We start from the raw sequence: 70,892 nt of genomic DNA on the forward strand, positions 1-70,892 counted from the left end.
CTTCTCCTATGGTCATTTTAGGCCTGCACCTGGATCTTTCTCCTCGAATCGTAATCATATCATTAATCTTTACTAGAGCATCCCCAGGCCTCCGTTGAAGATGACCTTGTCATTAATCAAGGCCTCCGAAATCAGCTCTGATGCATTCATTCCTTACTTTATCCTTTCTAGTTTTGCTGCACATCCATTGTAATTTCCCCATCTTTGCTACACATAACTTCTCTATATGATAGTTCTTTGGGCAAATGACACTTCTTTACTACCCAACATTCTATCCCATATATCATAGCTGGTCGTACAACAGTCATGTGGAACTTCCCTTTAAGCTAGCACTCCGGTCAGTCAAAACACACGACCTCTCTATGAGTGACAAATTTCATAGGACAATGAAAGAACATTATTGATTTGAGGAGACAAAATTTCACATATGATCAGTATGAGTTAGTAGAAGAAATACAAGAAATACATTGACAAGTGAGAGAATTAAAGGAATACATGAACTAAGGAAACACGGAAAACAAAGAAATGCCAATAATGTAAATATTATGGTTTTTCTTACTGTAGTACAAAAGAAAAATGGAACTAGACCAGCTGCAATGTCTTTTGAGATGGCTTCACTAAGTGCATCAGGAAAAAAAGAAAAAAAAGCATAATTTGTAGTGTTACACCCATGCCCAAAAACCCGAGCTAATTAAAACTTTTAGACATAGGCAATGCAACCCGGGTGACAACCACTAGTAACTTGTGGATTTACCGGCTCATTACATGAAAGGACTACAAACCACTGAAGGAGTTAAGGTATGTACTCTACCATTGAAGAGAATTTCTCCGAACCTTGTTAGTGAAATGTACCAAGAGGTGAAGCCCACAGACTGAAAACACCTTGAGAAGGCCCCACTCAACTTAAGGACCCATTTCCTCACAAGGGTGACCAGTTCAGCCTTCACCGGCTGATGGTCACCGGTTGATGGAGCATCCACCGGTGAACACCCTCCGGTGAGAATACTGGTTGAAATCGGGTTATTTTGCCGTGGGACCCGGGTCTTCGCACCCGTGCACATCAAACCACCCCTAATAGTTGAGACAACCTATTGGGGAATAGATTAATGTATCCAGACACCCTAAGGTGGGCCCGTTAGTGCCGAATAGCGGAATAACTCGGTATTGGGTAAAAACCCATTAATTCCCCAAACAGCCCTTAGTGTGACTTAAGTGGCTATAAATAGGACTCTTACCATTCATTTCTTCTCCTACCAAAACAGAAACAAGGAAAGGGAGAAAGAAGAAGAAGGAGGAGGAGAAGGAAGGCAAGGGAGGAGGAAGAAGAGGGAAGCAAAGGGAGCACCTACCATTGAAGGTAAGTACCTCTCTCTACCATTTAGATAATTCTCTCTCTCTCTCTCTCTCTCTCTCTCTCTCGCTCTCTCTCTCTCTCTCTCTCTCTCTCTCTCTCTCATACCCCATCTTGACCTAGGCTAGGTTGGGGAAAAATCCAAATCAAAATCCCTCTACCCACATACCCAATCTACAAGTTGAATGGGGGATTTTGGTGTGAGGGACCTAATCAAGCAAGTTAATCATTCACCATTGAGTGTGGAAGCATCTTACATGAAAAGCCCCAAATTTGGTAACCCAAAACCCTAGGATTTGGGAATTTGCCAAGTTCTCTACAGCTAGTTATCCCAAACCCAAAATTAGGTAGGGAAAAATGAAATTAAACACAAATAATTGATTTGAGTGATCACACAAGCAATTGATGGTCACTACATGAACCCCCCCAACCGATATTCCTCAATTTAGGTTAACCTAGATTTGAAAAATGGGGCTTTGAGTATATCTTATGACTCTATGTAAATTAACCCACCAATTACACTAAACTCAAGCTAGGTGATGTGTGTGTGTATAACCTACATGCAAACCCACCCTAAAATCACAAAACCTAAGTTGTAAACCATACAAAAGAGGGAGAAATGGAGTTGGAAATGGCACTACACTTGAAACCACACACACACACGATCAGACAAAGGGGCCACAAGGCCTATGGGGCAGATCTGGGCAAGAAAACCCCGGTTTCAACTTCACCGGCTGATGGTCGCTGGCCAACCGGTGAAGGCATGGACCATTCACCGGTCAAAATATTGCAGGATTTGCATCCCTTTCGGATTTGTCCACTGGTGAACTCACCGGCAGATGATCATCCACAGGTGAGCATCCACCGGTGAACCATTTTAAAGCTAATTTTTAATCCTTTTATTGGAGTACGGGTCCTAGTGTCCCACTCCCTTATGGATAACCATATAACCTAAAAACACTATGTGTCCTAGGAGTGGAACAAAGAAGTGACGGGAGCACGCAACACGAAACCATCAACTATCTACCGCCATCTAGAACTCGAGGTGAGGGGATTTTATATGCTTTTATGGAATGCTTGCATCGTATCGCATACGTGGGTGAATCATGTCATTTTGCATATTATTATTACCTCGTTCCTTGTGGAAAGTGTTGATGTGGCATGAGAATGTGGATCATGATTGTGCATATGTGTGTGTGTGACTGGGTTGCAGGGTGACCATGGTTGGTGCCGGCGGCACTGCATGCTTAGGGTGGGTGTATGTGTGTGTATGTATGTGACTGGGGTGCAGGGTGGCAAATGGTTGATGCCGGCGGCACTGCATGCTCAGGGTGGGTGTGTGTGTGTGTGTGTGTGACTAGGTTACAGGGTAGCCAATGGTTGGTGCCGGCGGCACTTCATGCTCAGGGTGAGTGTGTGTGTGTGTGTGAGTGTGTGTGTGGAGACTGGGGTGCAGGGTGGCCAACGATTAGTGCCGGCGGCACTGCATGCTCAGGGTGTGTGTGTGTGTGTGTGTGTGTGTGAGTATGATTGAAATGTGTTGTGACATACTAGAATGCATTGGGCTAGGATAACCACCCTGGGGCTACAACCCATGCCAATAGGGGTTTATGTATTGGCTAATCCTCTAGTCCGACGATCCGTGGTTGGGGATGATTTCCGGTGACTGAGGTGCCCAAATGCCAGCGTCGTGACAGACCCTCACGCGATGTTTGATTCGGTGACGGGTATACCCTACATGCGATATTGGATTCGATGTAGTGGTATTATGGGAGGGTTATTAATAAAGGTTTGCCGGGTAATGATGCGGCTCCGAAACCGGCACGCTCCTGACCCGCAACTAGCTTGTATCTCTGGGGACTGATAACGTACATTCATGACTGAAGATAACACCTATGTTGTAGTAGAACTTATACCCCCTTTGGACTTAGAAATTGTTTGATAATAAATGGATCATGTCATTGCATTCATATAATTACATTCATATTGATGTGGTTGGGCATGGATATTTATGCTATTGCATCTTCTTGGATGGTTATGATTGCTTGTGTGTGTGTTACCCCTCACTGGGCTTCGTGGAAGCTCACCTCATTTGTTGCACCCTTTTTAGATGGTGGAACCAATGCAGAGGCCTGCTTGGGACTTTGGTGGCAATGGTAAGGCTTGTGTCTGCGAGACACCTTGTGGATGAACATGACTTCTTTATTTTCAGATGAATTTTGGTATATGGTAATTATCATTTAGTGAATCACCAGTAGTAGAGTAAAGTTTACAAATCTTATACGTGTACTCTGATTTTAGTTGTGATTTTGGGGCATTTACGGATTGGGGTACTGTATCTGTGATCCTAGAGGGTTGGGCTAACTGGATATGGGTATCCAATGCCGCATACCTTGGCCTAGAGGCGGCGGGGTGTGACACGTAGAAGAGTCTGTTTTCAGCGGTACAGTTCTCTGGATCAATTCCTGCAATCTGTTCATACAGGTAATATCTTTGAAATTGATATCATAAAAATTGCCAAGTAAACTTTCATTCAGCAAGTAAAATTAACTAAATTGATCAACAATGGATAAGTGCACGAGAATATTGCTCCACTACTTAACAAAGAACTATTTATTACAAGTTCAGCAGCATCTACCGATGTCTTTAGTCTGAGGTCTAGACAGGGCCAGATTCATGTCTAAAATGAACACAAACAGAGCTCTCATTTGGCCAAATAGAGGATCACAAAAACAGTAGCAACCCCACTACCTGAAAAAAGATGTGGAGAGATATCCAATAAAATCTGTACCAAAAAAATCCTAAGTTACAACACTCCTTTTTTTTTCTTTTCTTTTTTCGTGCTAACGAGGAACCCCTCGAACCTGCCCGGTTTTATGGTTCAGGCCCAAGGGTAAACCCCGGTTACACAAAGCCATGTTACAACACTCCTTTGTCTTCAGGAACTTGGGCTAAAATCTAGAACTTGACTTTGGAAAGGGAAACTGATATTTGAAAATGATAAATACTCGTGTTCTATTTCACAATCAACTAAGACAATATGTTTCTACCCCTCACCTCGGAAAAGAAATTAAACAATAGGTAATATAATTAGATCTTATAGACATTATGTGACTAACCAGATGAGTATCATCTTAAAATACGATGAATGCAGCAGATAAGAATTTATAGCTCAAAAACACTACTAAGAACTGATAGTGATTTGAAAGATGATCATGATGTGTAATAATACAATGTTGAAATTAAACATCCTCGAAATCAGAGATGATAAATTAAAACAAGTAGTTAAGTCAACACATTGATTAACTGGAAAGTAATGAAGTATTTATAGCCAAACCCACAACCCAAACACCCACCCACCCCCAAAAAAAAGGAAAAAAAAGTAGTTTAGCAACAAGGTTCTTTGCAGGTTTGTTGAATCACAGAATAAATCCTAGAACCACTTCTCTTTAATTCCCTGTCATAGTGTCATCTGGCTCTATATTTCTGCCTAGAGCCCGATAGAACCTTTGACTAAATAAGGTGACATAGAAGCATTTGCAGAGTCTTCCAAGATGACAAGGAAATTCTGAACTCTGAAGCAACTCTATGACTAGGTAGGTGACAAACTAAAATAAGATAAGCTAGTCCGCAAATTTTTGTCTATTTCACAGGGAATACACATTATAAGTGGATAAAGTCTGTCAGTGTCATTGTTTTGACAAGGAAAAGAGATGAAGGGGAGATCTGAAATAATATAATCATCAAATGCATGTTCTTTTGCTTCACCATCTGCCTTCTCTTGCAATGAGGCATGCAAATAGGGTGGCCAATTTCCTCCCTATCTTTTGTGCACATACTCTTTATCTTTTGTAAATCTATTTATATCCTATTTGTTTTCCGAGTGTATTTGTCATTATACAGTACCATAATTTAGAAGAAATTTATTTCACTTCATGCCACTGAACAACATCTTGGAGCATTTCATAATCCCAAAAATAAGTCATTGGAGCATTTGTGTCCTATGCACCACTGGTTTTAAGAAAAATAATCCATACATATCCTCATTTTCTCCTATGAATAAGAAGGATTAGAAAAGTAATATTTTCACATGTCAATAATTTCCACTATAAGAGTGGAATAAGGAAAAACATACAGGCCCTTTAGCTTAACCGAAATACAACCATTTCCAAGTTTCCCCCATACTTCCAGCAGTTCACAGAAGAAAAGATGAATACTCTCCTTCAACCTCAAGTCAAACTCCAATTATCAGTCTCTAGGCATTAAACCTATGTTGAGAGCAAGGATTAAAGTATCGGTATCGGTCGCCATATCAGTCAGCTAAATTTAAGATACGTATCGGAGGGTGTTCTATTGTATCAGAGATACGGTAAAATATACTAAAGATAAAGGGTTAAAGTATCAGTATCGGTCGCTGTATCAGTCGCCGTATCGGTCGGCTAAATTTTTAGATTCGTATAGGAGGGTATCATAAAGTAGCGGAGAAACTTTAAACCATGGTTGGGACTTGGGAGTACGATGTCTTGTATTCTGTCGCTTGCATAAGTGGGCTGATTCTGAAGGGCCGTTAAGAGGTTGAGAGCTTTATGGGTATTTTGGTAAATTACTTGGATAGGGTTTCACTATATATTTGTAGCAACTGTTCTTTCTATGTACTCAATCTGAGAGAGGTGTGAAGACAGGTGGTTGTAACCCTATTTTCCATTGATAGTGCAGCAGAACTCATCTCAGTGTGGACGTAGGCAATCTTGATAAGCCATGTAAATCTTCGTGTGTGCATTGCGTGATTGTTCACTTGCGATTTCCATTGTTTTCTGCATTGTTTTAGGCTCTCGTTTTTCTACAACCTAGACTGATATTATTCCTATGTTACAGTGCAAGGGTGTGAACATGTAAGGTTACATAAAGGTGAAGTATTAGACTTGGGCATGACCCTACTTTTTGAAGTGTCCAAGTAACAAAGATTATCCTCATTTCAAGTTCTAAGCTTCATGCAACACTCACCTAAGTATAGCTTTGAATGAATGAGATTGTACATGTTATGCGTTCACTCTCTTCAGCAAATACTGGGTCTCTGTTTTACATGGGTGTCTCTAATCTTTCAGCCAGGAAGACATTGATCTGCTATTGAACCTAAATCCCACATGGACGCAAGGATATCTATATGTGCTTTTTGGATACGTCCAAGAAACTAAAGAGAAGGACAACCTAGAATATTGCATGATGCCCAGCAACAAACAACAAGCCAGAGATGGAATCATTCTTAACAACCAACATTATTAGAAAATAAACTAAACATCATGGTGATGAAATCCTAGAGTTAGTGTCATGTCTTAAAACACTATACTTGTTAGTATCTTTGAGTCACACTATGTTCTTTTTTTATCAAAGTCACATTATGTTATTGTTATCATTTAAAAAAAAAATAAACAAATAAATAAAAAATCAGTAAAGCTATGCAAAAATATAATCATTTTTAACCTAACCGAGTGAAAGGAAATCTTCTGGTAGCTTGAGCATTTCTCCTAAAAACCCAGTAGTATTGCTATTAGAAGGAAAATATGCAAAGCAATCATGACTTTGCCAATGGTTACCCCTGGTAATATCTACTCCTGGATAATCTACACACAAAATTATTACTTAATTGATATATATCCCCATCAACAGAATCAAAATTTTAAAAACTGAAACACTCAACTAGTAGATAAATTCAAATAGTAAACTAATGTAATCAGAGAGAGAGAGAGAGAGAAGATTGAAAATGAGCATCATCTACTGAATATTTAGCTTTAAATGATTATGAGAAAGTTGAGTCGCTTCATTCATCATCAAGACCATTTTGCAATGATTCAGGATGGGTAGGTGTAGGATCCGGTAAAAAGTTTATCCAAGCTCCTCGAAAGCCCAAAATCAAACAAGTTAAATTTGGGGGGGTGGGCGGGAAAAACTAAACCAGAATCAACTGTGAAGTTGGAGACTTTAAAAATACTTTTCATTAGATATTAAAATTTCAAACATGCAGTAAAAGTAAAGTAAACAATTGAAAACCACAAACCAACGAAGCCACCTTTGTTTGTCAAAAAAAGAACATTACCCATCAATTTCTTGCTTCCAAATAAAAAGGTAGCAAGTGACCAGAGCTTGACTGAGAACAGGGAAGCTCTCGATGTTCTTACAGTAATCAGCGATGAAATCCACCATCTTATAAGCATTCTCCCTGAGCTTCACATCTTCCATCGGCTTCAATCCCTCTTCCCTGAAATTAAAACCCATATAACCTCAATCTCATCAAACACTAAAAGCTAAGCTATCTTACAACTACTGATGTATACCAAACGAATAAAGCGGGAAGGGGAGAAAAAACAGAGAACTCAACATCCAACGCTGCTTTTTAAGGATGCGAAATTGACGTCTACAGTATAGGAAATCTCACATTCAAATTTCAATGCCTGTTCTATCAGAAAAATGTTTTGTCCACTCAGACAGTCAAATATTTATTTTCGACTCTCCTCCGCAGGAAATAACTTAAAAAATGATAATAAATGAAAAATTAGGAAAGTGTTCTCGATTCGGGAGTGTGGTTTTCACACCTGTGTGGGGTTAATAAGAGCATGCTCGAAATATCAATAGGTTGGACATTTCCATCTTTCATGAGGGTGGGTGATCATTTTCTCCCCTTATGTGTTTAAGCATGACCCAACACACTCTCCGATAGAACCTTTTTTCCCATGAAAATTTTCACCGGTTTCAAAATTGAAAATCAGATAGGTCAAATCAGTGGATTCTCTTATTTGATTGATTCTTGTTGATTTTAATCTATTTCTAAGGGATTCCAAACGATTAAAATCAGAATTGACATTCACTAATTTGATCCATGATTTTGCTTTTTGAAACCTTTTACACATTTCTCATTGTTTTTCTTGATAAGCTATCTAGAGCCCTGAGTAAAGAAAAATATCATCTCCAACGTGTTGGGTACACAACACAACCTCCTACGGCTTTGAGGACCTAGGGTACATGCTCATGTGTTGGGGTGCGTATCTAAATCCTCCCAACTGTCGAATACCCCTTTGAATGCCCATCACATTCGAGAGGAGCCAAATACAAGTGTCTATAACTACCTCCTCCTAATTTCATATACTAATTACATAGCTTTTGTGTGAGTTAAATCTGAATCATGTGTGGTAAGATTTTACTTCACCACTTATATACAATAAGGGTCCTTCTAAGGCATAGTGACCGGTAAGAAAACTCTTCTTTCTTTTCCTTTGAGGAGGAGGAGGAGGAGGAGGAGGAGGAGGAGGAGAGGGAGGGGTTTCAAATCTTCTATTGCTAGCCGTGAGTGGCAATGAGGATCCAACAGTTGGGAGGGCCCTGACATGCACCCTAGTCATCGGATGCTCACTACCTTCCTATGGAGGATTTTTGTGTGAGGGGGAGGGGTTAATCCCTCTTAGGTAGATATGTCATCAAAATTTAGCTCTAGATTCCTTACCTCATGGTTTGGCTTAAAGTTTATTAGGTGATGCCTCTAAGACATCTCAGGAATTGATTTTGTGGCCTATGACGATTCTAGACAAGTTATTTTTGCTACGAAAACGGCTGTCCTTTCCATATCACTAGTCAATCATAAGCTTGAGGCTATCCTTGTTGGCTTTGAAGAAGTACTGGGTTCCAAAGTTTTGATACATGGTGTTGTTGTCATTACTTAATTAATGACTTGATCATTTAATATCCGGTTGGGATTTGGCTCTTATCCACTTAATTGGACCCCAATTAGTGATTCAAGGGATAAGAAGACCTCAGGCATGCGTCCCAATACATGAACACGTATCCCCAGGTCCTCCCATCCGTTGGATCACTAATTGAACACCCAATCTAATTGAAGAGGATTTTTTTCCATGAGGTTGTAATATGATACTATCTTAGGGAGGTCGGCATGTAAGGGGAGGGGGGAAGGGAAGGGGTTGTCACATCTTAGGGTTGGTACTCTAGTTTCAATTCCTAAAAAACAAGCCTTTGTTATGATTTTAGGAGATTCATATAGTTTAACTAAAGTCACGTCCATTTGCAATTTGGTTATGTAGAATAAAAACAACACAAGATTAGGGTTACGTCATCAATGTTTCAGACATAGCGGAGAGGATTCAGTTTCGCACAAACCCTGACAATAAAAGCTTTAGGGATATCTCAATAGACTAACAAATAGTGAAGCGTGTTTCACCCTTAAAATCTAAGGATTAGGATGGAGACACTCACACAAAGGGAGAGAGAGGTAGAGATTTTTCACCGAGCCATCTCTTGAAAGCCAAGTCATCTTTTGATAGATTTGGCCAACTAGAATTTCTAACCCTAAGTGAGTTGGAGCCGACATGGGTTCATGGGGACTCCTCTCCATGGGTTCTTTGGTAGATATTGGATCACATTGATGTGTGTGTGTGTGGTCCAATGCACAACCAATGAGTTACTGAAGAACCGAAGTCAAAGAGAAGAGTTAGGGTTTGGCAATTGTTAGGAAGAAACAATAAAAACCGACCAGACTTGCGAGTTTTATTAGACTTGGACAATTACACCAATTCATTTATGTTTCAAATAAACAAGGATTCACTCTAATAAAGGGAAGTTATTCATAACAAGTGAAAGTGGTATTCCTCAAAGTCACAAGATAAATCTATATAATTTATTTTAGTTAAAATTTTTTAATTAAATTAAAAAATGTATAGTGGTATCTAGAATACTGATAAACATGCATAGACATGTATAGAAACCGTGTAATACAAAATGAGGTATTTTATTGAATTAGATTTTAAAATTCAATATATGACTAATCTAGATCATGATCTCTCTTTCTCTATCCAATGGTTGAAATAGACATATCACTAATCCATGTGGAAAAATATTTGTTTTGTAACATTTAGAAAAACAAATCCAAAATTAAAAAACATATGTGATAATAATATTAATTTGTTTATATTAAAATATAGGTTTTTTTTTTTTTTCTAGATACATATTCTCACTCTGCTCATTCAAAGTGTTAAAAATCAATCACCGTAATACCATTGATACGATTCTGAAAGAATTCAATCTTATAAACCAATTTATAAGATGAAGAAATCGAAGACCATATCAACTTACACCAATTTTCATAGAAAACCAAGTTAAAATCAAACGCCATAACTGATATGTGATTGTAACATATCACCAAACCTCGTTACATTTACATCTATAACTACCCAAAACATACTCTGAAGCCGACATTACAAAACACCACCGGTGACGGCATCTGTTTCCGTATTGGATTGACAACTCGACCACAAGAACAGCTTCACTGGTGGAATTTCATAGAACTTATAAATTTCCTGAGCTTCGACTGCTTCGTTTTCGTGGTGGATTAAGTTTACGTTAGCGTTGGCGAGCTTGAAGAAGTGAAAGGAGACGTTTTCATCGGAGAAAATGGAGGACGAAGCAGACATGTACGAAGGAATGAGAGCCCAGTTTCCTCTATCCTTCGGGAAGAAAACGAAATCGCAAGCTCCTCTAGAATCCTTCCACAACGCTACTCGCAGAAACGTGGAACCCTCATCTTCTTCTTCTCTTTCTAGCAAAGGCTTCCCTTCTCTCTCATCCTCCTCTAAGGCCTTGTTAAACGAATTCAAAAACAAGGGCTCCAAAGGCCGAAAACTTGAGTCCAATGATGGGAATGTTGAGCCAAGAAAACCCAATTCCACGGTTGAAGAAGAAGAAGATGAAGGTCGAGAGGATGATGATGGAGCAATGGTTGGTCCTCCACGGCCGCCACCTCCATCTGATTTGGCGGATGAAGATGAGGAACTGATGATTGGACCTCCTCGGCCTCCACCAACATCGAGTTCTGCGGATGGAGATGAGGATGGTGATAATGTTTTGATTGGACCTCCACGGCCCCCTGCCAATTTGGAGGACTCGAATTCTGATGACGATGAGGATGCCGAAGCAGAAGATCAGTACAGGATCCCTCTCAGTAATGAGATTCTCCTGAAGGGGCATTCTAAGGTAAAATTTTTAATTTATCTCTAATTACTTCTGCAGTTCCTGAATTTGTAATCTTGCCTTTTGGTTTTGCTTTAATTTATGCTTTGTAATTAATTTCTAAAGATAATAGTTTCTATTTCAAGTTCGAGGGTTTTGAGTTTATGGGTTTTGATGGATGTGAAAAACTGTTTTGCTCTTCTTCTTTTGGGGCGTGGGGCATTAGTAGTTAATAGGTAATTTGTTAAAGATGTTTCGAAACCCTAAACCAGGGTAGTGACAGGGGAATTGATATGCCCATGTGGTGTGTTTAGATGTATATGTTTGCATGTGAGTCATAATATTAAATCGATTCAGTTCCCACAATCATCTGAAATTCATGTGTAAAATTATGCTCACTATTTTCAGCCATTAAATTGTGAAAAATTGTTTTTCATTAATCATGATGAGACAGTAAAGAACTAGACAGTGTCAATAGCAGAGTGGTCACTGGAGTGTAAAACTTTTCCCAAGTTCATAATTAGGTGGTAGAACTGGAAGACAAAAGCCGAACTGGAAGATAAAAGCCACACGAGTGAAAGATATGAAATTTCCTAAGGATTCACCAGTTAAAAGAAAATTCATCCCTCTGCTTGAAAAAGCTTCGCTTTAAGCCATTAACTATACCTTGAACTGTATGACAAAGAATTTAAATTTTCTAAGGCTATGTTCTTAAGCTCCCTTCTCTTTTTTCTGACTGAGTTTGATGTTGATGCTCTTGGCAGGTTGTTTCAGCTCTTGCAGTTGATCATACGGGGTCTAGGGTCCTTTCTGGTAGCTATGACTACACAGTCCGTATGTATGATTTTCAAGGAATGAACTCCCGTCTGCAATCATTTAGACAGCTGGAACCATTCGAAGGACACCAAGTCCGTACTTTAAGTTGGAGTCCAACCTCAGACCGATTTTTGTGCGTGACTGGCTCTGCCCAGGCCAAGGTTCATATACAGTACTGTTTCCAATTTGTTATCATTTGCTTGGGTTCGTTCTTTTGAACAAATATTAATTATCTGTGTGTTTCTTGTTTCAGATTTATGACCGTGATGGACTTACTCTGGGTGAGTTTGTAAAGGGGGACATGTATATTCGTGATTTGAAGAATACCAAGGGACATATATCAGGATTGACTTGTGGAGAGTGGCACCCGAGGACTAAGGAGACAATTTTAACTTCTTCAGAAGATGGATCATTACGTATATGGGATGTTAATGATTTCAAAAGTCAAAAGCAGGTCTGCGTGCTCTCATCTACTTTACTGCTACTATAAGCTTATTTTACTCTGAAATGTATTTGTCTTTTTCATTTTCTTGTAACATTCTATCCATAGATTGGTTGTGATTGCTAGGTTTGTTATTTACATTACATGGTTCCTTCTAATGAGCTTTTTTTGAATGAAAAATTTAATGGGTTAATTTGTTTGTAACAAGCTAGTTGCAATAGATTTTTGTAACCTCTTTTTTTATGCCCTTTGAGGATGAGGTAATTTTTGTTATTTCCTTGTCCCACATCATTTATTCCCTCCTTCTCCCTCTCATCGTTCTCCAGCTGTGGCTCCTTTCCCCCCTGGGCAACTGAGGGCTGGTTCATGTTGCCATTACTCTATGCCCCTGTGATTGTCCCTTTGTCGCTCCTGTGTACCCCCTGCCCTCCTGCTGCTGCAACTTTGACAACCCCCACCCACAACTCTCACCTCCTTCCGCTCCCAACTCCTCCAGCTACTCACCCATCAACCTTGCCCTCTGCCACATCCATCTTGCACACCCATCGGCCCCACCCTCTCCCTGATCTACATTCTTGAACTACCTCATTGTCCTTGCACTCTGCTATGAGAAAGACGAGGAGAGCCTCCTGGGCTGCCTTCATGTTCTCTGGCCTTCCTCCCCATGTCTTGAGACTAGTGTTCTGAAGGGCTCTAGAGGACACATGTCATGGGTTAGAAGCCTGGTTCTTGGCGTGGATGAGCTTGAGGGTGCACTCAGTGACCTGCTTGGGTTGGCCTTGTCCTTGCACTCACTCATCACCAGGATTGATCATGCTGGGCTTGAGGAGGATGCCCTCAAACATGACGTTATTCTCTGCAATGTAGAAGAAGACTTAGGCCGACACTTTTTGGGCTACCTTGAAGGTCCTGTCAGATCCCATGACAATTGGGACCAACCCATTGTCCTGCATCATCAACCAACACCATGCTGAGGTGGAAAACAATTCATACACACATATATGTCTCTACTAATTTGACTTGTATAAAGTGAATCAATCAGATCAGGTAATTGTAATACTTTCTTCTCAGTTTTAGTTCTATGACCGTAGCACATACTTGAGAAATGGCACATAGCCAGCAAGACCCCAAGTTGCTTCCTCACTGCCAGTGCAGATGGGCCGTAACCAGTCGGGAATGTCTTGTTGCAAATTTTGCAGCAATGGGCCAACTCTATCTGTGGCCGACTCTGATTCTTCTTCTTCTCGGGTTGAGGTTGGGTCATTGTCTTCCTCTGAATTGCCAAATCATCGTCCAGACAGGTGGTGGTTGTGATGGGTAAGTTCTTTCCTATCTTATGGCTTGACCTGTGTTCACCTAAGGCTTGGTGCAAGTTGAAGGTTTTGCTGCAACGACCTGCTGTCGTTGGCTGCTGCTGCTTGTAATCAATCGGACCCATTTCTATGACCCTTTCCAGTACTCTGAGGTCATCTTCTTCTTCTTCCTACTTTTCTGCTTCCATAACTTGTGACCAAGAACCATCTTAGACATGCAAGAGAGCTAGTCGGACTAATCTGGTTGGTCTTGGTTGAGTGAGCTGTAATCAGTGGTCTTCCTACCTGACTCTCCCTCTGCTTTCGAAGTGAGTGAACCCTTGACATTGAGTCTGAGTAATGTAAGATCGGTTCACAAGTGATTTAATCCCAAGTAGGATCTTTAGTAAATTCAATAAAAATCAGATTTAGGGACAGATAGTATGAACAAAACAAAAATAAGAGAATAAAGAAAAGAAAAGAGGGCATCTCACCCAATTGCATCCCACAACACAACAACATGAGTCATCTTTTTTTTTTTGTCTTTATTTAATAGATTCGTGTTCAATGTTGTAGCCCTTATAAACTTATATAGAAGACTCAAAATTGACTCAAACACTAAAAATGAACGGCCTAATCAAATCCCTAACTAACCGTGAAACCTAAACTGACTAAAAAACTGAAATAACAAAGGAAATAGACTCAAAACAGGACTCTAACTAAACTAATGAATTAAATCCCGTTTTCTTACTTTCTACCCGTATTTTAGGCCCATTAAAGTGGCTCATTACAAAGAAAACCCATGGGATTAAAAACCCAACACTTACATAACTCAACCGATGGCTTATTTGCAATAAAATAAGCCCATTAAGTAACTTATCTGCATCAATTTACGCTCTCTTAGAAAAAATTCGTCTTCGAATTTTGCAGTGTGTGAGGATGAGTATAGCATGGTGCACGTCCCCCTTCAGGCTGTAGAAAAATTCAGGTAGCTCCTTGATAATAGGATGTAGTGTAGAATGTGAGTAGTTGGATCTTCAGGATACTTTAATGTGATGACGAACTCCATATGCTCAACCTCAAGGTCCTCAGATATATTCATGAGGTCGTCTTCTAGCACGTCCTCTACTTGCTCTTCTTCGATCATAGGCTCTTCAAGTCCTTTGTCCCTATTGTTCACAGTCTCAATGGTTTTATCAACCATTACTTCAATCTCGAACCCTTTAGGTTCTTCCGTTTGGCTGTCCATAATCACCATAGTTGTTGTAGCACTAATCTCTTTGGATTTGATCTCTTTGTCCACCATTGTGTCCATGTCAGTTTCGATTTCATCCATGTGAATACCACTGATAGGAACATCAATGACCAACTCTTTCTCGATAAAAGCAATCTTGTGACATGTGGGTGGCTTTTGAAAATCTGGTGGAGGGAAGTACATTCTTCTTTCATGCTTAAGTAAGTACATGTCTACCAATTCGTACTCCATCTCGTCCCAAGTTCTAGGCTCACGACCTTGAGCTTGAAGTTGCCTTTCATGGATTCTCCATTGTATTCGAACATAATCACTCATCTGGGAACAAACGTATTGAAGTCGTCGTGCCTCTGTCAGGTTGTAGGAATCAAAGTAGACACACACTTCTTTTAAAGATGTATGAAGAAAGTTCCTCACGAAATTCACATGGTTCCATCCTTGGTTTGACCAGGCTCTGATACCAAATAATGTACGATTGATTCGCAAGTGATCCAATCCCAGGTAGGATCTTTAGTAAATTCAATAAAAATCAGATTTAGGGATAGATAATATGAACAAAACATAAGTAAGAGAATAAAGAAAAGAAAGAGAATTCAATGGAGGGTTGAGAAGGGGGAAGAAGAACTAGTAAATGGGCATCTCACCCAACTGCATCCCACAACATAGCAGCATAAGCCTTTTTTTTTTTTAATTATTATTTGATAAATTCGTGTTCAATGTTGTAGCCCCTTACAAACTTATATTGAAGACTCAAAACTGACTCAAACACTAAAAAGAAAAGGCCTAACCCAATCCCTACTTAACTGGGAAACATAAACTAACTAGAAAACTGAAATAACAAAGGAAATAGACTCAAAACAAGACTCTAACTAAATTACTGATTTCAATCCCGTTTTCCTACTTTCTACCCATATTTTAGGCCCATGAAAGTGGCCCATTACAAAGAAAACCTATGTGATCAAAGGCCCAACACATACATAACCCAACCCAAGGTTTATTTGCAATAAAATAAGTCCATTAAGTGACTTATCTACATCATTGAGTTTCTTGGGTATGGAGGGTAGGTATTCTCTGTTTTGAGCGACAGTTGATTGTGATTGTGAATCGTCGTCATCATCTCTTCGCCTCTCTGACAAGAACCCCATGGTTTGAGGAGGATCCTCAATATCCCAGGCACAAATAATAAGAGTCGTCCGTTTGATTAGACACGACTAAAAGGTAAGCCCACAATTACCTACATTTGGCTTCCTATTCACAACCAAAAAAAGAAGGGAAAGGCGGGTGGTTGAGACAGTGTAGTCTGTTTTCACAAGAGTATGAAGCAACAAATTAGAGCACCCTTTTTCTTGTGGGAGGGCGAAAGCTAAGGAAGGTTTTTTACAAGGGCGGCAGGCGGGAAAAGAAAAATATGGTGTGTAAGGTAGGGCTTATGTAACTGTCCAAGCTTGAATATGGATATGAATGTGATGGGAAAGCCAGAGCCAGAGGATTGTCGTGAGCAAGCATCATGAGATGACATTGATAGGTGGCATCGGCTTCAGGTATAGGCTGCTGCTGCTGCTCCTCCGACGAAGCGGAAGCGGGGGGGGGGGGGAGGGGATAACAATAGTAGCAGCTGCTGCTCCTCTTTGAAGCCTTTCAAAGTATTGCCCCTCCCCTCTCCTCAGCATTTACGCCCTCCCCTGCCTTCATGACTGTTAATGTCTCCCCGCATCCCCATGCAAAGGGACGGGTCTCTCTCTCTCTCTCTATATATATATATATACACACACACACACACACACACACTATGAAATTACATTATTTGGTATTTTATTATGTTGCCATATCATTCTATGGAGGGAAAAAAAAGCTGGTTAAAAATTCTGTTTGTAACCTGCGCAGCCTAAGTTAATTTAAGTTTTATGTTTAAAATCAATTTACTAAGGACCCGAGTTTCTATCTCAACTTCTTGGTTTTGAATTTTCATAATATTTTCAGAAGAAAGTGTGTATAGGAAATTTGGCCGGCCTTGGTGATGCCTTAGCTATGGATTGCTGATGAAAATTTAATTTTGGTGATTAAATTTCTGAAAAGATGCTTAAATACTGTTTGCGCATAAACTAGTATTTATAAATCAAAATAAAACTCTCGCATTTTGGAGAATATAAATGTGAAGACCCTAAAAGTATGTTCGTGATTATTACAAAGGGTACATGCAAAATACAGTTTGAAGCATAAAACACTATAAATAAACAATATGTAAAATATATCATGTATAAAAAGGAGAACAAAGTACGATGAGACAATTGTATGCAATTGATTATGTAAAAATGATGAGTTTTTTTTTTTCGTGCATCAGTAGTCTAATACCACAAAGAGTTGCAGGCTGGTCAAACTCAGAGTTGGAAGTGGTATCAAGTAAAGAGGCAACCAAGATGTGTGCACATGCCAAACATACACGAAATACAAAAAATGAAGCAATATATCTGTGACCCTATCAAGGCATTAGCAACCAGCAGCAATAGAAGAGGAAGAGAAAAAGAGAGAAGAAATAGGAGTTAATGTATGGCTAGATAGAAAACTACCCAACCCCAGTAGGACCTTCAAACAGCACTCAAAAGATAAGAACGTTAGATCTGATTACAAGACTTAGAAGTTAGAACCAACTTATAACCCCACAAATAATAATCACAAGCGTCCCTGTTTTATGCCATGAATACCCCACAATATCAGTGATTTTTCCCACACAAAAGAACAGCAGCAGAACAACAAATATTCCCAGCCGCAGGTCATAGAACAGGGTAAACAGAGAACATTACGTAACACCAGATCTTGGGTAATAGAAAGTATGTAAGGACAGAAATTACCATCAATTAATGAAGGCCATAATATGAACTAAAGCCCAGAAAATTTGCTTGATATGATGGCTGAATCAGAATCTGGAGCACTTTTTGATTTATAGCAGAAGTAGGGAGATTTATTGTATGTCGAAGACCAGGCCTGAGATGGCCTTGAAAGGCTGGTTGAGTGCTCTTTAGGGAGGGCCTGGATAGTCCTCAAAAGATGGGCCTTAATGGCCTGCTGGGTGGCGAGATATGTGAGCTTGATTATTTCCCAGAACATTCACTGCCGCAAGTCCTGGTAAGATGCTCAGATCACCGCAGCCGTATGGTATGATGTGGGCTTGTAGATAACCTTTTAATAGAGCTTAGGCAGACCATATAACACTTAGAAAATATAGAACTAAGAAATGGTGAAGGGGGAGAAGGGGATAAGTGGCTCTCTCAGCCCAGCCCTCTGACCTTTCTTTGATTCTCTCATTCACAGCCTCTCTCAGGACAATAGAACTGCATAAAGCAAGCTTTATTCATCATTCAATCGTCTGGGACTCCCTTGGAGTGGATTACATTAAATAGGCCAGGATGCTTGCCTCAAAAAAGGAAACAATATGAAAAAGGAAACCAATAACTCTGGTAACTCCTAAAAAAGAAACTTTTGCTCGTCTTTGGACTTGAGCAAAGACGAGTTATTCATTACAAAAACAAAACATTAAAAAGGAAACAAGATATTGTTCTAGAACTCCCAATCGATCTTGGTTGTCCAAGTCTAGAAGAATCTTTAATTGCATGCTGTCCAAGACTCAACAAAAATAGAAACTAATATGAAATTAGAGAGTAAACTATTCCTCCTCCATGCAATCTGCCCTTGGGCCCCACGGAATCTCCGAGAAGCATTCCCATATGCAACAATTATGGGCTGTAACACTGTTCACGTGAACAGTGTTCTGGTCTTTTTTTCTTCATGCTCTACATCAACTTGCTACGTTTTTAAAAAAAAAAAAAAAAAAAAAAACTCGACCTTGAGTTTTGGAAAATCGGGTGACCAACTCTGTCTGATGGACACCAAATATCTGTCCAAACAAGCATTCCGGCAGCTCCTTGATGATATGAATGTAATAAATGTAAAGCTGATTTGGACAAGTCACACCAGCTCACAACTGATTAGAAGATCTGCAACTGAGTATTTGATAAGCTTTGAAGAATGAAAAGAAGAACACTTGAAGAAGAAGAAGATCCTCCTGGGCTTCCCACCGCAAGGAGTCGTCGGATCAAACACCAACCCTTCACTGTGATCAGACACAGAGCGGTTTCTCACAGAAAAGCAGCAGCAGCAGCATAATTTTAGTTTCATAAAATTGTGGAGGCTTATGGAGCCCTCCTCTTTGTTTATAACTTGATGGGAGAGCTTACAATATAGAAACTAGAGTAGTTACTAAAAATGGAATTATAAACTAACAAAATAGAAAGTCCTACTAGTTACAAAAACAGAAATTAGAAACTAGGAATTTAGAAACTACTGAAAATAGAAACTATAGATCCCATCAAACCAGAATCGTGTGGCCCCCACTTAGCTGTCCTTGCCCGGGCCGACTCCCCTCTTCCTCCTTTCATAAGTCCTCATCGCTGCATCAGTAATCATGAAGGCGAGGAGTTTGTCCTTCAAAATACTTTGAGGGAATCACAAATTCTATGTGCTCAACTTCAATATCATCAGTTGTGTCCATGGGGTTGTCCACAAACATGTCTTTAACCTCTTCAAACTCTGGTGCAACATGGAGCTCTCTTGGTTTGTCTTCCTGGTGGTTCTCAATCAGTTCAGCTGATGCTTTGACCACCTCTTTAACTGTAGGAACATAAAGGACAGGCTCTTCCTTGGTGACAGAATTTGCTGGAACTTCTCAACATTAACCTCAATTTTAGGTTCTGGTTCTTTGATTGGAGGTTTCTTCCATTTTCAAAACTTAAACGGCTGCCATGGCATCCCTTGGAGGTGGAGGGTAGAGGGGACCAAACTTGGCTTCAAACTTTTGCTCAAAAGTGGTCTTATGATTTAATAATTTTTTGAAGTTCTCTTTAACTGTGAATGTATCTTGGATTTGTTTTGTAATTAGTTTCTAACTAGGATAAAGTCTAGTTTGAAAGAGTTCCTTTCCATGCAAGGAAGTAACCCGTGGCTGTAATTAAGAGATATTATAAATTAAGGCAGGAGCTGTATTCAGCGGCCAATGATTTGAGAAAAGAAAAGAACTTGGTCTATTGATCATGAGGGCTGTAAGAGGCAGTTGAGTGGGAGAGATGCCTGAGAGGTGAGAGACCTTATGAGTGGGTGAGATACTTGATCCAATCTTTCATTCCTTCTATCCTTCTTCTTCTCCTTCTTCTCCCCAGTCGAGTTCTATTTCCTGGTTCTATTTTCTGAGTTTTTATCTATCTGCAAGTCTGAGATCAGCAGAGTATATTTATTGGTGTTGAAGGATTCTTCAATACCACACACGTCTCCCTATTAATTGCTGAGATCAAGGCGGATTGGAGGGATCATAACAGGCCTATGGTTCTGATTTCTTTCATGAATCCTGCTGCTGCATTGACCCCACTGTTCTAAGCAACCTTCCAGCAGCTGTTGTTGATATTTGGGATCAAACCACCACTCTACAAGGACCCCACTCGACCAGGGTTGTGGCCTGGTTAGAGTCATCAGAAATCTCCTAATTTCTGACCTAAATCAAGAATCGGCTGATCTCCAGATTTCACCATCAGTTTTGTCTGACATTTTGAGGATTGAACCCTTCCATCCATACCTAAGTTCAATGGTAAATTCATCCCTATTCATCTTGTGTTGCTATGGTTCTTGAATGAAGGTTATTTTCTGATTCTTGAACCCTAGGTCTGTTCTGTGTTGGGAATTATAGGGTGCTGCCTATTCTTATATTTGTGCTGTGGGGTTATTGGCTGTATTTTCTGGGTATTGTTGGGAGTTCTAGGGATTGAAATAACCTATTTTTCCTACTGTTACTACATATTCTTGTACTGATATCAGACCTGACTGGTACACGTTTGGTTATATTCCTGTGATCCTGACTGGAGCTAGGTTAACTGTAATCTAGCCTTACATTACCGATACAATGCGATACATTTTTTTAATTAATAAATATCATATGATAAGTTTATAAATCAAAAAAGTTGATAGATATCATATCAGATAAGTTTATTATTATTATTATTATTTTTTTTTTTAGCTGAGGAGAGGATATACAGCACTCTTGTAAGAAATCTCACTGGATTCTTTTCTGTTATATATCATGGAGGCGCCGGTTGGGGGGGGGGGTGGGGTGGAGATTATTATGTACTTTGTCTGCACGAATAGAGTTAATCTATATTGAATGCATTCCTGTCCCATGAATAGGTTATCAAACCCAAGCTTCCAAGGCCAGGAAGAGTACCAGTGACCACATGTGCATGGGATCGTGAGGGCAAATGCATTGCCGGTGGCGTTGGTGATGGTTCTATTCAGGTACTCTAATCTGGGGCAGAAATTTCCTGCATTTGTACTGGTTTGGCCCCTGATAGTTGATTAAACAACCGATAATGCGCTCTAAATTCTCTTTCTTCTCATTGCCCTGTGTTCTTATTTTAATTTACAGATATGGAGCATTAAGCCAGGATGGGGAAGCAGACCAGATGTGCACATTGGGAAAGGACATGAGGATGATATCACTGGACTTCATTTCTCTGGCGATGGCCGAATTTTACTTTCAAGAAGTATGGATGATTCACTGAAGGTGATATATATGCATTGCCTTTGTCTCTTGGCACATGTCTTTCTTTTTCCCTTAGTCAGAATTGTCCTTGGTGGACCTTTATGATGATATACTCACCAGAAATTGTTTTGCAAATTTTATGGTTAGGTTTGGGATTTGCGGAATATAAAGAAGCCCCTTCGAGTCTTTGATGAGCTCCCAAATCATTATGCCCAAACAAATGCTGCATTTAGTCCTGATGAACAACTCATCTTCACTGGAACATCGGTTGAGAGAGAGAGCACTACTGGAGGTTTGCTGTGCTTCTTTGACCGAACGAAACTTGAACTAGTGTCAAAAGTGGGTATTTCTCCAACTTGCAGTGTTGTGCGATGTACTTGGAATCCGAGGCTAAATCAGGTCAATACCTAACTATATGTTTCTGGTCCTTAATGCTACTTGTTGTATCTTGTGTAATGCCTTTACTTTATGAGTTTGATCCTTTTATTCCATTTCTGTTCTTGAATATTTGAGTAAGCTTCATTCAATGAAGATTTTTCCTATTTCCTCATTATTTACCCTGCTTTCCTCTTTTTTGATATCTTTTAGTTGGTCTTGGGAGAATTGTCCATGCTAATGCTGCTTACCATCTCACCCACAGGTCTTTGCCACAGTTGGTGATAAAAGGCAGGGAGAAACACACATACTTTATGATCCATCTCTTAGTGAGAGAGGAGCTCTAGTATGTGTTGCACGAGCACCGAGGAAGAAGTCTGTAGATGATTTTCAGCCAAGCCCTGTTATTCACAACCCTCATGCATTACCATTATTCAGAGATCAGCCAAGCCGTAAGCGCCAGAGAGAGAAGGCCTTGAAGGATCCCCTCAAGTCCCATAAGCCTGAACTTCCAATGACGGGCCCAGGATTTGGCGGAAGAGTTGGTACAACTAAAGGGAGTTTATTGACGCAGTACTTGCTCAAGGTAACCCTGTTGTTTCCTTCTTTCCTTATGAAAGCGAAGAATGACTGGCTAACCCATTCAACTAAATTTGCAGCAAGGAGGTATGATGAAGGAGACGTGGATGGATGAAGACCCAAGAGAGGCTATCTTGAAATATGCTGATGTTGCAGCCAAAGAACCGAAGTTCATTGCACCAGCATATGCAGCAACCCAGCCAGAAACGGTTTTTGCCAAGTCAGATTCCGAGGATGAAGAAAAATGAGGAGTTTGCACCATTAGATAGTGTGGGTATCAGCTTGCATGAGGCAAGGCATACTAACAATTTCTAGTCGATTTCTGACAAAAGAATGTTAAACAGGCCTTGTACAAATTGAAGCCCTGTACAGTAGTCACTGATTGCCAACCATTTTTGAGTAATGCGCTGTTGTCCAATTAGTTCAATTTAGATCTTGTTCAAGTAAGGTCGTCAATTGCTGCAAATCATCCGAGGATCACTTGTGTAGTCCACAATTAATTAATAATTCTCTTGAGTTATGATTTGGAACTTCTGTTGATGAAGCCTGAGTTAAGGTTGTTAAGTATCTTGTAACACTATTTATCTTGTTCAATTTTTTTTTTTTTCACAAAAAAAGTCTGGCATTTGCTTGAGAAGTCCTGAAGTCTTTGGGATCACCGGGGAAAAAATGTTTCAGACAATCTTCATATCATGTCTTTGTAACTTTTCTTTTGTTAATCTTCAATTTGCCAAAATCTTTACACGGGAGGATACGGATTCAGCTGAAAGCGGCCAAATAGCAAAATGTTATGAAAAGTTCTATTACTAGGAGGGTGTATTTCCAACAGTTTGAATTCTCACATGATTCTTGTACAGGGCCAGAAAAAACAGTTGGGGTTAATTGAAAGACCTTCCATGTGAAACTTATATAAAATCTGAAAATTTGTGTGCTATGGGACCAAACCAAGATTGAAGGTAAGACTCTAATTTTTCAGTTCTGTATTGCTTCTAAACCTAAAGTTCATGATATGGAGTTTATGCAATCTACCACAGTATTTTTCTCATGGGAACTGTCCCCAGTATGTTATAACTTTTTCTTGAAAGGACCTACGCATGTTATTAGGCACTTAGCTAGGAAAGGCCTTCTAACTGACTACCCGAAAAAAAAGAAGCCGTTGAGGCCTCTCACCCTCTTGTCTGACCAAACTGAAATCACTGGAGTTGCCACCAGGAGATTGTCAAAGACCATGATGTGCAAGAACAATTATTTTTACAGTCGTCATCGAGAGGATAGAAATTTATTGTTGTCATTGTTTGCACGCCAAAATTTGGATCAGCTGTTGTAATGACTATGGCATCAACTTGCAGAAATAATCAATCTGTTGACTTCTCACACATTCTATCACTCTGTTGCTTAGTTGTTCTACGATCAGCTTGCGAGCCCTTTGTGTTGTAGTAGGGCCATTGCTTGTTGGCAGTGAGTAGGGAGATCTCCAGCAGTCAACTGGTAATTCCAATTCCGGTGCCTACACAGGACAATCTCAGTGAAAGCTGAACTGAAATTGGAAAAAAAGCTTGGTTGTATCTGCAGTATGAATGTCAGGATCCACCCTAAGCATGCATGTTTTGCAGTGCTGTTCCAATTCATACTGATTCAGCATAAGTACTAAAATGACATGATTCCTCCACTTGCTTCTCACTCATTCTTCTTCAGCCCACCAACTTGCTTCACCTCTTCACACTCCACCTCATATTCTCTCTCGCGCCGATATGCATAAACATAATCATATACCAATCTTCCCACTCTTCTATTTCTCCTTTTTCTTTTACTCACTCGTCTTCTCCTTTCCTTTCCTACTGATTGTGACATGGGTACAAAAGATATCCAAACCAGTGGTAACAAAGCTGCAAGAAATTGTAGCAGAATCCCCACAGGCAAGCTTGTGTAATCACCAGAAGAAATTCCTACTAAAGATGCCAACCAAACACCCATAAACCCACTGATAATGGATGATAAACAAAATGCTGAAGCTAAAAATGACATGAGCAATCCTTCACAACCTGGTGGGCATAAATTTGCAAACAGCACTGAGAAGGGAAGTAGCTTAAATTGAGCAATGGTTTCTGCTAAACCTGACATGCATAGGACATAGGCTTCATTTGGAATTCCCAGCTTAAGATTGATCTGCTTCACTAGCACCAAGTCCAGGAGAAGGGAGGATGCATAAACAATCTGAACTGTGCCAATCAATTTCCTCACTGGGACTGTTTTCCAATACCGGAAATATAGTATAGTTGCAGATAGAAGCATCGATTGACCAATCATTTTAGACATCCCAATGATTGAAGGATCAAGCTCTAGACATTGAGTTTGGTAGCAAAAGATAGTACCCGAAAAAATTGGAACCACTGCAATGGAAGCTACAGCCCAGACGAGAGGACGAGAAATGCTCTCTTCACTTACTGCAGCAAGAAGATTTGAAAATTGTTTGCGTAGGTTCCCTGAAATAGAATTCCTTATGAGATGGTGCTCTGATGGTTGTGGCAAACTGAGGGAAGCCTCCCTTGTCTTTGAGGATATTGCAAGCTGAATGGACAGTAGGAAAGCAAATAAGAAGAACATGGTCTTGGTTTGCTGTGTTTTCAATAACACGAAACCACCCATCAGGTTGCCGAATATTCCCCCAGATGCTAATGCCATGAAAGCATAAGATTGGAGACCACCCAATCTGTGCTTTTGGCCGTACTCTGTAACAAGTGCATCTTTTGCAACTTCTGTGATTGATGCACCGATGTTGCTCAGCAGAATGCATGCCATTAGCATAGGAAGAACATCACCGCTGACTGGGGCCAATGCAATGGTTCCCCATGATAGAATCTGCAAAATCACTGCACAGTATATTCCATATCAGAAAATTAAAGTTCCAACAATTACTTACATCGCTCCAAATAATTACAATAAACAATTATTAGATTCCACTTAGTTACTTGGATTTGATTATGCATAGTATCCAATCTTGAGTTTATTATTTTAAATTAAGCTGAAGTGCTGAAATTTTGAATAATTGTTTTGTTCTAATGCACAACAAGAAAAAAGACAATGGGTATACGTGGTTAAGTTTGAATGCCTACATCCATGAATTTAAAACCCACAATCATCTCTAGGGTACTACAGAGATTAATAATAGATACACTAATCATACCAAATCACCACATCTCTTTCAAATTGTAGAGGATCTGGTGATACGGTAATCTTTCTTTAATACTCCCCCTCAAGTTGGGGCGAAGATATCTAGACTCAAGGCAAGGATTTAGTAAAAATATTTGCAAGCTGCTGTTCAATTCGAACATGAGAAGTTTCAATCAATTTTGCTTGAATTTTTTCTCATACAAGGCAGTCAACTTCCATGCGTTAAGTTCTTTCAAGAAATATTGGATTGGAAGTTTGAGTATCACAGGACAATTTCACTGGAAGTTGAGAGTTGAACCCCACGTCATGCGGTAGAGAACGAAGCCATATTAGCTCACTGGTTGTAGAGCCCATAGCCCTATACTCAGTCTCGACACTTGAACAAGCAACCAATCTTGCTTCTTACTTTTCCAAGTTACAATATTTCCCCAAAGAAAAGCACAATATCTTGTGTTAGACTTTCTATTTGAAGAACTTCAAACCCAATTAGCAGTCGTACACCCAATGCTTTCAGTATATCTGTTTGGTCTCATCCAAATTCCCCTTCCCGGGCATGACCTCAGATATCTAAGCGTGCGATCAACAATCTCTATGTCTCGTTGTAGGTGAATGCATAAATGATTAATGAAACTCACATCTCTATATCTCAATATCGAGCCATCTGATAGTCAAATTTATTGAACGTCCTACCAATCTCTAAAATCTTCCAGGATCTTATGATAGTCAAATCTATCGAGCCTTGTGGAGAATCAGTCGTATTTACTCTTAGGTTCCTGTTTCTTTCAACATATCTAGGGTGTATTTCCTCTAACGATCAAGAAACTTGATCTTGATCTTCGGACCTGCTCTAATACCATGTTGTAATGCACTAAAATCACAAGCAAGAAAAGAGGCATATGGCAAATGGTTTACATGGTTCAGCTAGAATGCCTAAATCCAAAAATGTAATACCCACAATTATGCCGAGGGTATACAAAGGTAGATACAGACCTAGACAGTAATAAAACAATCACCTACTAATCATACCAAATCATCAGATCGCTTTCCAATCGTAAAGTATCTTGTGATATGGTAATCTTTCTCTTAAGAAGTTTTTTTTTTTAAATTTTTTTACATCTATTATAGTATCATGATGTATAAGTTAATCACATTCTGTGTACTCTACTAATGACATGTTACTAGTAATATCATCAATCTTTTTCCTATTGAAACAAGAATAAAAAAATAAATTGAATTCATGACAAGAAACAGAGGGACTATTGTGCGAAATAACTTTGAAAGACACAAACTCAGGAAATCATAGGTAGCAAGCAATTTTTAGACATATTTGACCACAACAATATGACTCACACAGAATTATCTTCCAGTAATTAATTTCATGACTTGAAGCAATTTGCATCCATTGATTTCTCTTAAAAGATAACGCATCCTTTAACTAAAGTCAAATTGATTAATATAGATAATTTTCTAAGCTTGAATATATGCAAGCTAATTGGAAAAAAAAAATATGATGTCACCTACCCAAATCCTGGGTACAAATTCCAAAGGTTTAACTAAAAAATAAGACTAATTACAGAAATAATCTTAAAATTTATTCAAAAACCAGATACTAATAATACCCAATGCAGAACACTGAAAAATTTCTGACTTTGAACTCGTTAAATGTGTAACTAAGAGATAAAAGTGGAAAAAACAAGACAGGGTAGCAAAAGCAACGAACCTCCAATAGAGATATAAGGTATTCTATGAGCACCACCGATGTATACAGCATCAGAAATTACCCCATACAGTGGTTTGGCCACCATGGGTAGGTTAGCTGAGTTCTGCACAAGCTGCAATACTGAAGGATCCAAGTTAAGAGTGTAAGCCATGTGGAAGTTGAGCGCCAACCATGGAAAGCACCTGAAACCTTGGACCCAATACCCAAACCCACACAGGAACGACATCTCTTGACGACCCACATGGATTGACTCTGTTATCCTGTCATTTATCTTGGTATTGCTCTTCTTTTGTGGGATATGATCAGGGTTTACTATGATGGGATTTAGAATATGGGTTCTGGGTTTTGAGGAAGATGGTGGTACTCTTGGGTTTTGGTGTCGAAAGTTGACAATGAGATTGGAGTGAAGAAGAGGTATATTTGGTGGTGGCCTTTGAATTCCTGGGGTCATTGAGTTGAATGTGTTTCTATTGGGTAAGGATGTGAAAATCATGGTTTTAGCTTAAAATTTGATTCTTTAAAAAGAACAAAATTGAGATTTGAGATTGTTCCAACTTCCAAGTAGGGAGAAGAAGGAGAAGGAGAAGAGATAAAGTCCAGAGACACCCCCACTTTACAGCTTGAAACTGTGCCCTTTGATGCCCAGAAGAGAGGTTTAATGGAAGGGGGCGGTATCTGAGAGAGAGAGAGAGAGAGAGAGAGAGAGGAAGCAAACTCTTCCTTCATAGGACTTCCGAAGGGGCATAGAAAAGTAAAGCCGTACACGTTTCAATAGCAGAAGGATGGGGGACCCAGCGGCTGTTTTGGGCTCCACTTAGACAAGGACACGCACAAAAGGAAATCCTATGAGAGGAAGAGTTGTTTGAGAATGGGAATCGGGACCATTCAACCAAAGTAGGACATTAGCGGCGATAAATGAGATTCTTGTTGAATCTGTTACCAGTAAATGCTTTTAACATGTAACTTGGGAAATTATTAGATGACGATGGATTTGGATCATCTGTGGCACAATATAGCGTTTGGTAAACATCTAATGGCTAGAAACATCTTGGATGGTGTGTGATCACCTTGGGCTTCGTGCTTAAACGTTTCTGATCATTGGATGCGCATAAGATATTCTATTGCACCACAAAGGAATTCAATTAGGATCCTTTTCAACGGATGGGACTCCTTTATGGTGCGATAGAGGTGGCAACACATATTCAACGGCCTATAGCACATCGAGACAGGCACTCATGTGTTTTTTTGGTGAAGAGTGCACCCGTGTTAGTGTTTGTGTCTGGGTGTTTCAAATAATCAGATGTGCACTACCACCCCGTCGACTGTTGTTGTGCCATAAAGGATTCAAATCCCTCTCCAGCGTCCCCTTACATGATTTGGATCCTTTGTATAGGAACCAATGGGGAGAGAGACACACAAATAGAAGAAATGGAGAGAGAAACATTTAGGGCCCATTTGGTAACGATTTTATTTTGTGAACTTGTTCTTCAATAAAATCACCTATATGTGTTGCTTCATTAAAAGATGATATTTGGATCCTATTTCGACATTTGATAAACCTATTCCGAAACCTTCTATTTGGCGTTTGATCAAATTGCAGCTCCTCTCATACGACAATGGAGGAATGCATGTGTGAGGATAAATGGAGTAGGAGTTGCAGAGGAAACAATTGGGGTTCTGTAAGATCACATCTCCAACTTTCCTTCGTTCCTTCAATCAACAACTGAAGAGCAGGGTCAATTGTTGAGTTGGGTCGAGTAGATCTGATGGTTGAGTAAAGATATGAGACGTAACAGAGATCGGGCGAAGATCTTGGTCAAGAGACAATCTCAGACGGAGTAGAGCTATGAAAGGAACAACGATCTAAGACGAGATGAAGCAAGACGGGACTACAACGAGGTTGGCGTAGAGCATGGTCGCTCCTTCAATTGCAGTGGTGATCAGTACATGAAGCTTAGCCATAGTTGCAGCGACGATCGGCGAACAACAGAGCTTTGTCAAACAACGGCACCTTCTCTTTCGTTCACTGATGCTTTTTTTGGATTTTAGGTTTTGAGGAAAGTATCGGATTTTTTGAGAATCAACTCTATTTTATTTCCTCAAAGATAATTCAATAAATGAAGTAAATGATTCTCACTCTTGAGATGACTTCTTGAGTCGGTTCATTACTTTTGGCACAAAAATGAGGAAAGAATTATGAAACACGTTTTTTTTTGTCCATTTCTATTCTAAAATGAAGTAAAGAACAAAAGAAAAAAGATCATCCTGATAGAGTTATCAAACGGCACTTAGTACTGCATTTCTTGTTAGGGGTGTCAAAACCTAACCCGAACCGATATAATCGATCGAAACTGACTGATGAAACTTGAATTGAATCAAATCAAACCAAATTGATCTTTATTGGATTGGTTTTGGACTGAGGTATGTTAGGACCAACTAAAAACTGGTCTAAACCGAATTGACCAATAATCAAACCAAATGAAACCGATAAAAAAATAAATGATTATGAGATTATAAATTAATGAATTAACTATTCATTTTTTATAATATTAGTGAGAAAAATCTTTATTGTAAGGGGTATTGTTACAAATCACTAAATATCAGGTTATAAATAGAGAAATTGATTTGTAAATTGTAATAATGCTTCCATTGATTTCCTTGTTCATTATACAAAACTAGTTGAATAGTTAAATGAATGATTGGATAATATGATTCATTTTGTGATTTCAATATTAACAATCTTCTTTATAATTTGTTATCTGTTGGTTTCAATATTAATTATCTTTCCTATACAACGATAAACCATGATTTAATCACAAATTTAAAGTGTTTTTTTGGTCAAATCTTGTCACTATAAGTTATGAATGTCAAGCTCAATAATAAACAGATCTAAATCGGTATTCACTTGATATTAAAAAATCAAAATAAACCGAAATCAAACCAAATCAAAACCAAAATTGATCAAAAATCAAAGTTCCTTATCAAATTGGTTTTGGTCTCTCTCATTCCTACATCGAAACTGATTCAATCCCCCAAAACTAAATCGAATGAATCAATTGACACCCTTATGTATTCTCGGACACTCCAGCTGTCCAGCACGAGAGAGAGAGAGATTCTTGGAACGTGTTCCAAAGATACTCCCAGCTGCTGGATTCTTGGGATACATTCCAAAGGTGCTCCCAGCTGCCGTACGTGCATTGAACTCTCTTTCTGTCCGTGTTGGAGAAGATCTAAATCATCCCCCAAGATGTGTCTTTTTCTTTGATATCGTCTTTCCCCTCTTTCTGCAATTCATTATTGTCCCTCAAATCACGCGGCTCCTTGTGATTTCATTTTTCATCTTTTTCTCCTCTTAGTATTTGTTTAATAAACATTAAATGATTTAAAACAGAGATACCATTTATTTATAGGAAAAGATTGAACATGCCGCCGGGCTCTAGGTAACGTCATGGGCAACAGACACATCGGAGGGAAGACAGCCATGTGCTGATGTGCAGGTGGGTCTTTTTTACTGGGAGAGGGGAGAGAGGCATCTTGATTGAGCAGCCGATGGTGTGCCAACTGCCAAGCACATGGGTTTCTTCTATTACTTTTTTAGGAGAGAGAAAATGAGAGTTGCAGTACTCTCTACTCATGTTCATACTTCAGAGGGACTTCTCTCTCTCTCTCTCTCATCCTGGAGGTTTGGTGAAGCAGCAGCCTAGCAACAACAGTGGATGAATCCATCGGTCGTAGACTGGTAGTAGTGCTCTTTCTCCCAATTTACTCACTGTTTCCATCCCTTGATTCTTGAATCTTCCTCTCTTCTTCACCCCCTTTGATCTACATCTCTCTTTGCCTCTCCTTTGCCTGTCTTTGGAGTATTTCTATATTCATATTTACAGACGATGATTATCCGTCTTGGGCTACCTCTAGAACTCTGGTTTTCAGTTAGACCTCATCAATATCGCTTAAAACTTGTTGGTTTAAGTTTCATAGTTTAGAGTTGTGATCAATGATTGAAGGTTAAAGTTTGTGGTTTCATGGATTAAGATTTAAGTGACATGCTTTTGAGAGAAATTGTTGGCGGCTAATTGAAGCCAACAAATGTGTATACTCAAAAATCAAAGCACATCCAACATGGGTGCTCTTCTGAACCAACCTTTGGCTCTGGAACAACTACCGGATCCCAATTTCTTATGCAACTCTGAAGGCTCTGGACCATCCTAGCTTGTTTTGAATACATAGGAACTGAGAAGTAAACTTAAAGAGAAAGAAAACCCAGAAGAAAAAGTAGTATTGACAGTTAACGGAAGAAGCCATGGCAATTGTGTTCAAGGAAGACCTCCAATTGTTCGACGGTTTGTTTGAGAGAAAAACAAGAGCCTAGCTGCGTTGCCGGTTCTCCGGAAGCATTGCAGTATTCAAGGTTTTGGTAGCGTTGAACTACATAATGCAAGCAAACATCTTCCAAAGGTTGGGAGAGCTCTCTCTGACTAAGTGAGTTCAGATTTCAGAATTCAGTCTCACAATTAACAAGTGAAGGGAAGAGAGCACCAGCGAAAAAGTTGTAACTATTGCATCTCTAGTAACCACACCGCTTCCAGAGTTGCATCCAGAGTTTGCAAGGAACTGACCATGTTATCAGGTACTTAGGAAAGGCCTTTGAACTGATTATCCAAAAATGTAAAATTAAATGGAACCTGCCCTTGAGGCCTATCCCCTTCCTCTTGTGTGACCAAATTGAAAGCATTGGAGTTGCACAAGGAGATTGTCAGAAGACCATGTCCAAGAACAATTTTTCTTTTTGTTACACCTGGAAAATAAATTTTTTATTTTTTTCAGCTTTCAATTGCTAAATTTCAGTTTTCTTGGTCATCAAGAGGATAGAAATTTATTGTTGTTATCTTTTACATACTGAAATTTGGATCACCTGATGCAATATGGCATCACTATTTAGCATCATTCCAATCAAGCTGTTGAGTTCTGAGTCTTCTGGCCCTTTGGTTTGGTTAAACTGGGTTGCAGCTGCTACTGCAATTAGTAGGGAGATGACCAGGGTGTCAGCTGATAGCTTCAATTCCAGGGCCTTCTCCGGGACACTTAGTCAAATTTGTACTGAAATGGCCAAAACAGTTGGTTCTATCTGCAGTTATCTGTATCAGGATCCACTCTGAGCTTGCAGGTTCTGCAGTGCAATTTTCTGAATTGGAAACAAAGAAATCTCCATTTTATATATATATTGATTCAGTGCAAGGTGCTAAAATGACATGATTCCTCCACTTGCTTTTCTCTCCTTCTTCAGCTCACCAGCTTTCTTCACCTCTCCACACCCCACCTCATATTCTCTCTCGCGCCGGTTTGCATGAACAAAATCATATACCAATCTTCCCACTCTTCTATTTCTCCTACTTGTTTTACTCCCAACTCTTCCCCTTTCCTTTCCTACTGATTGTGACATAGGTACAAAAGATATCCAAACCAGTGGTACCAAAGCTGCAAGAAATTGTAGCAGAATTCCCACAGGCAAGCTTGTGTAATCACCAGAAGAAATTCCTACTAAAGATGCCAACCAAACACCCATAAACCCACTGATAATGGATGATAAACGAAAAGCTGAAGCTAAAAATGACATGAGCAATCCTTCACAACCTGGTGGGCATAAATTTGCAAACAGCACTGAGAAAGGAAGGAGCTTAAATTCAGCAATGGTTTCTGCTAAACCTGACATGCATAGGGCATAAGCTTCGTTTGGAATTCCCAACTTAAGATTGATCTGCTTCACTAGCACCAAGTCCAGGAGAAGAGAAGTTGCATATACAATCTGAACGGTACCTATCAATTTCCTCATGGGAACTGTTTTCCAATACCGAACATATAGAACAGTTGCAGATAGAAGCATCAATTGACCAATCACTTTAGACATCCCAATGATTGAAGGATCAAGCTTTAGACATTGTGTTTGGTAGCAGAAGATGGTGCCTGACAAAATTGGAACCACAGAAATGGAAGCTACAACCCAGAAGAGAGGAAGAGAAATGCTCTCCTCACTAATTGTAGTAAGAAGATTGGAGAATTGCTTGCATAGGTTCTCTGAGACAGAATTCCTTGTGAGATGGTGCCCTGATGGTTGTGGCAAACTGAGGGAAGCCTCCCTGGTCTTTGAGGAAATTGCAAGTTGAATGGATAGTAGGAGAGCAAATAAGAAGAACATGGTATTGGTTTGTTGTGTTTTCAATAACAAAAAACAGCCCAATAGGTTGCCTAATATTCCCCCAGCAGCTAGTGTCATGAGAGCATAAGATTGAAGACCACCCAATTTGTGCTTTTGACTGTACTCTGCTACAAAAGCATCTCTTGCAACTTCTGTGATTGATGCACCAATGTTGCTGAGCAAAATGCATGCCATTAGCATAGGAAGAACATCACCCACAACTGGGGTCAATGCTATGCCTCCCCATGACAGAATTTGCAATATGACTGTACAGTATGATCCATATCAGTAACTTAGAGGGAAATTTCAACATTTGTTTATATCCCTCAAAATAATTGCAATAAATAATGATTAGATTCTGCATAGTTAAGCGGATTTGATTCAACTCCATTAAGTTGGGATAAGGCTTTTTCGTTGTTGTATGGTTATTCGGATTCGATTATGCATTGTAACCAATCTTGAGTTTATTTCTTGTCTTCAAGTTAAGCTGAAGTTCTGATAGTATGAATATTACTTTTTTTTTTATACATCTATGATGGTATCATGTTGGAGAAGGCAATCACATTCTGCATACTCTATTATTGACATAATATTAGTATTATTATCAGTCTTTTTCCTATTGAAACAAATTGAATTCATGAATTGAGCTCCATTTTTTCCATGTAGAAAATGGGAAAGGAAAATTTTCCTATGAAATAAGATTTTCCATTGTTTCTTTTAAGATAAAATGCTAAAAAGGAATTGAAAAGTAGGAAATTCTTAATAGGAAGGAAATTTGGTGTAAAGTGTCATTGCATGAAAAATTGGGAGAAAGAACTTGCCAGTCTAGTGTAGGCAACACCAGTGTGCGGGGCAATGGGAGGGTGCGCAGGAGCATCTTCAACTCCCGTGTTTTTTGGGGGGGAGGGGGCAGCGTGGTCTTTTCAGAGATTCCTTTGCATACCTCTCACAAAACTGCGGGCCTCACATACTCTCTTTTCTATTAAAAGCTTCGAACTTAACAGCTAGAAACCCATGACGCCCATTGGTGCAAGACTACACACCGGCACCTAGGAAACTCTCTCCCATAATATAATTCCATGTGAATGTGAATATGGCAACAACTTTAGGTTCAATTAACCAATACAGAAGACTGAAAAATAGCCTACTTTAGAGTTTGGACTAGGAAAATAAAAGGGTGAGGAAAATCAAGGGAAAAAGAAAGCAGAAGAATATGAAAGGAGAAGTAACGAACCTCCAATGGAAATATAAGGTATTCTACGAGCACCACCGATGTATACAGCATCAGAAATTACCCCAAACAGTGGTTTGGCCACCATGGGTAGGTTAGCAGAGTTCTGAACAAGCTGCAATACTGAAGGATCCAAGTTAAGAGTGTGAGCCATGTGAAAGTTGAGAGCCAACCATGGAAAACACCTGAAACCTTGGACCCAATACCCAAACCCACACAGGACTGACATATCTTGATGACCCACTTGGGGTACTGACTCTGTTATCCTACAATTTCTCTTGGTATTGCTGTTCTTTTGTGGGTGTACTTGTTCATCAGAGGTAACAATGATGGGTTTCAGGATATGGATTAGTTTTATGGAGTTGTTGCTGTTTTTTGAAGATGATGATACTCTTGGGTTTTGGTGGTGAACGCTGAAAATGAGATTGGAGTGGAGAGATGCACTTGATGGTGGTGGCATTAATTGGATTCCTTGGGTCACTGAGATGAGTGTGTCTCTATTGGGTAAGGATGTGTAAATCATGGTTTTAGCTTAAAATTTGATTCTCTTTGCTTAAGAATTGTATACAGGGAAGAAAATGGAGAGCTGAGATTTTGCAGGATGACTGAACATTATATACAGATGAGAGAGAGAGAGAGAGAGAGAGAGAGAGAGAGAGAGAGAGAGAAAGTCAAGAAATACTCTGCCTTTAGGGGATCAAAATTTTGCTGCTACTCAGATTGCAGAACTTTTCCCTACTTGGGATTGTATCCAAAATGGATTAATTCATTTATCTTTTATTCATAAATATACTCTTAGGTTTTTGTATTTTTCAAGATACCCTTCGAGATTCTACTTCTTTGGCTAAGAACAGGTCTAGAAGGAAACTCCCATAACCCAGGTAGCGGCAAAATTTAATGTCTAAAATGTCAATTTGCTGTCAACAATCCAAAGAGGAGGAATCCATGAAACCTTTCCCATACTTTGTGACTACTTTAATGCTCACATGCATGCATGAGAGGTTTTATGGAAGAGATGGAATCTTAAAACAGTGTGGGGGAGGCTCCTGTGAAGAAAAGAAAAAGGAGTGACTAGCCCTTTTGTTGGACTCTTGTGGGGATCCTTCCACTCATATAAGGACACGTACACGAGGCAATCCAATTAGAGAAAGAGTTGTTTAACTATGAACATCAAATCTATGCCATATACGTTATAATTTATGCAACTTCAAGAGTGAAGGCAAGAGTCACGTAAACCTCTCTGGCGCTCAAAATTGTATTTTAAGGTTCACGAAAACAACATGAAGTATTTATTTACCATTTCTTGTTTTTTGGTGCAAAAGCTTCCCAGGGGAAAAGAAACTAACAAACCCCAAAGGGCAGCAATGGCAGATCAATATCCAACAAATCCTCAGAAAACAAAGATACTCAAGTACTCATAAGATTGTTAGAAAGAACAAAGGAAGAGTTTTTTTTTTTTGGATATATGATACAAAGGTTTTGGATCATTCGTGGAGAAAGCTTTAAAGTTGATTATTTAATGAGAAAGAAACATTATAAGAGCTTCCTTAAGTTGGGAAAAGGGAAGAGTATGGCAGATAGTGGCTTTTCTCCATCTATTCGGGTCTTAAAATTTGGAATCTGCATCCAAATCGGTTAGTGCCAAAACTGGTGGATCAGTGAGTTTCGATTCCAATATGACTCGGGCTATATTCCCAATCCAGTTCAGTTTTTAAAACCCTAATCCTGCCTTGATAGTAACCTTTTTCTTGTTCAATCTTAGAATGATTATGGTGGAGAATAATTCCTTCCGACTAATGAAGATAATATTTATAAATTGAGATAAAACCTAAGATTGTAGATACAGCCCAAGATGGTAATACAAAAATCACCTACTAATCATAGTACCAAATCACCAGATCTCCTTATAATTGTAGAGGATCTGATGATACTAGAGTTGGGGCAAAGATATCTAGAGAGCCCAACTTGTACAATGTTTTGTTGAAATAAATTTCTTGACAAGGCTTTGGTAAAAATATCTGTAAGTTGTTGTTCAATTAGAATGTGAGGAGTGTTAATAACTTTGGCTTTAATTTTTTCTTGTATAAAATGACAATCAATTCTTTGTGTTCTGTTCTTTAATAAAAAATTGGATTTGATGCAAGATGTATAACTGCATGATTATCATAGAACAATTCATCGGAAATTGAGAGTTGAACCTCAGGTTATGTAGTAAAGAACAAAGCCGTATTAACTTGATCATTGGTTGTAAAGACCACATATATCCTTATACTCAGCCTCAACACTTAAACGAGCAACCCTATTTTGTTTCTTATTTTTTCAAGCTAACATATTTCCTCCAACAAAAATACAGTACACGTAATTAACTTTCTATTTGATTCCAATACTCCATGATTTATGTATGTTGTTTGGTCTCATCCAAATTCCTTTCTTAGGCATGACTTTAGATATTTAAGTACGCGATCGAAAACCTCCACATGTCTTGCTATAACTGGGTGCATAAATTGACCAACAAAACTCACAACTAAAAGTAATTTCGGATCTTGTGATAGTCTTCTGAGTCTCTTAAATCTTTCAGAATCTTCCAAAGGTTCTTCATTTGCAACAAACTTGCTGTTGTAACCCATAGCAACCTCTCCACCCAACATTAAGACTGGCCAACTCTGCCTTAAGTTTGTAGAAAATTATAGCCAGTGGAGTATTGGCAGAGGCTTTATGAATGGGCGCGGCCATATGAACTCTATGGATATGCATCTAATTCAATCACAGGACAAGTTGGATGGATCATTGTGGACAAGTAGACGCCAAGGTCATCTACTCACATGTCGAGTTTTAGTCTGAATAGAGTTGGACACTTAGCTAACCAAAGCATTAATGGAACGAAGATTACAAAGTGGGGTAAATGGACTACCAAGATGAAGATGATGCATGTTCGTAATATATACATGGGATACATGGGAGGGCTAATGATTATATTTAAATCTAAAATTTGACACATGGCCAAATCCAAATCATTCCCTAGATGTCTAGCTGTCAGATTGGCCACATCAACCTTCCACATGGCAAGAGTAGATATGCCAATTCATACATTCTAAGTGGGTGAGCCCATCCACAAAACCATTGGATTAAATTTTGGAATGGTTCTTGCATGTTCACCTACAGTCCCCCCCCCCCCCCAACCCTGGTTCTTACCTTACGATTGGTAAATATAATTTTTAGCACTAAATGTAATTCTGTTCATTAATTTTGCACATAGGAAGAACATTCAGTTTACCATAACTTTGCAATTCCAACCTGGAATAGGTAAAGAGAAGAACACCATCAAGACAAGATGCAGGCCCAAAATTTTATCTTTTATTAATTTGCAGATTTACAAAACATTGAGGTGAGGCAGAACTTTGATAATTCCAGCATCACATCCCCTAAAAATACAGGGATGAGAATCCATAGCATGTAAGCAGTAAAGCAGGCAGCATTGTTACAGCCCATGATTATTTGCATCGAATTATTGTACACGTGAATTTTTCTGACTTTCTGCTGCTTGTTAATAGCTCCAATACCAGGAGATTGATGATGGTCACAAAGACACTGCTTGTTAAAGATGTCAGCCATTCCCAAAATCTTGACCCATCAGCACAACTGCAAACCTGAGGCTTCACATTTCATTGCAGGCTTTGGCAGTGGCATTCTTGTTTCTCACCTTGGAGCTCCAAAAGGATATATGGAACCTATAATAGGTGGACTAAGATCTACTCATGCTCTACTCATGCTCGTATCTTGAGAGGCGAGAATCTGATAGGACAGAGAAAAGCTGTGTGTCTACAAAATGCTGCAGCCACAATAATATTTTTGCGTTAGTGATGCAGGCCCTACGGCTAGTAAAAATCTCAGTAACATCTCCAACAATTGTCTCAGCTCCAACATCTCCGATTTCACAGTAGAAATCGGGAATGGATGTACGCAGACAACTCTTTGGAAGTGGGACACACCTAAGAAAACAGGGTCACTACCTGAAAACATGTATGATTGCATGATTGTCCTTTAAAAAAGATAAACACTAAAGTTGGTGCTCATTCAGTAAACAAGGATATATTCATTTTGTAGTTCTCTCATGGTTTTCCAATGTCCCAGACTCCCAGTACGTTGTCATAATTCCTTGGAATCAGTTTATCTAACTAACGATCAATGCAAATGATCAGCAAAAAGGAATACAAAAGCCTTAATAGCAGGTAATGAAAATAAAGTTTCTTTGATATATTGGAACTACATATCTACTGGTCAGCAATTCAAAATAGAGACATGTTTGAATGGGCCCCAAGAAAGAAAATGTTGATGCAGATTTTGACAACAGAAATAGGGAATACAGAATACCTTAATGAAGGGTTGGTCCCTGGGGGGAAAGGAGTCAATAAAGCTATCTTTAAGAAGTAATGAAACCTGAGAAAGCAGCAAGACAACTTTGAGTGGTGAAAATATGATGGTATTCAATAAAATTAGAAACATTCAATTTCTAACTGGTAATTGTAGTCTGTTATATTTTAATGCCCAGAAGCTTTAGTGACATGAAATGGCTAACCTTGTCATTGTTTGATTCTACACAGGTTATGGTATGCGACCTCAAATCTGAACAAAGGGAATCGAAGTAGTGCCTCATGACATTCAAAAACTTTGCTGCAGCTTCAGCCTGAAATTTGGTTACAATATATCAGTTATAACGAAATATCTCAAAATACAACAAATCCATGCACTGTGTACAATATTCTGGTGAGTGGTAATCAAAAAGGAAAAAAGATCTTGGACTATTTTTGAACAACTATAAAGATTTCCTAGTTAACAGTTCTGAAAGAAGAAAAAAAAGGGGGAAATATATATATATATATATATATACCTACAGCGTGCTGTATACCAAGACACATGGTTATTTTATTATTATTATTATTCTTCTTTTCAAAATAAAATTAATAAAAAATGAACTGTCTTGGCATAGCCTACTCTGTATGCTCAGAGAACCATTGTGATGTAGGGGGTTCCTAGGTGACTAGGTCTCCTACAAGATTAACTAGCTAGGTAGGGTTGACTCAAGGGGCTTAGGTAGATAGGACCAAAGAATCTCAGCCAACACGATTAAGCATGCAAGATAAAACGAGACTAATAAACAAAGTAGCCAAAAGCAATAATAATCTAGACGGAAAAACACATAAATTCTTACTCAAGTTTCAAATGGGGGCATGGGGAAGGGAACAAACGACATACGAGTTTTAGGTTCAGCACAAATCCATCTAGACACCCAAATTAGATATGCAAACAATCGATAAAATAGGCATAAACAAAGGACAAAGGCAGGCTTCAACGTCAATGGGCAGCATATATATAATAGGGATTAATGGAGGTGGGGAGGGTTTAGTTTAATGTTTTGCCATACTGCTGTTCAGATCTGAGGAGAGAAGAAGAGATCAAGGTCCTCCAAAATAAAGAGGTTGCAGTCCACTTTTAGTTGATGAAGATACATCCAACCGATTGTAGAGAGAGCAGCGCCAGCGGAGGGTAAACAACAACCAAGAGTAGTAGCAGCAGTGATGTAATGACAGCAGTGTATAGCAGCGGCAGTGAGGTAATGGCAGCAGTGTGCAGCAGCAGCAGTATTGTAACGAGTATGTAGCAACAGCAGTAAGGTAAAGGCAGCAGTTGCAGCAGTAGCAATTTTGTAACGGCAGTAATATGTTGCAGCAGCAGTGAGGTAAGGCAGCAGGTGCAGCAACAGCAACTTTGTAACGCCAGTAATATGTTGCAGCAGCAGTGAGGTAAGGCAGCAGGTGCAGTAGTAACAACACAGCAGCAGAAAAAAAAAAGAAATAAGTCTGAAAAGAAGGAGAGGGAGGCGAGACAAGAAAGCAGAGAGAAGAGAGAGCCGAGAGAGTAAGAGAGGAAAGAGGCGAGAGAGAAAAGTGAGAAAACGAGAGAGAGAGAGAACCGTGAGGGGTTGGGGGTTTGCTCTTGGCCTTTTTTTTCAATTAACATTCATTACCTCAATCGTGGCCTAAGCCATTACATAAATATCAATCTAGTTACTAAAAATAAAAAGAGTTAATTGACTAGTAAATAAAGACTTTCTAAAAACTAATCAACCAATAAAGTAGTTTCCTAATTAATTAAAAGATTAACAAGGAAAAGAATATACTACAAATAAACTACTAAACTAATAACTAATGGGGCCCACAAGATCTTCTAAAATCTTCTAAAACCTGGATCGAGCTTTCCTTCTTCCTCCTTTTTTTCTTCTTCTTCTTTCTATTCTTCCAGCCACAAAGATGGCTGCTTCTTCTTCTTCTTGCGCCTGTACACTTTGATGTCCCCATCAGAAAGGCTGAGTTTGTTGATTGTTTTGGTCTCCTAAGAACTCAGCATATAGCTATGAACAATAGTTACATTTTAAAATTGATCGTGGAACCTCTTCAAATCAATTTCATGTAACTCGGAAATGAATTTAAAAATTGAAAGACATTAAAGCTGCTGGTACTTGCTGCAGTCAAGATTTTACATATGTGTGTGTGTGTGTATTTTTTTTTCTCATCATAGCATTGATTAACCCTACCGAGGATTTTTAATTAACTTTATTATTTTTATCAATGCAGATAATTTTAACTCATGAACATGCTGATGCAGTTCTTGGCCTGGATGATATACGTGCAGTACAACCTTATAGTTCTACGAATGATATTGATCCCACTCCAGTTTACCTCACTCAGTTTTCCATGGACAGGTACCTGATGTCCTACTTGGATGTAGATGTCATTTTGTTTTCATTCAATTATTCTATTCATTTCCAGTTCACATTTTGGCATCCTCACATATCTAGAGCATAGTTGTCATGGTGATCCAAGGCAGTAGCCAGGTGCCAAGGTGTGCAGAGAAGAAGAAGAAAGGGGGGAAAAAAAGCAACAGCAACAAGACTACGAAAGAGGAGTAGAAACAGAAACAGAAACAGAAGAAGAAGAAATTACCAGTGGCTGTCGCCAGAGTCACGGAAGGATTTGAGGGTTTCAGTATCAAATCAGACCCCTTTTGTACCCCTTTTTACTTTTTTTCCCCCTCACAGATGCATGATTCCATGCATCTCATTTTACCAAAAATCTGTAGTCATGCCAACAAAAACAGTTAGAAAACAAATCAACATTATATAACCCTAAAAAATAACAAAAAATAGACCAACACAACGCATCTGCACTAGTCACATGGTGTGCGATGGCATCAAAACTGACACCTAGGCGATGCCTTCCGTGTGCCTACAGAAGGGTGATCACATTACACCTAGGGTTGCCAGGAGTGCCTTGACAACTATGATCTAGAATTCTGGATTTCAAAATTTTAACAAAGGTACCTGCATTAATTAAGAGCAAATGAAGCTAGTATTTTCACATCCAAGTTGGGATAACTATGCCATGATTTGCATTCTCTTTTTAGTTGATGCCTAAGTAAAGTATATTAACCTGACACTAATATTAAAAAAAAAAAAAAAAAAAAAAAAGAGCTTCATACAATATATTGTCTCATACATTTGTTAGACTGGATAGTAATTGAGTCACCTTAAAATGATTTTCCATATTTAAAGAAAGAGATTTTACATGCAGATGCTCAATAATATGAGTTTTTGGTTGGGTTGGTCAGCCCAGTGCACTGAACAGGACACTGAATTGAACACAGATTTTTCCAACCCAAAGCCAGCCACACCATTATGTCCAGCCCATCCAACCCAGCATTGAGGTGGGTCAGTTAGTTTCATTTTGAACCCAGGCTTGGTTGCATCCCTGTCTGGATGTCTCTGATAGACAGTTGATATGCTGTCGATGTACGTTTGGTTTGGAAAATAACAGTCCCCTATGTTTGACTATTTCAAGTATGCTTCCTTAATTTAATCAGGATTTTGTTTAATTTTTTATTTTCTCATGCTTTCAATGATTTTTTTCTCCCTACAGTGGTAAAATGAGGAGGTGACCCTGTAAGCTATGACATGATAGTTATGAATCCTCTATTTTGACATTGTACATTATGTTGAAACAGCATTGCAGTAAAATTCCCCTACTTGGTCCAGAAAAAACTTAAAGAAGGCCAAGAAATTAGGCGGGTTGCGCAGCTTGACTGGAAAGTAATTGACGGTGACTGTGACAAGCCATTTGTTGCCTCAGGCCTACAGTTTGTTCCTTTGCCAGTTACTTGCTCCAAATTCTGTCTCTCTATTTTGATGTTTAATAGTTGTTTTCTCCATACTTTGGTGTCTAAGTGATTATTTTTTAATGCAGGTAATGCATGGAGAGGATTATGTTTCATTGGGTTTTCTTTTTGGTGAAAAATATAGAGTTGCATACATATCTGATGTTTCACGTTTTCCTCCAAGTACTGAAGATGGTAAGTCTGCTTTAGAGTCCTGGCTTTACTTATCTCTATTAGTTTTTGCTTATCTTGATTCTTCATGTGCATGTGAAAAGTAAATAGATAGGCCAAAAGGATAATCAACCAATAACAAATCAGTATGCATGATGCTGAACTATAGGGCTATGGCCTATGTGTTAATTTATAGGCTTATAATTAAGGCCTAGAACAACAAACAACCCATAAACAAGTTGCCAAAGGCCAAAGAATCCTTCCAGAGCCCAAATAGTTCTTATTTCATTACCATTTCATCCGTCTGCATTATCTCTACCATGTCTACCCTACCAAACAACCACCATTTCCTTTTTTGAGGATTTTTTTTTTTTTTTTTTTGGGTTGCCTATCATAAGTAAACTTTCTTTACAACAGTTTTTGTAACAATTAATCCTGAAACCTATGTTAAAATATCAACTGTTGGGAAACATGTCCACACTCCTTGCCATGTTTTGGTGTTAACAAACAAACATACATCTTTAACTTGATTGATAAAGTGTGATTAGCTTGAAGAAATCCTTAGAAGGTCAAAGGTCGAATCAAGACATGAAGCTAAGCTTAAAGACATGAAACAACAAACAAGAAGGAAAGAAGATGAAGGGCCAAAGAATGGAAGATTCAAGTGAAGAAGAAGATCACTAGGATAGATTAAGTTATTTACAATGTAATTTGTAATTTCCACATACTTGTATGCACTCACCTCATGCATGTGCATTAGATCATATTAGAATGACCATAGAGCATGCCTTGACCAGGTATGGAAAGTCACTAAGTGGTGTGGAACACACAGTAACCTGACTTAAGGGTATTTTAGGGAATCTTAAGATTAGTATTAGGAGATGAATCCTTCATAGAAACTGTAGGAAATTGATTTGTGATTCTAACGCAACTGATCTCAGATCATTCTGAAGTCGGACAAAAAAGTTATGGTCAAAACACTAATGACTGGTCAGTATGACAGAGCATGTCATGTTGGCGGTCGACCGGCTGGAAGCCCCGGTCGACCAGAACCACCCGAGACCATAGGCGGTCGACCGGACCTGTCCGAGACCATAGGCGGTCGACCGGTGCCTGCCTGGAAGTGCCCCAACGGCTATTTTTTTGCCTACAACGGCTCTTGGCGGTCGACCGGCTACCAATGGCGATCGACCGGTGGACCCAGAATATGTCCGTTAGAGCTTGATTCCCTGCCTAAAATGCTTCACTAAGTTCACCTATAAATACCCTAATCACTCTTAATTAATGATTCATTAAGAAAGAGCTTTAAGAGCATTGTTGCAAGCATTAGAGAAGATTTTTCTACTTGAGTTATTCTATTACACAAATCCCAAACAAGAGGCTCAAGTCTCAATCAAAGTCCTCTACTCTCTCCTGTGCAAGTCAAAGCCGTAAGAGAGGACTTTACAAAAGGTGCATCACTCATCATTTATTATTCATTCTCATTTGCACTACACTTGAGGTATTCCTCTTATTCCACTATTTCTTATTTTCTGTTTTTTACAATTCTAGACTGTACTTAGGATTGTAAGGATACTCTTATCCTAAAAAGAGAAAGGTCTCTCTCTACCTCTAAAAGAGATTGTGAAGGCGTCTCTCTGCCTGGAAAGGAGATTTATAAGGATACTCTTATCCGTAAAAAGATTGTAAAGGTTTCTTCCCTACCTACTGTACTGAAAGGGAAAACTAGTGGAATACCTTACAAGAGGATTCTTGTAGGGAGTGGACTAGACTCGAATTGAGTTGAACCACTATAAATCTTGTGTTGTGGTTGTTGTTATTTTATTTATTCAGCATCGCTTTTAACTTATAGTCACACTTGTGACCTTTTTGTCGAAAAGAGTTAAATTCCACTAGTATAACCTATTCACCCCCCCTCTAGGTTATTTCATCAACCTAGACATTCATTGCTTCCACCAACAAACCTTACTTTAGCATAGACATAACTGGTAGATCTGAATCTAATCAGTTGGAAACTGGATAAATCCTCAATTTATAATGTCTGGTTACCTAGTGGACCTGTGGTGTGAGAAATTTTTGTAGTTGGTGGGCTCGATCTGATCTTGATGGTGCACAGACAGGTTAAGGGAAATTTAAAACAGTGGATATCCAAAACTAAAGTAGAATATTTTTACAAAAATAAGGTCTACTGGAGGGTATGCTGTGGGATATGAGGACACAATCCAAAACTAAAGTACAATATATAAACAAAAATAAAGCCTATTACAGGGGGCTTAGGGATATGGGGACACAATCAATTGATTCGGTGAGGTTTGACAGCAACAGGAGTATCTAGGATTATTCTTTTTTCAATAACTGTGGCTTTCTTGACAAGATTGCCTCAGAAAGGATAAAGAAGGTTTGAAGGATCATGAGGGCTGATTTTATTGTAATGAATGAGGAGAGAGTAACAATAGGTATTCAGGCATGTTTTCACTGGTTAGAGACATCTTAGCTTTGGTTCTGCGGTATAGCGTAAGTGCACATTATTCTCATTCATTAAGGATGACATGTTCTTCTTGGAGGACAGAGAGTCTTGGGTTGTTTTCTTGATGTGGGTATCTATGGGTAACTGTGTTTCATAAACCTCCTTCCTCTCTTTCAGCATGCTCAAAAGAAATGTATACCTCCTTTCTTAAGAAAAAGTATACCTACTTTCATAGTAGTTATATAAGCTGTGAATTAGTTCATAAACATATCTTTTAACATGTAAAATTAGTTGTAAGGAACTGTGTATTTTGAGTTTCCTAAAGTTACTGTGTCAGTTACATTTTAGCAGTATGGAGACTGATTTGTATCCGTTTATGCATGTTATGTTGGCATGTATTGATGTATGGCTTTAAGTGGTGTTTCCCTGGTACTTAACTAAAATATCTCTTGTAGTGTTTCTTAAGACATTTTTGGTTCTGCAGTTATTTCAAACTCTGGAGCTGGACAGCTGGATCTTCTTATCCTGGATACTCTATACAAGGTCAGTTTTAGGTTATAATGTGGTTTGGAGCAGCTACTGGTTCTGTTACTTTTATATGTATTTTGTCTTTGAAAAAAAGAAATGGTATACTTTCTTTCTTTATGTTTCTTGACACAGGATTTCTGTCCATTGTCAGAGACAGGGACTGCAATAAAACAATATCTAACCCAAAATATATCTGCAGTCACTTTGAGAAGGAACTCCTAATCCGCTATTATCTAATTTGAATGGTTGATAAATGTGGTTGGAAGATTTCTATTGGAAGATGGATGAAGTATTGCAATGGTTTTTGAAATTCAATGGCCCACTAACTTAAACAACAATGCCAGAGAAATAATATTTTTCCTTTTTGTTTTTTGTCTTTTGGTTTTTTTGTTTTTTTGGTTTTTTTGTTTTTTGTTTTTAATATTTTTATTCAAAATTAAAATAATTGAATCTTCGAGCAGAAAATTCAAGCTTCTCTGTGACATTGTAGATTGTCCAACAGTGTCTAACATATATAAAATCGAATCTGTGGAGTTTTAGATCGGCTTATTATGTCTAACATATAAAAAATTGAACACCAACTAATATATATTTACTGTAGTTTTTGTATAAAGCAATTCCAAGTTGACCAAATGTTGCTCAAAACCACCAAAATCTTGAAGTAATGCTCCAAAGTCGACCACCAAGACCTGATCCATTAGCTAAGCAAAGGATTTTGGCAATAAATCCGGGTTTCCTGGTGTTTTTCAGACCTTCGCGGTGAAGTGGGTGAAAGGTTCAAAATTTCAACAAAATGAGCTTAAATGGGGTATTGATATAACAGGTTTGTATCGTTTTGCCGAAATGATTGAAATGATACGAAATTTTAGTCATTTTTGCAAAACATTTTTCCGAAATGTGGCACTTCTTATTCACATATTACTTCATTTTGGTACATGTCAAAACCAAAACTTTTTGCCAGAATTTCGACATTTCGGTCAAAATTTCAAACCATGGCCTTTCCCCCTCCCCAATATAACATTCTAAAAAATAGAAAATTATATTTTTTGGAGCTATTACTTATCCAAGAGGTGAACCTCCAATTAAATATCTAGTGTGTCAATCTTGATTCTTTTCATTACCAATCCCTTTCTGGCTGAAGTCACTTGAGGTCCTCTCATATGAAATAAGTAACATTTTCAGCTTGCTTGATAAAATCTTTTTTGTGCTCTGCCCCTTAATTATGTTCTCATGCTAATTTTCCGTTTTGTTTTTAACTTGTGCAGAAAGGATCACACAATGTTCACTTTTGCTTGCCTCAGGTTGGATACTCTAAAATTTGTTTGAAAACCTAGACTTCTTATAAAGTTTTCTTGTTCTTGTTCGAAAGGTTTTCTATAAAGTTTTGTTTCTCACTTTGCAACTTTAACAAGTTCTTCTTTCAGACTCTTGATGCTGTAAAGAGGATATGCCCAAAGCGGGCTCTATTCATTGGAATGACCCATGAATTTGATCACCAAAAAGACAATGAAGCCCTTACAGAGTGGTCTAGAAGGTATGAAAATTAAAGCTCCTTCAACTAAATCATCATAACCTCTTTGATCGACTTTGAATGAAGTTACTAGAAGCAGATGGTCGAACTGGGAAGGCAGTCACCTAGGTCCCTCAGTTGGTTCTTCTAAATACGATCCAGTTCAAAAACTGTATGCCTTGGTTGATCTGATTTTGTTCAAGACCAGTCAGATCCCTGTAACAGAAAAGAATAAGAAAATAAGTTGAAATGAAAAAAAAAAAAATGCCATTGCTGTTAGAGGGCACTGCAGGTCACAGCCATTGCATGCAGAGAATTGAACCCGATAGAGGTTCAGGAAATTTGTTTTGAGACTTGGGTTAAAGATTTTGTCTTAAACTAATCTTTTTAAGATTTGAATAAATCACTATTAATCTTCCATATGGGAGCTTGGTTGCTGCTCACTTTGTGAACAAACTGCCCACTTCATCCTCAACTCTGTAGGAAGTTCTAGCACAAAATTATTACACCATGCAGCACAATCAACAGGTCAATTTTGGTTAAAGTTTAGATGGCTGGAGCATATGATTGACTTTGGTTTCAGTTTTTAGAGATGAAAAATATGTTGTGCTTGTCTATTCAACACAGCTCTCCACTAGCTTAACAGCTCAAAATACAAGGGAGAAAATACACTATATGGTGAGCTATATTATTGAGATTGGTCATGAAATTTGAGATGCATAAGATTCAGTGGACGTTCTGTCTATTAACAATTGGATTAGACAAATCAGCCGGCATATGGCATAAATAGTTTTCTAGTAGTCACCCACCTAGAGATCTCTCTCTAGGGTTATTCACCTGGGAGCCTTTTGTTTCCGTTTTACTTCTAGTCATCCATAATGGCAGAGTTTACTTTAACAGAGGATATGGCCTTTAGTAGGCTTCAAAGGTGAAATTGGATTCATATTGCTAACAACAAATATAGGAGGCGAACTTGGGTGGTTATAGTTTGTTAATACATGGAATTGTTATATAAAGTTGCTTGCGTCATTGGAGATGAAATTCTACCGAGTTGATCTGGCCCAGTTCCCTTCTTGTTTCAACCTGAGTTGGACTATTGTACCATCCTTAGAGCACATCATAGGTGACTAAGCTTGACTTTGCCAGGCCAATTGGTTAGAATTTCAAATGAAGCTGGATATGTATATCTAGTCAGCTCATAATTAGGTTGGAAAAGCTGAACCCAAATATGAGGTTTATTTCCTATTATTGATGTAAGGTGCCTATCAATGCTGATATCTGAATTTCATTTTTTCTTTCTGCATTTAGAGAAGGAATCCCTGTTGAACTTGCTCGAGATGGCCTGAGGATCCCGATAGAACTGTAATGAAGTAAGTGTATCATACTTCTAATTATCATATTACATCTTACTCTTTGATTCCAGAAATGTTCATGTAATTATAATATTCACATTTAACAGACCATGTAGAATGATAGGAATTGACCTTATTTTCATGTCAGGATATTATTTTACCATGATATTGATAAATATTGTCATTTTTGTAATAATGATGATCTTTTATTGCTTTTACTGCTATTAATATTGGGGAGAAGTTCTGTGGGTGGACCACCCAGTCAAGCTTGCCTGGGTGGATCTAATTCCCCTGTGGCAGTTTACTTGGTGCTCAAAGTCAGCACACACATGGTAAACCTATATTCATTTGGTTAGTTTCTGCCCAAATAGAGTTGACCACGTGGGCTAAATATTCCACCACGCCCATTCTTGCTAGAAATGGGCTAATTAGGTTTTCATCATTGTTCTTACTGGGAACACCATCACATTTCCACTGTTAAGCCAGTTGACTGAGATCTGGCAGACAAGCTACTGGATAGATTTGGAACCCATTTGATAGTCCACCTGTCAAAATTGGTGGCATATCTCAACTGTATGGCTCACCATGTATGCGATTGTTTCCATTCATTTTTTCAATGGTTCATGTTGAACTCCTTCCAATACTTTTCAGCATTTTCTAGATCTTCATTACAATACAGAGATATCAATCCAGACTGAAGTTTTAATTATTTCTAGTGATGATATGTACAACTAATCCACCAAATTCAGGCCCCCAATTGAACTACCATGCACCAAATACTAAGGGTATAATGGAATGGGTTCTAGGTGTGTAGAAGCCAACTCTCTTTCTATATTATTAATTTGTTATTATATTTTACTTTAGGATTATTATACATAATTTTACTTCATTATCGCAATAGAGGAAATCAAAAGAAAACTACCTCTCCACTTGTGTTTTTACGATCATCAATTCCAATTCATAACTGATCTAAAACAATTAGAGTTCAGGTTATTCCCAATCCTAAGAACTGTAAAAATATAATGATAAATTGGAATAAACATAAAATAAAATCATTAGTTATATTTGTTTTATTTCAAGGTAGCCTCATGCCTACATGCCCATTTTAAATTCCAATAACTGGCACATGGCAGGAACTATTGGCTTAATTTCATGGCAACATTAGTTTTGGGGGCATGTGTTTGGCATTAATACATTACTCATGTTCAATCTGACATTGGCGTTAGTTATAAGTATGGGTGTTATCCCCCACCCCAAAACCCCCCCCAAAAAAAAAAAAAAAAAAAAGATTTAGTAACTCAACAATATAATTAGGTGGGTAGAAGTTAGTGACTTGCTACCATGTTGAGAATTATTTATTTTGAAAAAATGTATGTAATGAGAAATGTATTGGATAAATAATGTAGGATTTTAAACGGTCACTATGAAGCTGATTTGGTAGTTCCATATTTGTATCTGTTTAAATATATGGATATCGACTAAACTATTAAATCCTAATAAAAATAAAGGAGCAGTGAAATACCAATTCATCTCTCTGTCATCTTAACTTATGGTACCATTTTGTGGTTAAAACTAAAAGCATACATATTATACTATCCTTCCAGAGTATGGATTTCCTACATATAAAATTTTATAATTTCTACAAATTGAAAATATTGATATACCTTAAATTTTGTGGATTGGAGAAGGGTATATTTGTTTACACATATGGTGCAATTAAATTGAATATTTATATTTAGGATATGGATAATTGCTGATCTATTCACAACCCTAAAAAATGGATATCTTGTGTTACATATAAAAAAAATGCAGTGTGTCATTAAAAGTGGACCTGATCGAAGGTCCAGAGATGACTTGAGAGGCCATATACCTAAGCATGAGAAACCACAATAACAAAGTTTTGTATTACAAAGAAATATTAGACCCTTTTGTGTTTATAGCATTTGATTTAAGTGAATTTTAACTATGTCAGAAAAAGGAAATGTAAGGGGGGTGGGCTGCGAGAAGAAAAATCGGAGTTCTGAACCAATGGAGCCGATGAAAATGATATATGCACTTTGTAATCTATTCTGGGTCTATTTCAGGACCTTTTAGGTCTGCAAATAAATTATGAGAAAATTGGAGTTCTTTTTAGTCATTCCATATCGTGAGAGATGCGACCATATGTGTACAGTCTTAGGAGTGTGATATTGGTCATGATTTTTATTTGGAAAAACCCATTTTGGAGCAAAATATAAAACTAAACCTCTCTTTTGGTTGACAGTGTTAAGAATAGACTAGCTTCTTGGAAGGTTCCCTTTTCTCACTCAAGTTGGTCGTTCAGTGCTCTCATTAAATTGGGTTTACATTTACTCTCTACTTATTTATTGTCATGTTTTTTATTCCCTTCTAAATTTTCTCAGCAATAGATTCCAATAGTTTAGCTTTTTGGATTGGGAAAAAGGTTGGTAAAAAAAAAATACATGCCTCTATCTTGTCCTCTATTTGTACCCCTAAATTATCTGGAACTATAGGTTTTCGTACTAACACAGTTCATAACCAGTCCTTGCTTATCAAGTTATCTAGGAGAGTTTTAACATCCCCTGACACTTTATGGGCAACAGTTTTAAAGAGCTTATATTTAGGAATGCTAATCTATTGGATCCTTTCCTTCTGTACATTTAAAAGTGGTTCATGGCGTTGGAATAGTACAAAAACGTGTTACCATCTTTGGGAAAAATGGTCTGCTAGACTGTTGGTGATGGTAACCAAATTTCCATTGGGTCCGATACTTGGATTCCTGAAATTTATGAGTGTTATGTGCCTTCTACAGTTCCATCACATCCTCATTACGAAAGTTTGATGAACTTATCGTACATAATGAGTGGAATGGTAGTTTAATCTTTTCAATCTTTCCAAATTGGATTGCTGAACTAATATATTAATATGAATAATAGACCTCCTTTGGATGTGCTCTCTAACCCCCTCTCTAGGATTATAGTTGAGTATTTTTCTAAGAGTACTATCAGAAATGATGATCTTACTACTTTCAGGAAGGTGTGGAAACTGGTATGGAAATGGAAGATTCCTAAATTTAAGATGTTTCTTTGGAAAGTGTTGGTAGATGATACACCAACAAAGAAGAAGCTAGCTGGTTTTGTCTCTTAAGACCAGTCATGGGAATTTTGTGAGTGACGAATCTGATTGGGATATCTTTTTCTTATGTGAATTTTCAAAACATGTTTGGTTTCTGGGCCAATGAGATTGATGAGGACTGAAGCTCTACAGGCTCATTCCATTCTCCATTTATTTTATTCTTTTGTTGTCAATTCTGATCTTAGTAGAATAGAGTTAAACCGCATATTTGTAGTGGCTTCAATTACATTTTATTTCCTGTGGTTTGCTTGCAATCAAGCTTGTGCTTGACAATCTCTCATATAAATAGATGGATATCTGAATTAGGGATTCTGAATCAGCATTCTTTTGAACAACAATTTGTAATGCTTTGCCACCTCTTCTCTGCTATAATTTTCTTCTAATGATATGTTAACCCTCCCCTCACAGGACCGCCCTCTATTGCTTTTCCATGGCATCTCTAATCATTTGATTGGAGATTTTGTGTGGGAATGGAGATGGGATTCATAGAGCTAGACGTATGGACAGATGTTGGAAATTTGGTGAAATGGTTTGATGAGCATCATCAATTGACTTGGCCTCGGGATTTCTTCTCTCTGTTTTATCTATTTCAAAACTTTTGTCATCATTTAGATTTGTAACTTTTCTTATTAAGGAACAACACTTATACGTCGTATATAAATTATGTACTACAACAACAACCAACATAACTTTATCCCAATTGAATGTGGTCGGCTACATGAATTAAATGTTGCAAAATAGTTGAAAGTAATGGAGTTAAATTATTCATAAAAGATGGGTTAAAAGGAGAAAAATATGGGGATAAGTTTAGAAGGTAACGTGGAATAGAGATACACATCATGAAAAAATCTGTTATAGATGGTCAGAACACGGGTCCTTGTTCTCCACAAAACTCTATTTGAAATCATACTAGGATCGAACGCTACAAGTTGCATATCTTTTTGTATTCCTCGTTAATAGTCATCTTAAGTCTACTTTTACTTTTTCTAGCACCTTCCCAATAAATCTGGTCACTCTTCCTTAGTAGAGTCTCCATTGGTCTTCGTTGGACATGGCCATACCACCTCAATCGGCTCAAGCGGAGTTTGTCTTAGATCGGTGCAATCTTCATTTTATATCTAATATTCTCATTCCTTACCCTATCTATCCTGATCTTCTTGCACATACCTCTTAACATTCTCTTTTCAGCTATGTTCAGTTTGTTTATATTACTCTTTTTAGCTGCCCAATATTCTGTTCCATACATCATAGCTGGTCGTATAACTGTCATGTAAAATTTTTCCTTGATTTTAATGTGTATTCTTTTTTTATATAATACTTCCGACGCGATTCTCCACTTCATCCACCCCACTGTAATTGTATGAGCAATATCATCCTCTATATCAATGATATACCCCAAGTATTTAAAACAGTCCCTCCGAGGTAGTTCCTGTTCCCCAAGCTTCACCACTCCCTCCCCTCCTCTAAATTGACTGAAGGGGCACATCATATATTCTGTCTTCGTTCTGCTTAACTTAAAACCTCTTGATTCCAAGTTTGGTCTTTATAACTATAGTTTAGTATTAATCTTATCCACAATTTCATCTATCAACACAATATCATCCTTAAATAGTATACACCACGGGCCTGAGCCTTGGATGTGTCTGGTTAAGTCATCCATAATGAGTGCAAACAGATAGGGGCTTAGAGCAGATCCTTGATGTAACCCAATTGTGATCGTGTATGTAAATTATGTACTATGGCATGTAATTGTCTTGCAAAAGGTCATGTGACCTTCGATTCTATATTGAATGCCTAATCTTAATCTTTGTTAGAGGTCATGTGACCTGCAGTTATCTTTGTTGGGGGTATGATGTCTTGTATTATGCCGCAGTTTAATCCAGGGAGTATTGGTGTAGATCACGTGACTTGTTGTTCTCTTATTGATAGTGAAGCAAAATCTCATTCACTGAGGATGTAGGCAATCTTGTCGAATCTTGTAAAACTGTGTGTATTGTTTGTTTTCGTTTTTTCATTTACCTTTTGCATCGCTTTTAGAGTTGCATTTCTACAGTCTTCTTAATCTTAAAACTTCGTGGGCCTCAAGCACCCCACCCGTGGATATCTCAACTACAAATCACTGTTAAAAAGAACAAACCAACTATGATACTTTGAGAAATTGTTTTGGAATCAATTATGATTGTGTTTGATATAATTTCTTGGTTATCAACATAGAATGCTTTTCTTTTTTTTTCTGCTTAGAACCTAGAATGCATAACCAAGAAGACATACCAAGCGCAACCCAATTTGTCAGACACTTCCTCCCATTGTTGACGATCCTTCTGGTTGGGATCTGATCAGAATATTCCAATCCAAGAGTAGATCAAACCGAGTTGATGGGCCCAGTTCCAAACTTCCCTAGAAAATTGCTGTCTGATAGACTATTAACCGTTGGGCGCCTGCCACGTGTTAGCGTCAACCGCCAAAACCGCTGGGTTTCGCCGCGAGATTCCACCTATATAAGTGTCTACTGTCTACACTTACGTTCATCGTTCCACGCCATTGACGGCTCTATTACCTGCTCACAAAGGAACTCTGTTTTTTTTCTCTCATCTCTAAAGCCAAATCCTTTCTCTCTTTCATAGTAAGGATCGAAATGGAGACAGATCTTACCGATAATGGGAGCTGCACGGAATCACAATTGAGAGATGATAGCCATGGATCTTCTGCTTTGATATTCTTGGGAACTGGTTGTTCGAGCATGGTCCCAAGTGCAATGTGCTTGATTCAACCCACTGATTCGCCTTGTAGTGTTTGCACCCAGGCCCTCACTATCCCTCCCGAGTGTAACCCTAACTACAGGTTCGTAGTTTTCCTGTTTGAAATGATGAATTTTTAGGGTTTTTGGTTGGATAAACATGACCGGTAGCTTATTTTTAAAGTTAATTGAACAAAATAAGCAAGTATGAGGGCATCGGGTACTACCTTTACGCAAGCTTCAACTGACAGTTATTTTAATGGCATAACTGTGGTGAAAGATTAACCCAGTCACAATTCCCTTCCCCGAACCCGCAGGATATGTAAGGCGATGCGTTTAGAGTTTAAAAACCCGGTGGAAATATGTTTATATTGTTGATGGTGCTTAGCTATAGCCTTCTGTAGCGAAGAGATTAGTGGAACTGATGGGTTATTAACTTTATAGGTGCAATACATCACTTCTTATTGATTATTGCAATGGTGACCGTGAACACAAGTATATATTAATTGATGTTGGGAAGACCTTTAGAGAGCAAGTAATTCGGTGGTTTACCTGTCATAAAATTCCTCACGTGGATTCTGTGAGTTTATATCCCTATGCAGATTCTCACCTGCATTTTTTTTATTATTATTTTTTAACTTATATAATCATTTGAATAAATATATATCTCTCATGACATAGTAGAAATCATGACTTACACTACAATAGAATGCCTTATAAGATCTTGGGCTAACTTGGGTTTGGCAATCTCTAAATGCAAATTACGAGAGAGACTTTCCCAGTCTTAACTTGGGGTAAATTTGGCCTGAACTGGTCAGCTAAATACATAATGAAATCTGGTTAGCTAGATGCTGGGATACATTGTTATCATAGGGTTGAAATTACAAAATCAAAATTCTTTCACTCAAATCATGGAAGTCTTGTGCATGTGAAGAAATTCTGTGTTCGGGATTGAGATTTATGCAATTTGTGTATGAATCTTGTGACTTCATGTACATGAGGTCTACCACGTGATGGCTTATGAGCCAAATCAACTAGCAGACTAGGTGGCTAAACTTTGACTGAGGGAAAAACTGATTTAAGGATTTGGATATTTACAACTTTGTCAAAGAGAGATAGGTCTCCTCAGAGGGAAGGACAAAATTTGGTACTAGGTAATAAAATTTGAGACGAGTAGTATCATCATATAAATAATGTATATTATGAGTTCCCTGATTTAATAGGCTCAATAATGTAGAGCCAAGTCACACTTGACTAAACTGCAGAACGGGATCACAGTTACAATCAGAATAGTAACAACTTCAGAAATAAAGGATACAAACAGTGGATGGACCTAATATTTTAAGCAAAGAGGTCTATTAGAAGGGATGAATTTCTAAAAATCTTAGCCCAAACTAATGTTAGATGCTGAGATATCAGCAGGTCACGAAATTAGAAGGTAAGTTTCAGAATTTGTATGTATATGACATAAACAAACCCAGCCATCTGATGAATACCGAATCAGCATCGAAAGGGTGGGTTCTTTAGAGTGGATTCAGTCCTCCAAATATCACCAACAACCGATAAGTGGATCTGGGTTTTAGAGGAGTTGAAGTTGTTGCAATAAAAACCTAGATCTGTAGAACTTCAGGCTGGCTTTGGGGTTTCTTCAGTCAACCTTCTGTTGCCGCAATAAAGGGTACACTCTTCTATTGAATTGATGGAAGTCTCAGCAGCAGCTTTAGGCGTCCATTTGTCTCAATTGTGCATGAAATAAAATTCAGAATATATAAACAGGGAAAGTGTATCAATCGGGGAGGGGTGATGCGGATCCAGATTCTAATGACTGAAATCGGATCGCTTATGGCCCAAAAAATGACTAAAAATCTCAAATTTAATGGTTGAGGGGTATTCTTGTAATTTCAGAAACAAGCAAGGCTTTAAAAGTAATTAGATGGCAGCTAGGTAGTTTTAGAACTGAAAATTAAACATAAGGGCTTTATTCTGGGATTTTAAAGAAAATAGGTTAAAAGAGTGTAACTAAAGGAATCATCATCTTCAACCTTAGGTAATGTTAGAGAACAAGATGTTAGAAACGAAACCTCTTGCTGGCTTCGATCGGCAGAGCTCTCTCAATTGTAATCCAATCAAACCGAAACTTTGGGAGAGGGATCGGAACTCAGATTGCTCTTGATTACAACCAATATCAGTTCAGAAGGAGAAGCTACAGCCTCGGGGAGGATCCTGCGACCTGAACCTACCGGAGGACTCAAATCTGAGTTCTGGTTTTCAGATGTTATATCCGCTGACTCGCAAAAGCTTGGAATGGAAGCTAGGGTTTAAATAGCCCCAAGGGGAAGCACTTCTGCCCCAAATTTCAGGTTGATAGCTGCAGAAATGAAGGAGTTCGAACTCCTTCACTGGCTGCCAGTACCGCCTGGACTGAACCAGAAAAAAGAACAAGCAAACTAGAAAAGAAGAAGAATAATAGAAGGAAAAGAAAAAAGGGGAAAAGAAGCAGATGAGAAGAGAAAAAATCAGACTAATAGAGGGGAAGAAAGAAGAATATCAGAGAAAGAAAAAAAGGGGAATATAGAGAGAATCAGCAGCCATGGTTTCAAAACCAAGAAAAAAAAAACCTTCAAATTTCTATTCTTCAAAATCTAAAACTGAACTTCTCCATCGTTTACATGCCCAATATAAAGGAAAAAAATCAAAGAATTAATGGAAACTACTTGAAAGGAAACTATTCTAAAATTAGAAGCTAGCTAATTTAAAAATAAATTATTTCTAAAACAAAAGAAAATCAAATCAAAAGATATTGTTTTTTTTCTGAGTCCATCGTGCATCTACATCAGGGGGAGAATGGGAAGAGAAATTGGTAGGCTCTCTTAGGCTAGGCATCTTACCCAAGGCCTCTCACCTTACTCCATCTCACAGGGATCTCTTGCACAAATATTTTTATTTTTTTCATTCATAGATTTGTTAGGGAAGTGCTAACAATGCATTACAATTTATAGTTCTTGGGTAAGCACACAAAAATGAAAGTTTAAACTTGAAGTGAAAGTCTAAGACTTAATCTCCAAGTAATTACATTGTCCAACTTGTAAACAAACTAAAAGGAAAAAAAAAAAAAAAAAAAATCCATATGATGATCTTTCAATAAAAAAAATTCCACCTTAAATCTTCTTGGCACGTGGACTTGTACAATCTCTTATATTATTACTTCTTATTATATTATTTTTGCTATGTAGCAGCTCATAGTTGCCAAGGCGTCCAGCTGGTTTGCCTGGGGCCTAGGCGACATTCGCCTTATTGCAAGTAAATGTTTTTTATATTTGTTATTTTATTTACTTAAGATATTATTCATAAATAAGCAAATACCCCCTATTTGAATCCAATAAAAATAGTTTAAAAATCAAATTCCAAAAGGATATAAGGTCAACCCCCCAGTCCAAGAAGAAAAACTGGATTTTCGTTATAGGGGCGATTTTCAACTTTTAAATGTTGGAGTTTTCTCAATTATGAAAATTTTATAAATTCTATCATGTTAAAACATTGCTAAAAACCAAAAGTCCGGTAAAATAATTTTTTGTTTTGATATCCATAAAATTATTTTCATTCAGGCGATTTTAACAGCATTCGAGCACTTAAAAATAAGTTTGACCGGAGCATAACTTTGTCATTACAACTTAGATTTAAGTAATCTTAGACTTGTTGGAAAGCTGGTTTTATATTATAACTGATACAAAAAGTCTCATGTAAAAATAATATCATTTGACCAGTCAAACTTGTTATTAGAACCAGAGCATTTCTCTAAATTTTGATTTTTTATAACTTAATATGACTTAATGTTAATTTTTTATAATTTAATATGGCTAAATGTTGATTTTTAATGACTTAATGTTGTTTAATGTTGATTTTTTATGATACAAGGTATATATAGCTTACTAAATAATGTTAGAAAATAGGAAAAATAAAAAATAACAATTGGTCGCCTTGTTCGCCTCAAGGAGTGCGCCTTCTCGCCTAAACGCTTAGACAACCCTCCACCGCCTTGGTTCGCCTTGCCGCCGTGACAACTATGACCCCCATCATTATTATAAATAAATGAGCGCTCTCACTTTGAGCCCACGATTTTAATGAATGAAAAAGCTAGCTGCTGTTTGCTCTTTGAGTTTGCTTTGTGTGTGTGATTAAAGCGATGGACTGGTGTTGGATCCGATGACTCTTTGCGGCGTGAAGTCCAAAAGGTCTCTTCTATCTATTTTCTCTCATCTCTCTTAAGGAAGTCAAGGGGTTAAATTGCTGGTCTGCTACTACAGGTATTTACTTCTATTTTCTTATCAGTTCTGTCCAGGCGATAGGCTTCCTGTGAAGGAATTTCGATCTCTGTCCAGGCCCAACCGACAGTCACTTTTGCCTGAGATTTTGACCAGAGGTTACCCTCATTAATAGAGAAACTCGATCCAGTTTTGGACCCTTTCTGGACTGTGGTTAGCGAGATATTAGAAATCTCCATTTTTTTGTCTTGTAGTGACCTTATCAGAGCAGAACCAGAAACGATTGTTCAGATCAGTCCTATTCTTTTCTGTAGTGTCTACTGTTGATTTGGGACTGCTAACGTCCTAATACTACTGCTGGTTCATTCCTGTTCGAGCAATTCTGATCTGTTATAAGTATTACTGGATGTTGAAGTCGATAGCTGCTGATTTGCCTTATTTTCTGTTGGTTTGATTTTATTAGCTTGTGTTGGTTGGTATCTAGTTGTTCTTTGATTAAAAGTCCCTGCAGTTGAGACTTGGTTAGACTCTCCATCCTAGTCTACATTACACGCTTGGTGGCCAAAGGCTTCACCCAAACCTACGGGATTAATTACCTGGAAACCTTTGCCCCAGTTGCAAAGATGAACTCTATCAGGGTGTTGTTGTCTAACGCTACAAATCTATGATGGAATCTTCAATATTTGGATGTTAAAAATGTGTTCCTGAATAGAGATCTTGAACAGGAAATTTAAATGGATGTTCCTCCTGGTTTTGCCACTCCCTCCACCGTTGTACGTGTCTGCAAGTTGAAGAAGTCAGTATACGGCCTCTAGCAGTCTCCTAGGACATGGTTTGGCCAAAGCTATGATCAGCTTTGGATACAAACAGAGTCAAGAAGATCACACCCTGTTCACAAAGGTGCAAGGTAACCAGGTTACTGCTCTAATCGTTTATGTTGACAATATTGTGATTACTGATAACAATGATGAGGATATCTCCAACCTGAAGGCCTTACTAGTAGCAGAGTTCGAGACTAAGGAACTATTTGATATTTCCTTGGGATTGAAGTGGCTAGATCTAGTAAAGGTATATTTATTTCCCCAATGAAATATGTTATGGATCTCCTTAGTGAGACAGGTATGCTTGGGTGCAAGCCTGCGGATGCCCTTATGGAGGTTAATCATCAGCTGAGCAATGGAGTGGGGGACTCTGTTGATAAAGAACAGTACCAGAGACCTGTTGGCCACCTGATCTACTTGTCCCACACTAGGCCCGATATAGCCTATGTAGTTGGTATTGTTAGCTGATTTCTTCACGATCCCAGGACACCTCACCTTCAAGCTATGTATCGAATCCTTCAGTACTTGAAATCTGCTCCTGGAAAGGGAATCCTATATTCGAATCAAGGACACTTGAAGATCGAAGCCTTTACTGATGTTGATTGGGCTAGATCTATTGAAGATCAGAGATCTACATCTGAGTATTGTACTTTCCTTGGAGGGAACCTTGTTACTTGGCATAGCAAGAAACAATCTGTGGTATCTCGGTTTAGTGCTGAAGCTGAATATCGTGCAATGGCTCAAGGGATTTGTGAGCTAGTCTTGCTTAAGAGCCTACAGCGTGATCTTCAAGTTAATGTTGAAGGTCCTATGCGTCTGTATTGTGATAACAAAGCAGCCATCAGCATCACCAGCAACCCCGTCAAGCATGAGAGGACCAAGCATATTGAGATTGATAGACATTTCATCAATAGAAGCTTGACCAAGGGACAGTCTGCATTACCTTTGTCAGTACTACAAATCAGTTAGCTGATTTGTTTACCAAAGTTGTTCATTGTTAGACATTTCATCCTCTTGTCTCCAAGTTGGGCAATACGATACATTTGCACTAACTTGAGGGGAAGTGTTAAGATGACCATAGTTAGTTTTATGTTTTACCTTGATTAAGTCTTATTTACCGTAGTAAGTCTTGTAGATAAGGATGCTTAGTCAGCGTTACCCTACTTTCCTTTTTTGGTTTATTGTAATCTTCTCATAAATAAGAATGACCTCTGTCATTATTGACAAGTCGAATCATTCTCTACTCTCTGAATATATATATATATATATATATATCTTAGATCTCATATCATGTTATTCAAGGTCCCCCTCCTATCCTCCCCGCATTCTAAGTTCCCAACTGCTAAAGTTTGGGCCCAATGTGCTCCCTCTAAAAGATAGTTTTAAAGTCTAATAACCACACGGGTCAAAATCCTCACTGTTGAGCATCTGGTAACTAGGTGGTTCTTATTGGATGACTCCCATATGCAGAAGCATAGTAGATAACACCCCCCCCCATCTTTTTACTCATTGTGATATGCTAACAAAGTTTAGGGAAGGATCTTATCCGTAGATGAAAATATGCTGGGGCTTATCAAAAGAATATATATGCAAGGGTGAACAACAGGAATTAGTAGACTTTTGAAGGAATTGCATTCACGTGCCTTATAGGCCAGGCAAGCCTGATTGATGTAAATACACCTGCATTTACTTAGTTTGACCAGCATGACTGGCTATGGAAGCGAAGGGCCAAGAAGAACCAGTCCAACCCAGGTTTTTAGTCCAACAAGAGTTGGAAGTAGTTTAGTTTAATATTAAGTCTTTTATTTTCTAAGTCTTTTATTTTTCTCAAGTTTGTTTTGGGTAGGATACGTATGAAGTAGGAGTCAGTTTTAGTGTTAGAGTCTAAATAGGAGTTTCATTATTTTCTTTTAAATGCCTGCATAAACTCAATGTTTCAGTTTTAGAGTGCATTAAAGTTTAGAATTAGTGAATTTGTGTGTAGTGTGGATCTCCTTCCCCCTCTTGTGCGATTTTCCCTCTTTCTCCCTAAGGCTACTCCATCAATTTGGTATCAGAACCGAAGGTCCCATTCTCCTTCCTCCTTCCATCTTGCTCTTCTCCATTCTCATTCTTTGTTCTGTTCCTACGGAGACAAAAAAAAAAAACCAGAGAACCAGAGAAACCCATCGTAGCCTCCAATCCCTTTCCCTTCATCTCTCTATCTCCACCTCCTTCCCACTGCCTCCTTTTCCCTTTTCCATCAGCAAAAAAAAAAAAAAAAAAACCCCACCTCCTCTTTCTTTGTTCGACAACCAAAAGAAAAAAAAAAAGAGCAGGAATTCAAAGAAGGTAGAAAAAGAGAAGGAAGAACAAAAGAAGTAGAAGAAAAGAAGTCGAGAGTAGAGAGAAGCCGAGCCTTAACCATAACCAGAACTCCTCTCAGTCGAACCCCTCTTCAGGTTTCCAGCGACCCAAAAATAAATAAATAAATAAAAGGGCAGCAGAAGAGGCGATAGAACCAGAAGAGCAGAATTTCTGAGAAGAAGGAGAAGACGATAAGGGGAAAGAACAGAACTATGAGAAGAAAGAAGAAGACGAAAAGAGAGAGACGTACCCACAAGGCCCATCGCAAGTCACCTTCCTTGGTCGAAGACTCTCTCTCCATCTCTGGTTTTCCATCTCCAACAAGGAGAAACCCCTCCTTTGTTGGTAAAACACACCCATGACTCTTCTTTTACCCCCTTTTTTCTTTTATTATCTCTTATTTCCTGAACTACCCCTCACATTATCCTTTATTCCCTTTTACTCCATATTTTTCTTTATTTCCAATTAGACCCCTACCCCACACGTGACACATCCCTTTGTGACATAAATTGAACTTCCTATAATTACCCTTCTGCCATACCCCAAAAAAAAAAGGGAGAGAGAATAAAGAGAGAATTATTTACCATTCTACCACTGCCCTTTAAACCTCTTTTATTTACTATTTTACCATCATATTTGAGTGTAATCTTACCCATCTCCACCATGGTAGCCAATAGTGAAGTTGTACAACAGCTGAACTCCTATAAGGGAGAAACTGATGCAAAATTTGAAGCTCTCACTACCGATGTCACTTCACTTAAGACAATGATGGAATCCATACAAGCTTCTATTGATCGTTTGGTGGCAGCAGATAGAGGAAAGAGTCTCATTCAATCTGAGGATTCTTCCAACACCACTCTACAGGATCCGTTACCACCACTACCACCATCGCCACCACATCATACACCACCACCTCCACCTCCATATGGAACTGGTAGATATGATGATGGAGCAGAAAGAGAAGCAAGATTGGATGTCCTTGATTTTTATGGAGACAATAATCCACAACTATACCTTGACTCGATTCACAACTTAGAAACATTTCTTCAGATGGTATGGGTTGACTGAGGCCCGAAAGATCCTATTTGCAGAGGCCAAACTGAAAGGCACGGCATTGGTTTGGTCACTACTTGGGCTGAAATGCATGAAATCATGAACCGGAGATTCTTGCCTTCTGACTACAAGCAACGCATGCATCTCAGGTTTGCACAGTTGAAACAGGAGAATTTGACCGTTAAAGAGTATGTTGCTAGATTTCATTATTTGGCCACTCGTTCTGATTTTGAGTGGGATGAAGAAGTATTGGTAGCACAATTCCGCAACGGTTTGCACCCTCAACTTAGTTCAACCCTTGCATCTAGCCACTGCCTACAATAGAAGATACCATGCAGGTAGCATATCAGGTTGAGGAAAGTCCGAAACGCCCATACATTCGGAAACCATTTACAGATGTTTTTCCTAGAGTTCCTAGTTCTATTCAGCCACAGTCATCTCCACAGGAAAAGTCAATCAGCAGACCACAAGCTAGTGCTTCATCTATGGCATCTTCACGACCCAGTCGACCATATTCTCCACCTCGTCGTGATTCAGACATGTCATCTTCACGGCCTAATCATCCATACTCCTCACCTCAACGTGGTTATGACAGCAACTTAGTATTTCCAAAGGAGGCTATTCAATGTTTCTCATGCAAGGTGTACGGGCATAGAGCAAATCAATGTCCTAACCAATTGTTGGCCTACATCGACAAGGACAATTTTATACCCTATACACCAGAAGAGCAACAAAAAACAAGAACAGTAAATCTGAAGGCTGAATGTGATCGTGAGCCTAATGAGATATGTTAAAAGTCGTGGGTGGGGTCCACCCACATATCCGTTGTGGGGGTGGGACCCACCCACTTAGTGCCTAAGTGGGCTGCTTTAGGGAACATGAGAAGAGAGAGATTCTCTCAACCGTCCCACCTATTCTCTACCTTATTGGAGTCCAACTAGGACTCTATAATTTAGGTAGATGAGAACTGATGGGAGGTTACGTGAGTGTACGATTATTGCTCTCTCTAAGGCTCTCCCCTCTTTGAATCTTCCCCCTCTCGGAAATAGATTGAGATTTGTTCTTGTATTCCATTCCTGAAACCTCCATCAAGGGTTCGCAGTCTGGAACGTGGAAACATGGTGAAGGAGACTTTGACGGGAACGCAAAGAGAGCACCTCCTGTGCTGCTTCTACTGTCAAGCCGGGTCTTCAAATTGGTATGTGAAACTCCCTAAAGTTTAACATTGGTATCAGAGCCCCGTTTCGGTTTGGGTCGCCGACAGTGGCTGGCATAAAGGTGTTTGGTTGTTTGGTGTGGTTAGGGTTTGGAACCCTAATTGTGGGTAACTAATGGGTAAGCATATGGGTTCTTTTTTCCCATTTGGCTTTTGGGCTGCGGAAACGCCGCCCAAGGAGCCATCGGCATTGTCCGTGGCAAACCAAAGAAGGGGCGGCGCCGCTGCCGGTTGTGTGGCCATACATTTAAAAAAAAAAAAAAAGAGGAAGAAACTAAACCTGTTACGCAGGTTGTTTTTTTCTAATTTTTTGTGAGCCTGTATGGGCCAGCCCATGAGGCTTAACCCATGGGCCCAACCCAAGACCCATTGGACACAAGTTGGACCAAATTGCCAAACCTGAAACCTGAACCAGGACCGACCCAACCCCACAGCCCACAAGGTGGGTTGACCCGAACCAGTCTGGTTTAATTTGGTCCGGTCCAGTTTGAGTAATCCGGCCTAGACCGGCCTAACCCGTTTTTTGGACTGGACTAGTTCAATTCGGCACGGTTTTATTTTTGGTCTGGCTCGAAATGTTTTGGTTCGGTTTGGCTTGGGCTCGACTTATTAAAGTCTGTTTAAATAAATACAATTGAATATGTCAGTAGAGTGTGTTGAACCTGAGACCTTCAATATGGATTGCTTACTGTCTTACTTACCACTATACCAAGTCATTCTGTTTGTTGTCTTACTTACCACTATACCAAGTCATTCTGTTTGTTAACAGAATCACATTTTTTTTTATTTGTATCAATTGTAATGGCTATTGAGTTTTAATTAAAACTTTAATAGACTAATGGGCTTTGTGGGCCTATGCTATTAATGGGCTTTTGTGCGTATGCTGTTAATGGGCTTGTGGGCCTATGCTATGAATGAGCCTTATTGTTTTAATTAAAACTTATATGGGCTTTAAAACTTTGTGATTTCTTTTGTGTTGGGCCCACTTCATTAATGCATTTATACATGAGCCCATACCTTTGATGAGGTCTAATTTTACGCATCATGTTATTTATGTATGTATATATAAATATGTATGTATCTTTAGTACTGTGTGATGGCGTATTTATGTATGTGCGCAGTGGTGCCTATATGTATGTCTCTCAGTGGTGTGCTTCCCAGTAGATTGTAGTAGGTTTTTTATGATGATGTAATATTTAAGGACATGTATTATATTTTTGGAAGCCTTGTAATGGGGGTTGCGCACCCACTATGAGACATATAGTAGAGTCACCATGACATGCCACCAGAAGTACCAAAAGGGTTCTTTTTTAGGGACCCCGCGCACCCGTATGTATGGTGCGTTTTATGTTCTTGGAGATGCCTATTCCTCCATTGAACATTACTAGTAACCTTTAGAATTAATTATCCCTGATACATGTTTAGTGGGGTTCGACATTGAGTTATACGAGATGATTGGTCTCACACTATACATCAGGAATAATTAACTCTGATAGGGTTCCAAGTGGCAATATACAAAGTACTTAGAAATATACTCATTATGTTTCCTTTGCAATATAGATGTAGAAATGGCATCAAAGAATGTGATCGCTGACTTGAACAAATGCGACAAACTTTGGCCACGAAAACTATGACCAGTGGCAATGAAAAATCTAGTATCTGCTCAATGAGCAAGACTACCTTGAATACCTGACCACAGAAATGGAAGGACCACCTTGCCTTCTTTAGGTAAAGAGACCACCCAAACCCACAAAGACCAGGATGCCTATGCTACCTAGGTCAAAAAGGACCGAAGTACATGTTACATCATGCTCAGTGCCATGCACGATGACATTACAGGAGACTATGAGAAGTTCCCTATAGCTAAGTCCATGTGGGACGAGCTCAAGCATGCATTCGGGGGTACAGCCACTACCAGACTTAGACGTATGGTCCTCAAGTTTGAGATGTACAGAATGGACCCAAAGCATAAGATGCCCGAACACATTAGAGCTATGAAAGAAATGATCCGCAAACTTAAGGATGCAGGACATGAGCTCTCTGATGAGCAGTAGATTCAGGCACTGATTCGAACACTCCCTGATTTATGGGCACAAATGAAACTTGTCCTTGCCCATCTTGAGACTATCAAGAAGCTGGCTGATCTTGCCCAGCACCTTGAGCTGGAGGCAGAGCGCCTAGAGGCGACACGGATCATAGCACTTGTCGCCCAAGGGGGTAAACGCAAGGGCAACAAGCCCAAGCATCGTGGGCAAGGAAAGGGAAATCAAGGAGGTGATCAGAATCAGGCACCTAAGGCGGGTGGGGTCAAACGCAAGAGGGGCAAATGTGGGAACAAGGACATATCCAAGAAGAGATGCTATAATTGCCAAGGACTTGGACACTTTGCTCATGATTGCACTGAGCCAAAGAAGGTACAGTCCCTATCTTTTCTCCCTTGTACTTGTGTTAGTACATATGTTTTGGTTGCCCTAACGCAGTCAAATTAGATTGTCGATACAGAAGCAACCGGAAACATCACACGGGAAAGAGGTGGCTACGTAGATTACTGCAAAGTGCTCCTGGGAGCACAAAGTGTATTCATGGGAAATGGCGCCAACATTGATGTTCTGGGAGTTGGAACGGTCCAGCTCCGCTTGCGAACAGGCCGCCTACTTCTTCTCCATGATGTTCTTTATGCTCCGGACATAATGCATAATTTCATTTCTATTATAGCACTTTTAGAGTTTGGATACTATTTTGTTTTTTCCTTCAATTCTTTAGATTTGATGTTTAAAAATGTCCTTTGGGGGCACTATACTCTTGACAATGGATTTATTAAACTAGATTTAATTAATGCAAATTCTAGTTCTTCTTCTTCATTTGTAGTTAACAGTAATTTAGATTTTGTGACTTGGCATGCTAAACTAGGTCATATAGGGTGGGACAGAATGTCACGTTTAGCTAGAGTAGGCCTTTTAGGCTTATTCGCTAAAGTTGACCTGCCTATATGTGAACCCTGTCTGGCAGGGAAGGCTCATCGTAAGCCTTTTGGAAAGGCTGCAAGATCAACTCAGCCCTTAGAGCTAGTCCATTTGGACATCTATGGACCCATGAATGTCAAAGCAAGACATGGGGCCTCCTATTTTCTCACTTGTGTAGATGACTATTCGCGATTTGGTTATGTTTATTTGATAGCTCACCGTCACGAAGCGTTGGATTGTTTCAAGCGCTTTGTGACAGAGATTGAGAATCAATTAAGCAGGAATCTAAAGATTCTACGAACTGACCGTGGACGCGAATATTTATCTGATCAATTTAAGGAATTGTGTGAGGAAAAGGAATAGTGAGGCAGTTGACCATTCCTTACACTCCACAACAAAATGGTGTAGCGGAGAGAAAGAATAGGACTCTATTGGACATGGTTAGATCCATAATGGTGCAAGCCAACCTCCCAATTAGTTTTTGGGAAGATGCACTTGAGACTGCTGCCTACATTCTTAATAGAGTACCTTCTCAGTCTGTTCCATCCACCCCCTATGAGCTTTGGAAAGGCACTAAGCCTGCTATAGGGCACTTACGACCATGGGGTTGTGCAAAGTATATTCACTCCTCGTCCCATAAGTATGGGAAGTTAGGACCCAGAGCTAAGAAGTGCATCTTTGTGAGGTATTCTAACAGCTCAAAGGGGTACGTTATGTATAGTGAACATCCTGGTGGAGGTCTGACTGAAACTGAATCACGTGATGTCGATTTTCTAGAATCGGATTATCCTAGCCTGTCTAATGCACATAGAGATCTTGACCTCTATGAATTAGAGGAACTTCACAGTGTATCTCATCATCTTAACGAGGATGGGGTTATATCTCATCATGTAATCACCAGAGATAATGAGAATGTCGTTGATGGTAATGCATCTGCTAACTGCGAGCCTAGTGGGAGTGCACCAAGTGGGAGCACACCTACACACCGTGAACCTAGTGGGAGCACACCCACAGATGATCAAGATCATCTCATGCGCAGAAGCACACGAGGACACATTCCCCGTCATCGATTCGATATTGAAGGGGAAACTGCTCTTGTGTTCACCCCAAGTGATGAGGGAGAGCCAGCTTCTTTGCAAGAGGCACTCTCATCAATAGCTAAGGATGATTGGTTGGCTGTTATAGATGATGAGTTGAGTTCAATGAAAAAGAACCAAATCTGGGAGTTAGTTGATCTTCCGCCCAATTGCAAGACCATTGGGAACAAATGGGTTCTCAAGATCAAGCGTAAGGCGGATGGATCAATTGACAAGTATAAGGCACGCCTTGTGGCGAAAGGCTACACCTAAAGAGAGGGTGTGGACTATGATGAAACATTCTCCCCAGTGGTGAGGATAGCATCCATTTGCCTTATTTTGTCCATTGTTGCAAGGTTAGATCTAGAACTCTTTCAAATGGACGTTAAGACTGCATTTCTCAATGGAGAACTAGACGAAGAGATCTATATGGATCAAACAGAGGGATTTGAGGCCAAGGGGCATGAGCGTAAATTATGCCACCTTAAGCGTTCCTTGTATGGCCTCAAACAAGCGTCCAAGCAGTGGTACTTTAGATTTCACCACGCCGTAATTTCGACTGGCTTTGAGGTGATTGAAGAAGACCATTGCGTGTATATAAGACGGTCCAATAAAGGATTCATAGTTCTTTCTTTGTATGTCAATGCCATTCTCTTAGCTGGGAATAACATTGACATGATTGTTGCCACTAAAGAATGGCTATCATCCACATTTGAGATGAAGGATATAGGTTAAGCCAACTACGTGTTGGGCATCAAGATTGTGAGGGATCGATCAAGGAATTTTCTTGGTTTGTCTCAACAGACTTACTTGGAGAAAATTCTTGAATGACTTCACATGCAAAATTCAAAGCCCATAGACGCTCCAATGGACAAAACGTGCACATTGAGCATGAGCAAATGTCCTAAGAATGAAGAAGAGAAGAAACAAATGTCACGAGTACCCTACGCTGCTGCAGTAGGTAGTCTGATGTACGCGATGATGTGCACCCATCCAGACATATACTATGCAGTAGGAATGGTTAGTCGTTACCAGAGTAACCCAGGGCTAATTCATTAGCAGGTAGTCAAAAGGATTTTTCGATACCTTCGTGGGACTATAGATCTCATGCTCACCTACAGTGGTCCAGACTTGAGATTGAGAGGATGCAGTGATGCTGATTGGGGCAACGACCAAGACGAGCGAAAGTCTACCTCAGGCTATACATTTGTCCTTGGAGGTGGAGCTGTGACTTGGAGCAATAAGAAGCAGACCTGCATTGCTCTATCCACGATGGAGGCTGAGTACGTTGCATGCTCAGCAGCTGTTCAGGAGGCAGTATGGCTTAGGAGATTCTTGAGGAGTCTCAGCATGTTTTCACATGCTGATGATATGGTAATGTTACATACTGATAGTACAGCAGCTTTGGCATTTTCCAATGATGCTAAGTTCTATGGAAGAGCCAAGCACATTGAGATACGTTACCACTACGTCCGTGATACGGTTGCAAAGGGAGAAGTTGTCTTAAAGCACATCTCCACATCTAATATGGTAGCTGACCCATTGACTAAACCTATTCCAACGGATGTGTTCCTTTCACATGGTAGGAGTCTGGGTCTTAGACGTGGATGATGTATCTTTCTTTTATAAGACAATTTTATTGACATAATGTAATCACTTTTAAGGAGTGTGCATTTAAGACATGTGTTTGTAATAAGTGATATGTGATGGAGAACCTTCGGGAAGGGAAGGGAAATCAGAGTAGAGGGGGAAAAGGAGGATCACACTCACACGTTCATTCAATAATCAAATTGCTCTCTAAATCTTCAGTCGATTACAACCAATATATAGGAAAATAGGAACATGAAATAAGAAACTTAACTGGAATGGAAACTAGCCTAAACTAGGAAACAACTATAAAAGGAAACCAAAGCAAGGAAATAAATCCTACTCCTACGTTCAAGTTTGGAAACTAAAAGCATGAAATAAAATACTGGGTAAACTACTAATTTTATTTCCAACCCTTGTTGGACCAAAACCCTGGGCTGGACCGGTTCT

The 70,892-nt window shown here is 38.9% G+C and overlaps 5 protein-coding genes and 1 long non-coding RNA gene across 12 annotated transcripts in view; 2 read left to right on the forward strand and 4 right to left on the reverse strand.

Annotated features, from left to right (window-relative positions):
- The window catches only part of LOC122063958, a 15,733-nt gene extending 7,684 nt beyond the window's left edge, over positions 1–8,049 (reverse strand). For 2 of the 6 annotated variants that reach the window (XM_042627649.1, XM_042627645.1), the window contains exons 1-2: positions 7,942–8,049; positions 7,446–7,607 (exon numbers count right to left, since the gene is read on the reverse strand). In XM_042627649.1, the coding sequence (XP_042483583.1) occupies positions 7,446–7,607; positions 7,942–8,003 (224 nt within the window). In that variant the 5' untranslated portion in view covers positions 8,004–8,049. The other 4 variants (XM_042627650.1, XM_042627648.1, XM_042627647.1 and 1 more) reach the window with 4 other exon arrangements.
- Positions 8,050–10,586: 2,537 nt separating this feature from the next.
- Positions 10,587–23,235, forward strand: LOC122063953 (WD repeat-containing protein 70). The gene is made up of 8 exons (XM_042627639.1): positions 10,587–11,383; positions 12,124–12,336; positions 12,429–12,629; positions 21,387–21,494; positions 21,625–21,762; positions 21,889–22,140; positions 22,382–22,702; positions 22,776–23,235. The coding sequence occupies exons 1-8, from the start codon at positions 10,805–10,807 to the stop codon at positions 22,941–22,943; spliced, it is 1,980 nt and encodes a 659-aa protein (XP_042483573.1). The 5' UTR covers positions 10,587–10,804; the 3' UTR covers positions 22,944–23,235.
- Positions 23,236–23,911: 676 nt separating this feature from the next.
- LOC122063954 (probable folate-biopterin transporter 9, chloroplastic) lies at positions 23,912–28,320 on the reverse strand. The gene is made up of 2 exons (XM_042627640.1): positions 27,587–28,320; positions 23,912–25,565 (listed from the first exon to the last, which is right to left on the reverse strand). Exons 1-2 carry the CDS (start codon positions 28,077–28,079, stop codon positions 24,373–24,375), a joined length of 1,686 nt encoding a protein of 561 aa, XP_042483574.1. The 5' UTR covers positions 28,080–28,320; the 3' UTR covers positions 23,912–24,372.
- A 4,505-nt stretch (positions 28,321–32,825) lies between these two features.
- Positions 32,826–35,533, reverse strand: LOC122063957 (probable folate-biopterin transporter 8, chloroplastic). The gene is made up of 2 exons (XM_042627644.1): positions 35,014–35,533; positions 32,826–34,045 (listed from the first exon to the last, which is right to left on the reverse strand). The coding sequence occupies exons 1-2, from the start codon at positions 35,531–35,533 to the stop codon at positions 32,826–32,828; spliced, it is 1,740 nt and encodes a 579-aa protein (XP_042483578.1).
- A 2,809-nt stretch (positions 35,534–38,342) lies between these two features.
- LOC122063965 lies at positions 38,343–39,815 on the reverse strand. Its single transcript, XR_006135528.1, has 3 exons — positions 39,587–39,815; positions 39,382–39,447; positions 38,343–38,839 (listed from the first exon to the last, which is right to left on the reverse strand). It is a non-coding gene; the product is annotated as an uncharacterized LOC122063965 (long non-coding RNA).
- A 1,805-nt stretch (positions 39,816–41,620) lies between these two features.
- On the forward strand, positions 41,621–53,142 carry LOC122063961 (putative hydrolase C777.06c). Of its 2 annotated transcripts, none has more exons than XM_042627651.1 (8): positions 41,621–41,770; positions 43,069–43,216; positions 43,308–43,413; positions 46,341–46,399; positions 47,650–47,685; positions 47,809–47,918; positions 49,203–49,264; positions 52,790–53,142. In XM_042627651.1, exons 1-7 carry the CDS (start codon positions 41,637–41,639, stop codon positions 49,258–49,260), a joined length of 651 nt encoding a protein of 216 aa, XP_042483585.1. In that variant the 5' UTR covers positions 41,621–41,636; the 3' UTR covers positions 49,261–49,264; positions 52,790–53,142. The 2 variants fall into 2 exon arrangements, with proteins under 2 accessions (XP_042483585.1, XP_042483586.1); XM_042627652.1 differs by lacking the exon at positions 52,790–53,142 and adding an exon at positions 52,279–52,738.
- Positions 53,143–70,892: the final 17,750 nt, after the last annotated feature.

This window comes from Macadamia integrifolia, unplaced genomic scaffold (assembly GCF_013358625.1).
Source record: "Macadamia integrifolia cultivar HAES 741 unplaced genomic scaffold, SCU_Mint_v3 scaffold1497, whole genome shotgun sequence".
NCBI classification, from domain to species: domain Eukaryota; kingdom Viridiplantae; phylum Streptophyta; class Magnoliopsida; order Proteales; family Proteaceae; genus Macadamia; species Macadamia integrifolia.

Coding starts and splice junctions, on each gene's coding strand:
- LOC122063954 (XM_042627640.1), bottom strand. CDS start 28,079: ATGATTTTCACATCCTTACCCAATAGAAACACATTCAACTCAATGACC. Junction 25,566..27,586: donor ACCTTATATCTCTATTGGAG/GTTCGTTGCTTT, acceptor TATACTGTGCAG/TGATTTTGCAGATTCTATCA.
- LOC122063961 (XM_042627651.1), top strand. CDS start 41,637: ATGCAGATAATTTTAACTCATGAACATGCTGATGCAGTTCTTGGCCTG. Junction 43,217..43,307: donor TACAGTTTGTTCCTTTGCCA/GTTACTTGCTCC, acceptor TTTTTAATGCAG/GTAATGCATGGAGAGGATTA. Junction 43,414..46,340: donor TCCTCCAAGTACTGAAGATG/GTAAGTCTGCTT, acceptor TTGGTTCTGCAG/TTATTTCAAACTCTGGAGCT.
- LOC122063957 (XM_042627644.1), bottom strand. CDS start 35,533: ATGATTTACACATCCTTACCCAATAGAGACACACTCATCTCAGTGACC. Junction 34,046..35,013: donor ACCTTATATTTCCATTGGAG/GTTCGTTACTTC, acceptor CATACTGTACAG/TCATATTGCAAATTCTGTCA.
- LOC122063953 (XM_042627639.1), top strand. CDS start 10,805: ATGGAGGACGAAGCAGACATGTACGAAGGAATGAGAGCCCAGTTTCCT. Junction 21,495..21,624: donor TTGGTGATGGTTCTATTCAG/GTACTCTAATCT, acceptor TTTAATTTACAG/ATATGGAGCATTAAGCCAGG. Junction 21,763..21,888: donor GTATGGATGATTCACTGAAG/GTGATATATATG, acceptor TTTTATGGTTAG/GTTTGGGATTTGCGGAATAT.